The sequence below is a fragment of the Pelophylax lessonae genome, assembly GCF_965119305.1.
Source record: "Pelophylax lessonae genome assembly, chromosome: 2".
NCBI classification, from domain to species: Eukaryota; Metazoa; Chordata; class Amphibia; order Anura; family Ranidae; genus Pelophylax; species Pelophylax lessonae.
The window spans coordinates 413,504,859-413,576,947 of record NC_138769.1 but is presented as its reverse complement, the minus strand read 5'-3'; the positions used below and the strand labels follow the sequence as shown (position 1 = coordinate 413,576,947).

Sequence of the window (72,089 nt, the reverse complement as noted above, 5' to 3'; positions counted from 1 at the left end):
TGGGTACTGTGTTACAGTAGTAGTTGTCAAAGTATGACAGTGCTGAAAATTTTAAAATGGCCTGGACAGGAAGGGGTTTTAACAGGGCAGTCTTCAAGTGGGTAAAGTAAAATAGTCAGGGACTGCTTAGCGACCAGTAACTATTGAGACAATGAACATGAATGGTAATGTACAATATAATGTATATAGTGCTGGAGTCTGTAAGGCAGATTGCAGAGGTGTGTAATGCACAGAGTTCAGCAGTCAGGAGTATGTCATGCACAAAGTGCTGCAGTCAGTCTTAGGAATATATTACACACAGAGAGCAGGGGTCAGGAGTATGTAATGCATAGTGGGGGAGGAGTACAAAATGAAGAGTGCAGCACCCCCCCCCCCCCCAACAAATCCTCTCTTCCCCCAATTCTCCTGTCCAAAGCAAATCCTCTTCCACTCCCCTCCTGGTACACATCTTTTCTCCCTTCTATCACAAATATTCTCCATCCCAATCCCTCCTCCAAGCATAAATCCTCCCCTTTCTATTACAAATTTCCCACCCAGAATAAATACTTCTCACTCCTAGTACCAAACCTCTCTCCTCCAGCACACATCCCTCCTACCCAATTCCTCCTCTCCCAGCACAAATCCTTTCTTCCCCCCTAATTCTCCTTCTAGTACAAGTCCTCTTCTCCTCCCAACTTCCTCCTCAGCCCAAATCCTCTCCCATTCCAATCCCTCCTTCTAGAACAAATCCTATTATTCACCCTACCCAGCACCCCAACTCCTTTCAGTACAAATCCTAATATTGTCCCATCCCAAGATGATTTGGGGATTTTAGGGAAAATACACAAATATTCCTTGCCTAAAGGTTAATCCCAGTTTGGGTAGGGCTCGGATTTTCATATATATTACATGATGCTATATGCACAATAACTTCCTAAATTCTCATCATGTTGTCTTAACATAAAAATCCCCCGCATTACATTGTGGTTTCATCATTGTTCTACACATACGAAATGTCAAAAATGTTTTTATACGCAAAACAATACATTCGCTTTTAGCAGAGCAGCATATATCAATGTTTCCCCAAGCTTTGGTCAGTCAGGTACTACAAAACTTTTGCAGGGAGTTCTTTTAATGTAATGCTAGCCTTACACATAATCATGAGATTGTTTTAATGAAATAATCATATCTTTCTTTTCTTATTGTGTAAAATAAATAAATGTTAATCATAATTTTTATGAGGAGCATAATAATGTTCTACTACAAATCAACCGTCTAAAGTGTCAGTATGTGGTCACCAGTATGTTTCTTCTTCTCTGTATAGGTTAAAGCCCATAATCTCCAGGCAAACATTAGTTACAGGGACACTGGATTTTTGGTGAGATAAACAGGTACCGTATTTTATGTACTTGCAGAAAATGTTATTGGCCTAAAAAAACAGAATTTTTGTAAAATCTTACCTGTAAAATTCCTTTCTCTGAGTCCTCCGACAGTCGCCGCCTCTTCATATTCGTCACTATGGGGTTATTGACCTTTGCTCCGTAGGAGTAGGCAACAGAATATGTTAATATCAAAGCTTTTAGCATACCCCACCCCTAGGGGGTGGTCCCCTCAGTCAATACCCTCCTGCTTCCTGCATTCCTACCTCAGTTTCAGTAGCATAGCAGTAGAGTACATAAACAAACCCCAAAAAGAGGGGCGGGGGCCGCGACTGTCGGAGGACTCAGAGAAAGGAATTTTACAGGTAAGATTTTACAAAAATTCCGTTTTCTCTTACGTCCTCCGACAGTCGCCGCCTCTTCATATTTGTCACTATGGGGACGTCCCAAAGCAGTGTAGACATGAGGGGTGGGAGAAAAAACACAGCCGCGCCCAAGGCAACGCAGTACCCAGAGCAGAAAAAAGGAACCTTACCAAAGGAAGGAACCAACTGGGCAACAAGAAAAAACTTGCTCAACAGGAGCAACAACCCAGGAAAACAAATTAACCTAAGGATAAAAACATCCCAACAGCCAAGGGTCCAAAAAACAAGGAACCCTAAGGCACTGCCGCACTAAGAACCTTGCGGCCAAAGGAAGCATCTGCCGATGCCTGAACATCCACTTTTTAGAATCTTGAGAAGGTGTGAACAGACGACCAAGTCGCCGCCTTACACACCTGGGCCACAGAAGCCCGATGATGACAGGCCCAAGACGTACTCAGAGATCTGGTAGAGTGCGCCTTCACAGGCATGGGGGGAACTTTTCCCCTCAAAGCATAGGCCTGTTCAATGGTCTGTCTGATCCATTTGGCGATGGTAGAAGCCGACGCCGCCATGCCCTTCCGAGGCCCCTCTGGAAGGACAAATAGAGAATCCGTCTTGCAAAAGGATTCAGTCGATGACAGGTAAACCTTGATCGCCTGAACAACATCCAAGGAATGCAAAGCCACCTCCTTTGGATGTTTAGGCTTCGCGCAAAGCGAAGGCAAGACAATGTCCTCATTGAGGTGAAATTCCGAAATCCTTTTCGGAAGGAAAGACGGGTTAGGTCGCAAGACCACCTTATCCAAGTGAACCACCAAATACGGAGATCTGCAGGACAAAGCTGCCAGCTCCGACACTCTGCGAGCCAAAGTGATTGCCACCAAAAAGACGACCTTCTTGGACAACAGACAACAAGATCTCCCTGATCTTTTCAAAGTGAGCATGTTGCAACACGGACAGAACAAGGTTCAAGTCCCATGGAGGTAAAGGCTCCCTCCTAGGAGGGACCAGATGCCGCACCCCTTGAACAAAGGTGCTAACCAAAGAATTAGACGCCACAGGGCGTTGAAAGAGAACGGCCAGTGCAGAAATCTGACCTTTAATCGTGGCCAACACCAAACGCTGGTCCACGCCCGGTTGAAGGAAAGCCAACACTCTTGATACCGAGTATGAGCGAGGGGAGTACCCCCTGGACTCACACCAGGCAAAATAGGCCTTCCAAGTACGGTAGTAAACTTTCCCTGAAGAGGTCTTTCTAGCCTTGATCAAAGTGTGAATGACCTCAGGGGAGAGACCCCTATCCTTCAGGACCTCGGTTTCAACAGCCAGGCCGTCAAAGCCAGCGACTGTAAAGCAGGATGGAATATCGGCCCTTGAGACAGGACAGACGCCACGGAGCGTCGACCGCCAGATTCACGAGATCTGCGTACCAAGACCGGCGAGGCCAGTCTGGCGCCACCAGAATCACCGTGTGCGGTTCCGAGGCCAACCTGTGAAGGAACCTGGATAGTAGCTGAATCGGTGGAAAGGCATACATCAGACGATACTGATGCCAGGGAGCCACTAACGCGTCTGACGCGGCTGCCCGAGGATCGCGCGACCTTGCCACGAACCTTACCATCTTGTTGTTTAGACGAGACGCGAACAGGTCCACATCTGGTGAACCCCACTTCGCGCACAACATCTGGAAGACATCCGGGTGAAGGGACCATTCCCCCTGGTCCAGGGCCTGGCGACTCAGATAATCCGCCTGCCAGTTCTCCACCCCCGGAATGTGAACCGCCGTTATCGCCGGGACGTGCGTCTCGGCCCAAGACAGAATGTCGGCCACTTCCCGAGCCGCTCGGGCACTCCTGGGGCCCCCTTGGTGGTTGATGTAGGCCACCGCTGTGGCATTGTCCGTCTGCACCTGAACCGGACGGCCCTGCAGCCTGTCCGTCCAACGCCGAAGGCAGAGATTTATCGCTCGCAATTCCAGAATGTTGATCGGAAGGGAGGATTCCTCCTCCGACCAAGTACCCTGGGCGGACAGAACGCCCAGAACACCACCCCAGCCCGACAGGCTGGCATCCGTGGTGATCACCGTCCACGAGAAAGGGCGAAAGGACCTGCCCCCCGACACCGCCGAGGACTGGAGCCACCACAGAAGGTCCCTTCTGGTGCGATGGCTCAATGAAATCTGGAGATCCAGAGATTGCAGTCGCCCATCCCACCTGGTCAGAATCTCCCTTTGGAGACCCCGCGTGTGAAACTGGGCGAAGGGAATCACCTCGAAAGCCGAGACCATCAATCCCAGACACCTCATGCACGTCCGGAGGGACGAGCACTGAACGTCCCTGAGGGACCTGACTTCTTCCTGAAGCGTCCTGAGCTGGTCTTCCGGCAGGAAGACCTTCGCCTGAACAGAGTCCAGGATCATTCCCAGGTAGGGAAGACGAACCGACAGACACAGCGTCGATTTCGGAAAATTTATCATCCAACCAAACTCCTGTAGAGTCTGCATCGTGACGGACAGGTCGTTCACCAGGCCCTGACTGGTCGCAGACCGAATCAGGATATCGTCCAGATACCCCAAGTTAGAAACGCCCTGGGCTCTCAATAAAGCCAGGACTGGCGCAAGCACCTTGGTGAAAACCCGCGGAGCCGAAGCGAGACCAAAGGGTAACGCCACGAATTAGTAATGATACTCCGCAATGGCGAATCGAAGGTACCTCTGGTGACCCTCGAAAATGGGGATGTGAAGATACGCATCCTTCAGATCGATGGACGCCATGAATTCCCCCGGAACCAGGGCAGCCACCACTGATCGCAGGGATTCCATGCGGAACTTGCGAACCCGCACAAAGCGGTTCAGAGCTTTCAAGTCCAGAATTGGACGTACCTTGCCCTCCTTTCTGGGCACAGTGAACAGATTGGAATAGAACCCCCGAAATCTGTCCCGATGAGGCACCGGAACCACCACTCCCTGAGCCCGCAGGTCCCACACCGCCAGGTGCAGATCCCGCAAGCGCTCCGGAGACAGCTGAAGATTTGAGGGAAAAAATCTGCTCGCCGGCCGAGAGAGAAACTCGATCTTGTATCTAGATCGAACGATTTCCTGAACCCACCTGTCCCGAATGCGGTCCAGCCAGGGTTGAAGAAAACCAAGCAAACGTCCCCCCACCCCAGAACTGGGTGAGGGCGCCCCTTTAGGCCGCATTGTTATGGGCAGCGGACCCGGACTGGCCAGACTTCTGCTTACCTGTCCACGGCTTCTTCTGGGAGCCTTGGCCTTTGAAGGGCTTGCCCTTATAGTGCGACCGAAAGGCACGAAAGGACCCCTGAGAGGGTCTAAATGAGGCAGTCTTCTTACCACGAACAACTTTAGACTTGTGAGTCTGGGGCAAGAGCGTGCTCTTACCCCCGGAAATACCCTTTATCAGAGTATCCAAAGAGTCGCCAAAAAGGCGAGATCCCGCATAGGGTAAATTAGCTAAAGTCTTGCGAGAAGCTTGGTCAACAGACCAACATTTCAGCCATATCAGACGGCGTGTCAACACCGCCACACTTTGGACGCGTGCAGTCAAAGGGACTAAATCCAAGTCCGCATCACACAAATACATGACACCCTGATGAATTTGATCCACCATAGCCAATGTTGTCGGCGGGGCAGAGTCAGCCACCAGGATGCGCCTGAGCACCTGCGTCCAATCCGCGACAGCCTGGGCTGCCATAAGGGACGCAAAAATAGGTTTCAGCATTGAACCAGTAATCGTATAAGTATGGCGGGCAAGAGACTCTAACCTCCTGTCTGTGGGGTCCCGGAACACCGGGGTATCCTCCGCCGGAATCGCAGTAGACTTATTCAAAACAGCCACCGCGTGATCCACCGGAGGCGGCACACACCAACGCTCATCAGTAGCGGGCGTAAAGGGATAACGGAGCTTGAACCTACTCGGCACAGCAAAAGGTTTCTTTAAATTGCGCCATTGTTCATCAACAGCGCGCTGAAACTCCGCAGAGCAAGGAAAAACCTGCGATGTTTTGCATTTCCTCTGCGTCCCATAAGAGGACAGTAAAGCAGGAGGACATGGTTCTTCCTGCAAATGCAGTGTTTGCTTGATAGCAGCAACCAACTCATCCATGAGTGCAAGCTCTTCAGACGAGCCAGGGGGGGAATTATCAACCCCTTCTACCTCAGCCTCCCCCTCAGACCCCACAAGGCCTAGAGACGAACGGGACCCTGAGAAGGGCACCCCAGCCATAGCAGCCCCATCGCCCTCTGAATCAGAGGAAATTGACACTCTGGGCCGTTTTGTGGATCGGTCAGCCACTAGCATCTGCACCTGAGCAGCTAGATTTGCCACAATAGCAGCCAAATCAGTCCCCTCGGGGGAAGCAGCAGCCCCTTGGCCCCCCACCAAGGTGAGAGGAAACTTGCTTTCCTGAGAATCCATGCCCCAGAAGTTGTAGGAAAAAAAGGAGTACTGCCCCTTTAAGATCGCGGCGAGCGTAGCCCACCGCACCCACTGAATACACTGACCCCCACAGGGATAAGAATACTAGGCAAGGAATACAGGAATATGGAAAGGTAAAACCTGGAGAGATCACACAGGCCGCTGCACCGATCGCTGTCCTCAGAGCAAAAGGAAGTGATGCAAGACTGACCGCCCCTATGAAGCCTATGTAAGGCTACACAAACATGGCTGCTGGCTGAGGACTCCACAGGCAGATATAGAACAGCGCTGACATGTGGCCTGAGCGATCGCCGCCAAAATGGCAGCGTTTGGCGCCAAAACGCCGCTCTTTCCACACAGGACCGGCCACCATAAGCTTGCTGTAAAAAAATGGCGGACCGCGGCAGCGGTCGCCGCACAGTATGCCCAAACATGTCACACAAGCATGTCACACACAGCATACAGCCTGTCTCACAGAAAACACAGCCTGTCACACAGAGCAGAGTAGGAGAGCCCCCCCCTCTTGCAGCCCACAGAAAGGCAGCTATTGACAGGGAGCTCAACGTTTTTAAACAGACATGCAGGGTTCCACAGTCCCAGACTGACACCCAAAACAGACAGGTCCCCACACAGAATACACTTACCATCCGGATGGCGTGGGGAGCCCGCACAAGCGATCAAACCGCTGCACTAAGGACAGGGAGAGTCGCAGCCAGGACGCAGTGGAACTGCGGTGCGAAACCGCAAATGGCGTCCGGTGAGGTGGCCACCTCACCGTAGCATCCCTGCAGCGAACAGGGATGGGTCGTTCATACATGCCAGGGAAACCTGAGCTGAACGCTCGATGGCAGGCTGGGAAGCCACTGGCCCTGAACCCCGGATAAGCAGGGAGGCCAGCCCGAGACCCAGCTCCGCACGATCATCTTCATCCGAAGAAACTAAACTAGTGCTGAAAAATAACAGCTAAGTAAAGAAAGAGAAAACACTTGAAATAAAATCAAAGAGAGAATAGAGGCTGAGACTGAAAATCCCAGCACAGGATAAGCCTGCTAACTCCTAAGCTAGACAATAGAAACTGAGGTAGGAATGCAGGAAGCAGGAGGGTATTGACTGAGGGGACCACCCCCTAGGGGTGGGGTATGCTAAAAGCTTTGATATTAACATATTCTGTTGCCAAGCTACTCCTACGGAGCAAAGGTCAATAACCCCATAGTGACGAATATGAAGAGGCGGCGACTGTCGGAGGACGTAAGAGAAAAGGAAACCAATGCAGCCACCACATCTAAGGTCTGGCAAGTTACAATATGTAACATTTTTGTTCTTGGGTTTACATATTTGTTCACCCTTTCGGAGCGCCAGCAAGTAAACAAACATATGAACACAAATTAGTGTGTACGTGTACAAAAACTACAATTGCAACACACGTTAGGTTTCACCACGCACACTGGAGTGAGAATAGCAGACATGCTGGAGTGACCAAGGCCTTTTGGACAATTTTGGGTACTGTAGTTTTTTGCTTTTTCATCTTTTATATTTTATAAATAAAATGGGTGTTTATAATACAGTGTTTGTGAGCTCTATAATTAATATGAGAGTATTTTTTTACTGAAAATATAGATTTAAGAAACGGCAAATTTCACGATTTTATTCTAAAGGGTCTGTGCTTTCAAAAGGTATATAACATTTTTGAGTTTTAATTGCGCTTTCATGGAAAAAAAAAACTGGATTTCTGTACTTACCGTAAAATCCATTTCTCATTTTTCACAAACGTATTTTTTTTTTTTTTTTAATATTTGATTAGGTTGTCGAGAGAAAAAAATAAAAATAACCATACAGGAAACACAACAAACAAAGGTAACCTCATAACAGAATGGCTGAGGTTAAAGAATTGGAAAAAGAAATAAAACAAGAACCAGGGCATGCCACTGCATAACGAGTAAGACCACACTTTACAACCTTTGGCCACTCTCCCATCCAGAGGGGTCAAAAGAGGATGATAGGCAATAATAGGCAATAATATGACAACAAGCAAAAATGAACCAAGGTGGTAGTTGTAAGCTAAAAGGGCCTAGTGAGAAAAGGCATGATTACAACTTGTGGGCGTCCGGAGTAATTTAGCAGCCGTGTGATTCGGTTAGTCCTTAGGGAGGTCATTGAAGGGGGAAGGTCCCGGTTGGGCGTGAAAGTCTTTGCTGAGGGGGTGTAGGGGGGGGGAATCCCCCGCTTTGCACGTGCTTTGATGTAGAGGTCCCATTTAGCTTTAAAATGATGGGGGGGGGATAGTGGAAGAGAGACACATCCAGAGAGTCCCTGTTGAAGAGTGTCTCTAGTTCGGATTTTACATCTTTCATCGATGGGGGGGGGGGTAGAACGTATCCAGGATCGGAGAATGGCTCTTTTAGCGATCATCAGACAGGTTAGGATCCACGCCTTGTGTTGACGCATCAGTGGTAGATGAGGCTTGAGAGCGTGTTGAGAGGCAGTCAATGGAGAGGTGTCTATCGAACCAAAGAGGAAAGCATGGGGGTCCTTGCGGGGCAGATAGCCCACAATGTCAAAAATATAGGCCGCCACCGAGGACCAGAAGCACGAGATCGGTGGACATGACCAGAGTCTATGAAACAAAGTTGGCCGGTGTTTGTGACACCATGGGCAACAGCGAAGAGGTGCATTAGTTGTGTTGGTCGAGAAGGGAGAATAAGCTCTATGGACAATCTTTAATTGCTGCTCTCTCCAGAATTCGTTGGTAACATAAGTGCAAATTGAGGTGTATCCATGCAAAATGAGTTCTCTGGACCCCTCTAGGGAGAGGTCTTTATCCCAAGGGTATTTACTGGGTATGCCCTTAAGAGTGCCAATGCGGAGTTGGAGTGGCTTGTAGATATGAGCCAGTTTGAGATCATCTAGTTCTAACAAGCGGTCTATTATGGACGTGCGGGTTCTCTCCTGTTTAGTTTTGGCTATAGACATTGAGAAAGCAGTAGCCTGATGTACAAACAAAAAATGGGAAGCCGGCAGGTGGAACTGAGTTTGCAGAGCTGTAAAGGTTAGGGGGGAACCTGAGCCGGGGTCAAACAATTGAGAAAATAATCGCAAGCCGTGGTGTGCCCATGTGGAGAAGGCCGCGGCGCCGCCAGGGGGCGTGAAGACTGGATGTCCCGCTATGGGTAATTTAGTAGAGAAGAAAGGAGAAAGGCTCAATTTTTTATGGATTTCTCTCCATGCTATTTGAGTATCACTCAGCAGTACATTGTGCTTCAAATGGGGGGGGGGGGGGAGAGAAGCCGTTTTGCTATGTAGGAGTAAGGGGAGTCCACATGGGTCTACCATACAGGATTCAAGGGAGAAATATGAGTATTTGGAGGTACCCTTCAGCCAGTCCATGCCCACTCTGAGGAGACTGGATAAATTATAGAGCCGGGTGTCTGGAAGGTTGGCTCCGCCTTCACGTTTCGGAAGAAACAGTTTGGCCAGGAAGATTCGGGGTCTCTTTTTGATCCAGAGGAAGTGCGTGAGAGATTTATGTAAGGAGGTAATATCAGTGTGTTTCAAGAGAAGTGGGATCGTCTGAAGGGGATAGAGCAGTTTAGGAAAAGCCACCATTTTATATAGGTGGCACCTGCCCAGCAGTGAGAGGGGGAGGTTCGTCCAACTTTCAAGTTGTTTAGTTATTTTGGTCAGTACTGGAGGGAAGTTCAACCGATAAAGGGAGGAGGGGGTTTTACCGATTTTTATGCCCAGGTAGGTGATGTGGGAGGTCGCGACCGCGAAGGGGGAAGTAGAGGTCCACGGTGGGTTCCTGGTATGGAACAGAGGTAGTATTTTGCTTTTAGAATAATTTATTTGTAGGCCGGAACATTTACGCAAAGAATCAAAGATGTCCTTGATAAGTGGCATGTCTGAAGCGGGGTTAGCGGTGAAGAGTAGAATATCGTCAGCGAAGAGGGCCGAACGGACCTCTTCCCGACCTACTTGGACTCCGTGAAAAAGGGGGTTATGAAGAAGGAAACGTGACAGAGGCTCCAGGGCAAGGTTAAAGAGAAGAGGGGACAGGGAGCACCCCTGTCTGGTACCCTTTGTGAGGGGGATATTGTTTGAGATCTTCCGGGAAGTGATCACCCGAGCACTTGGGGAAGAGTACATTGCTTCGACTAGGTGGAAGAAGGGGACAGAGAAACCAAAGGTGTAAAGGACCATGCGGAGCCATTGGAAGCCAATGTTGTCGAAAGCTTTTTCCGCATCTAGGGATATAACTGCCAAATCTGCTGCGGGGTTGGCCTTCGCGTGTTCGAGTACCGTGAGGACTTTACGTATGTTGGAGGTGGCTGAGCGGCCCTGGGTAAACCCTGCCTGAGATGGGTGAAGAAGGGAGGGCATTAACATGGCCAGTCTGTTGGCAATAATTTTCGACAGGATTTTCGAATCTAAATTCAGGAGTGATAGGGGGCGGTAGGAGTCCGGGTCAGTGGTATCTTTGTTGGGTTTCGGGATAAGTTTGATATGTGCCTGGAGGCCAGACGGCATATAGTTGCCACCCGACAATATTGCATGGTATGTAGCAGTCAGGGTGGGGGAGAGCAAGGAGGACATCAGCTTGTAAAGGTCAGCCGTATATCCGTCGGGGCCAGGGGCCTTGCCCGTAGGAAGGGATTTGATCACGGACTCTACTTCTTCCAGTGACACCGGGGCATTCAGAGTGGAGAGTTGGGTGTGGTCCAACTTGGGGAGCTGGAGTTTAGCTAGGAAGGATTGCGCTTCGTTAGGATCAATAGGGTCAGGACCATAAAGTTTGGTGTAGAATTGTTCCATTATGTAGTTAATTATCTGGGGATCAGTGGATACCTGTCCAGGGGAATCTTTCAGGGCTTAGATGTGCGACGGGGTGTAGGGGCCTTTGCACATGCGAGCAAGAACTTTGCCCGCTTTATTGCCAAATTTAAAATATTGGAGATCGGTTATAGATGAGCGGATATTCTCCTGTGTTTTGGCCCATAAGTCGAAGGCAGTTTTTGCCTCCTTCCAGGCAGTTCTATGGTCGGGCGTGTTCTGCCGGGAGAGTTGGGCTTGGGCAGACCTCAGGGAAGCGCTAGCTGCCAGGAAGTGGCGGTTTGCATTTCGCTTATAGGCTGCTTAGAAGGCAATAATTTTACCCCTGAGTACTGCTTTGCCCGTCTCCCACAGCAGATTAGGGTCGTCAGTGTGTGCGGAGTTGTCCTCCAGGAAATTTGACCAGGCCTCTGCCAGGGCCTGTTTAAGTTCATAGTTATTAGCCAGATATGCTTGGAAGCGCCACGGGGCTGTGGGGGTTCCGCTGGGTAGATACATCAGGTAAGTGGATATGGGGGAATGGTCTGAGAGAACCATGTCCTCTATGACAGGGTCACGGGTGTAGGGAAGCACCAAAGAGTTGGCCAAAAAGTAGTCGATGCGCGAAAGGGAATCATGAGGCGGGGAATAGAATGTGAAATCTCTGGCAATGGGGTGGGCAGTCCGCCAGACATCCGTTAGGTGTAAAGAATCAGCAAATTGGGCTAGCAGGGTAGACGATGGACGTGTGGGCAAGACGTGGTGGGGGTGGGCCGGCGATTTATCCTCTAGTGGGCTGATGACCGCATCAAAATCTCCACCCACTAAAAGTGGGAGGTGCATGTAAGGGGCCAATTTCGAAGTGATGTAATTAAAAAAGGTTTTAGTAGGTGGTGTGGGGGCATAGACAACCGCTAGAGCCAGTTCTTTCGTGTGTATTCGCAGTTTGGCAATGAGCAGTCGGCCGTCGTTGTCAGTATCAATGGAGATTACGTCGCAAGGAAGGTTTTTGTGTATGAGAAGGAGCACACCTGCCTTCCCCTTAGGAGCGGCTGAGCCATAAACTTGGCCCACCCACAATTTACGAATGCGGGGAAAGTCACAGGAAGGGAGGTGTGTCTCTTGAAGTATAGCGACATCTGTTTTAAGGCGTTTCAAGTGGCGTAGAATGGCCATTCGTTTGTTCGGGGACCCAAGACCCTTGACATTCCATGAAGTTATTTTCAAATCAAGAGGGTGGAGGGGGCGGAGGCTTCATAGATGGCATTATAACGTCAGGTAGTGATGTAATCAGGGACGCCAAAGTATCACACCTACAGATGGGAATGTAGGTGGGACTGGGGGTGTAGCCTATCAGGGTGGGCAAGCAGTGGACAGTTTCCCTGCAACCTAAACAGTGTAACAACAAGAGAAACAATAGGGAACATACCGAAGTAGAGGTGGACTTCACTTTTTTCCCCATAAGTAACTCCACTACCGACAGCGTTACCGGAGAGTTGCCTGATCCGCTCACGGGGTAGATCAATGACTATCGTCCCAGGAGGAAGGAGTCATTAGTGAGTAGCGACTTGAGGACTAGGGAGCGAGGTATTACCAGGCGTGGAATGTGTCGTGCAGTCTCCGGTAAAGCTGTGGGCGAAACAGAATAAACAATAGTACTATGAAGACACACAACGTAGTACAGAAACAATATACAACCCAGACATCATATTCAGAGGCCAAGTAGAAGCGGGGCACGGGCCCGGCATTTAGCCAAATTTAGGCGGGGGGTGAGTGAATACCCGTACATAGGCATCACCTTCAACGTGAATATAGCATGATAAGGAAAGTACACCTCCGAGAGAGATGGCCCAGGTCATGTATTGTATACAACAGAACTGGCGGGTCCTGATGAGAAACCAGAAAAGGTTGAATTTTGAGGGGCCTGGCTCATCTGGATTTGCCAGACAAACGGGCTCTTTTCGGGGAATCCTTCCTGGGGCTGCGGAGGTCCCTAGATCCAGGGGAGAGGGAGGGTGCAGCAGGAGGGTTAGTGCCCATGGACAGGTGTAGATGCGTTTGAACATAGTCAGCGGCTTCCTCTGGATGAGAAAAGGATTTGGATTCACCAGACGGGTCCGTGAAGCGGAGTACAGCAGGATACGCTAAGGTGAATTTAATTCCTTTCTGGAATAGAGCATTGCAGGAGGGTTGAAACGCTTTGCGCCTGCGGGCGACTTCCTGCGAGTAATCAGAGAATAGAAGCAGGCGGTGGCCATCAAGATGAAGGGACTTTGCGTTACGGAAAGATTTTAAAATTGCAGTTCTGTCAGTATAATTCATGTAACGCACAATCACAGGGCGAGGAGTGCGTCGGTCATTTGAAGGAGATCCAAGGCGGTGCGCCCTTTCTATAATGCATGGCATGGTGATACCCAAAGCCTGTGGAATGCGAGCAGTGCAGATATCAGTGAGAGTGCCTGTGCCAAATGATTCCGGGAGCCCGATGATCCTCAAGTTGTTTCTACGGGACCGATTTTCTAGGTCATCAAGTTTCTCAAGGATAGTTTGCTGTCAGTGGAAAAAGAACACTGTAACTCATCCTCCACTTCAGAAATCCTGTGCTCTACATCATTCAGGCGTTTTGCATGTTCTCCCAACTCCTTGCGGAGCTGGGATATCCCCGCTGTCACAGCCCTCTCCACTGTGGCTGATATGGTGGGGGACAGAAGCGCAGCTACTGCCTGTGCCAGGCGCTGGCATTGTTCATCAGGAGGCTCTACGGATGTATCAGCGGGAGGCGCGGGGTTAATAGGTTCCCCCTCGTGTATGGCAGGGGCCATGTTACCTGCCTGGGGCACAGGGAACGGTCCGTCCTGGTGGGTTGCGGAGTGGACTCCCGCGGCAGCGTGAACCACGAATCGGTCCATAGAGGGGAGGTCAGCAAGGGTGAGTGCTGCGGGAGACAGCGAGGTGTCCGTGAGCGGGAGTGAGCCGGTCTTATGTGCCGATGTGTCCGGAGCCGCTGCGCTGCACTACCTCCTCATAGGGCGCCGGAACCAGAAGTCCTCACAAACTTATTAAAATGTTTATTCCTAAGGCATGGGTGAAAGCGCACCTTCATGCTGAAGGAGCCTTGTCTGCGGGTCTAGAGAATACCACACTGGGCTTGCCAGACCAGGGCCGCGTGAAACCTCCCAAGGAGGATTTGAAAGGTTTTGAACCCTTGTTAGTGGACCCTAAGGGAAGAAAAAATGTTTTGTGAGCCAAGAAAAATGCGACAAGGTTCTTTTCCCTTCCCAGACTGTGGCAGAAAGGTACTCCTCCCCCCTATGAGACTCCTAATGATGTCGTCCAGGGTAGCCCCAAACAGGCGATCGCCTTAAAAGGGTAAATCAATCAGAGCTTTTTTAGAAGTCTGATCAGCAGACCAACACTTAAGCCACAATACATGCCTAAGCACCACTGCCGAAACAGATAGCTTAGAAATCAGGGGAGCCGCATCCAAAGAGGCATCACAGACAAACTCAGCAAAAGCAGGGGGAATGTGCTCACCCTTTAGGTCACGGCGCAGGACTGACCTCAGCGCAGAACCAGCAATAGTGAACATATTGCAGGCCACAGACTTCACCGTCCTGTCAGCCGGATCTTTAAAAGCGGGAGATTCCCCTACTGGAATCATGTTTGCCTGTTTGTAGACGGGTAGGGCCACCACTGGTGGGACAGTCTACTTCTTGATAAGAGATTCTTCAAAGAGGTACCTCACAGCAAAGCATTTATGAAACACAAAGGGGCGTTTTGGATGCTCCCAATCTTTATAGACAAACTTGTCAAAATAGGAGGGACAAGGAAACCCTTTTGCCGTGCAAGATGGCTTATGGGTGCCAAAAGGAGGAGCTCCCACAGCCAAAATCGAGGGGGTGGGGGGTTACTAAGATGGCCCACAGGGACCACCAAACAAACGGGTGTCCTGGGGGGAAGCTGTAGGTCTAACCGTCCCAGGAAGGGGCCCGTTTCCACCACAAATCCATCTAGAGGAAGAGGGGGGACAGCTCCTCACCATACCAGCAACCAGACGGGCACCACTCCAGACAGAACCTCCTTACCATCGAAATGGGGGGGGGCTGTTGGCCAGGAAGGACGATGTGGCTCGGGCAGAGATCCAGTTGTATGCGACCTTGTGAGGCATTTAACTCGCAGGCGAGCCCCCATCCAGTAGGGCTAGGTTGTGGCCGACCCAGCGTGGAGCTCTGGTCGGCGCGCACTCACTGGCCAGACTGGGGGGACCACTGAATCTAGAAATCCAGCCCGTCGCCCAGTCCGGCAGATGATTGTAGATCTCACAGTAAAAAAAAAACAGGAGAGAAAATGCCATGTAAAAAGGAGAAAAATGCCAGGACCAGAGATCCCAGCAGGGAACTAGGTCCTTACTCCTGACTAGGCAGAAAAAAACTGAAGGCCTAAAGCATAAAGGGGGATGTATACCACCCAGAACTGCCAATAGTGATAGCCAAGTCTCTTTTCTGCCTAGTGTCGTATTCCTGTAGGGAGCAACATAACTCTGTGGTCCTGAATAATGGAGAGCTGTGTCCGTCAATGAACGAAAGAGAACTATGCATTTTAGTAAGTTTGTGAAAAATGAATAAAGAAACAAAAAAAGGCTCTGACAGTAATATCTGTGGAAAGAATGGCAATATAGTTACCTTTTCAGAGGCCCATGTCTTAAACCGCCACCACAAGTATTCAGCATTTTAGGTTATGGGAATTCCTGCTACCCTCACTAAATGCTGCTTGTACGTCATTACAGGATGTATGAGCCAATGGAAAGAACCACTGCATGCAAAGAGGGAAACGGGTATTTAACTGTTCCTGCCCGCACTATAGCCAAAAGATGGCTACAATGATGCTCTTCAGTTCTGGGAGGAGATCCATCAGTGCAGCCGCATCAGTGAAGAAGAAAAATTACGTATTTTATTACAGAAACTACATTACATTTTTTTAAATGTATATCTTTATATATGTATTATCTATGTATGCCACTATTATCGATGTTGTTATGTATGAATTGTTTTTCATGTATTGTTGTACTGTTATCCTGAAAAATTATAATAAAGAAATATTGAACCAAATGTATATTTTTTTCATTTGTTTAGCAAAAAATAAAAAGCCCAGTGGTGAATAAATACCACCAAAAGAAAGCTCTGTCTAAAAAAAATATATAAAAATTTAATTTAGGTACACTGTTGCATGACTCATGACTGCACAATTGTCAAAGTGCGACAGCGCTGAAAGCTGAAAATTGGCCTGGGCAGGAATGGGGTAAAAGTGCCTGGTATTGACGTGGTTACCTCGTCTGGTTGGTCAAATACCTGCTGCAGCTGGGGAGCAGCAACACAATGGCATTTCTAAGCACGCGCTACTGAAAAGGTAAGGTTTCTTCTTTCTTCAGATATTGAAAAGACAGATTTACTTTAAAGTAAAATTAATGGACACCTAATTTAAGTATAGTAGTGATGCACCCTGGACAGAATTATCAGTAAGTATTTTGGTTATGCCTTTTACTTTGCTTAACCCAACTGCAACTCAAGGCAACAGATAAAACCAGAGAAAAACTTTATTTTTTTCACATAATACATTATTACTATAAAAAAAAAAAAAAAACTAACAAATCATGTTCTGAAAAAAAAAAACACATTTAAACTGACCATCGAAGTACAAATTTTTATGAAAAATGTATCACTCTACTGTCTTGTAAAATAAACATTCAAACTACTGTACATTGATCAGTGAGCGACTTCCAGACTTCCAAAAAAAAAAATAGATGAACATCAAAGGTGATGCACAGTATCCAATCAATCTGATCATTTGTGGTACTTTTCCCTCATGTAACTGTTCTAAAGGGATTTAACACATGGGTGCTACCACTGTCAGATATTTTAAGACACAAGCACTAAGACTATCAACCTCAAAACTGATTCACAAATTAGTAAGCCACAAACTGAAACCATCAGGCAGCTTGAGATTCCGACTTAACTTGTAGCATATTGGTTACTGCTAAGTGACTCACAAAGCAGCAAACAAAGAATAAAAATGACGACCATGGAGCTTGCACCTTTTAAACATACTGGCAATGAAAGCTCCAATATTTTTATCTTTGAAGGTTAAATGTCCCCACTGTGTTCCTGAAGACATTGAAAACCAACAGATGTTCATTGTCTTATCATCTCTACATGTCTAGGTCAGTAATAAAAATAATCCTTCATTTAGGGAATAAAACATTCAGTCAGTAAAAACACAATATCCTATATCCTTATATAAACCACTCGTAGCATTTCTACTGCAACCAGCATCAACATTATGTGTGCACCCACACAGTTTGTTGAGACCGGCCAGTGTCCACGCAAAGCTAAAAAAACACTGGTTTATGGCAGATTAAATTGGAACATCAGGCATTTATTTTAAAAATCTGTATTACACTTTCATTGAGGCCTGCTCTGGCTCTCAGACTCTGAAGCCGCAGTGTTGTTTGTCTGCCTCTCTCTCCTTGCCCATTCACAGAATGCTTTGGGGAGAAGGGGTGGACACATGACAGTGTATCTTTTGTGTATGAGAGCCACAGCTGTCCTAGTTGCTGCGCCACAAGGATAGCAATAGCTATAATTTCCTGCTTCAATGAAAGTGTAAATTTCAAGTAAAACAAAAGTTCCATACTTAAAAGTGACATACACCCCATGAGACTTAAAGTTGTAAAGGCTCTTTATAAAAAAATAACAAACATGTAATAACTACCTGTTCTGTGCAATGGATTTGCACAGAGCAGCCCAGATCCTCCTCTTTTAGGGTCCCCTTGCCAGCGTTCCGGGCTCCTTTCCTCTGCATAACTCATGCAGGCACTTATGCAGGCTCGATCTCAAGCTGCACTATTGACACTCTCAGTGTTGCTCAGCCCCCCACAGTAAAAAGCTTTTAGCCTTTACAACCACTTTAATTCTTATTTACACTGCAGATTTAAAAAACAATGCCTGGAGTTCTGCTTTAACCTGTATGCTAATTTAGACTTTTGTATCTACACATTAATGTCTGCATAACACTGGTCAACATATGAAAAAGGATCAGAAAGGAAGTGTGCTTTCTCTTGTCGCAATAATTTAAAACACTAACAATCTTTACATATGCACAGCATACATATATGGCAGGGTTGGACACACTCATGTTATTTTTACAAGGCAGCCCATACAGTTTAGCAGTGAAGAGGAACCGAATTCCACTAACTTCAGTAAGGCCTGGTTCACACCAGTGCGATTTCAGATGTGACTTGAGTCGCACAGAATCGCATGACAATGGAAATCACATTGTTTTCATCGGTGTCTATTCACATCAATGCAACTCAGCATTAAACAATTTTGGAAAAAGTTCCTGTACTACATTGGCGCAATCTTGACTAGAATATACAAACCTTATCAAAGCTGCATCCAAGTAGCACTACATAATCGCACTGAAAGTCGAAACAAAATCATATGCAGCAGTGTGAACCTAGCCTAGAAAAAATACAAAAAATAGTAAGGAGCTGTCATTTTCTTCTCAGTCATATTAGCTACCTGGTTCCAGGGATTTTCCAAACGCTATTATACTGTAAACACAAACACATTTTACAGTTTCTAAATACTCTTATAATACTGCCTACAAGACTCCAAGAACATAATTATTTGGTTCTTTAAATTCTAAATTAACCAACAATTTTAGGTAAGACAGAGTGCTAATACCAATATTTGCCTTTAATTGGGGCAAACAAATGATAAAAACTCATCTATTTGATTTTTGATAATGATTCTTCCTGGGTGTAATGCATGTGGTAGATAATGGGCAAGCGACATTTCCCAAGCATCCACAATATGCACCTTAATATCTGCAAACATGGCTCTCATAACAATGTCCAACTGTAACGAGAACCAGTCGCTATTGAACAAGCTCACTTCAGGCCCAAGCTCCTGGACATTGGCAGAACGAATTATTATGGCAGTGTTAGGACTACGTTCAAGCAAACGGAGGACAGCTGCTCGTATGCTCCTGAGACGTCTTATATATACTTCTACTGGAAAGGTGCTGAAGTGAGACCATATGGTCATGGCTACCACAGTGTTCTGTCCTCCAACCATACCATCCAATTCATTTGCAATGTAGCGTAGCTCATTACTTGAAACAGTTGAAAAACGGATAGGTGGCCCATGGCAGCGGAATTTTACCATTATATTATTGTCAATATCAATGGATAAGAAGGGTCCAACATTTTTAGGACTGCCCAGATCAAATGGCTTAAGCTCTGCAATACAAAAAGAAATATATAATTAAGTTAAAGAAATGTAAAGGAGCATTCTCTCACTTTATTTAGGTGAAGCCCAATTAAACTTTTAGTTTAAATCAGCTAAATATATTTTAGGTGCACCAAAACAAAAGGTGTGAAAAGGGTGGTCTCTCTGCAGAGGTCTGACACGGCCCCTGCCAAGTCACACCTAAGGCTCCATGTACACGGACGCTGGAAATGGCCGTTTAGGAGAAGTTGGGCGTTTTTTTTAGAAGCCCCTGAACCCATCTACATTTTATCTTATCTGTCCATGTACACAGGGTGGTTTATAGTCATTTGCAGGCAGTTGAGTTCAGGGACATTTTTTGGAACGCAATTATTTGCGTTCGAACATGTGTTTCCCGGCGTTTCAAACGCAGAAACGCGTCCGAACGTGACCAAACGTGATGAACTTACGTTCAGCCACGTTATACGTTTTTTTTCTTCCATTCAAAATCAATGGTTCCCTATGGGAGCCTATTGATTTGAATGGAAGTCGCACCGCAAGTCGGATCAGGATGATCCGACTTGCGCTGTGAGAATCTTGAGGGGGAACTCCACGCCAAAAATGGGAAAGAAACTGCGTGGGGGTCCCGTCCCGGTTCCAAACCAGGCCCTTCGGGTCTGGTATGGAATTCTGAGGGTAGCCCCGCGCCGAAAAAATGGCGTGGGGTCCCCCCCAAAATCCATACCAGACCCTTATCCGAGCATGCATCCCGGTAGGGCAGGAAGGGGAAGGGGGCGAGCGAGCGGCCCCACCCCCCCTGGACCATACCAGGCCACATGCCCCCAACATGGGGGGGTGTTGGTGCTTTGGGGCAGGGGGAGCTCTGCACCCCCCACCCCAAAGCACCTTGCCCCCATGTTGATGAGGACAAGGGTCTCATCCCCACAACCCTGGCCGGTGGATGTGGGGGTCTGCGGGCAGGGGGCTCATCGGAATCTGGAAGCCCCCTTTAACAAGGGGGCCCCCCAGATCCCGGACCCCCTCCCTATGTGAATGGGTATGGGGTACACTTTACCCCTACCCATTCACCCCATAAAAGGCAGTGTATGTAAATAACAACAGGAGACGTTTTGGAAAGTTTATTAAAAATCTTCATCCGGTCTTCTCTGCTCTGGTCTTCTGCTCTTTTGCCCTTGGCTCTTCTCTTCTTCCTCCGGTCCTCCTCCGACGATGTCTCCGGTGATTATGCCGGTCTCCAGTCTCTGCAGCTTGTTATATAGCCATTGTGGGCGTGGCCCCAGATGACGTCATCGGGAGGCCCCGTCCCCTCATGTCACATATGACGTCATCTGTGACATGAGGGGGTGGGGCATCCCGATGACATCATCGGGGGCCACGCCCACAATGGCTATATAACAAGCTGCAGAGACCGGCATAATCACCGGAGACATCGTCGGAAGAGGACCGGAGGAAGAAGAAGAGAAGAGCCGAGGGCAAAAGAGCAGAACAGCGGACAGCAAAAGAGCAGAAGATCAGGAGAGTTAGAAGACCAGAGCAGAGAAGACCGGATGAAGATTTTTAATAAACTTTCCAAAACATCTCCTGTCGTTATTTACATACACTGCCTTTTATGGGGTGAATGGGTAGGGGTACAGTGTACCCCATACCCATTCACATAGGGAGGGGGTCCGGGATCTGGGGGGCCACCTTGTTAAAGGGGGCTTCCAGATTCCATTGAGCCCCCTGCCCACAGACCCCCACAACCACCGGCCAGGGTTGTGGGGATGAGGCCCTTGTCCTCATCAACATGGGGGCAAGGTGCTTTGGGGTGGGGGATGCAGAGCTTCCCCTGCCCCAAAGCACCAACACCCCCCCCCCATGTTGAGGGCATGTGGCCTGGTATGGTCCAGGGGGGGTGGGGCCGCTCGCTCGTCCCCTCCCCCTTCCTGCCCTACCAGGATGCATGCTCGGAAAAGGGTCTGGTATGGATTTTGGGGGGGACCCCACGCCGTTTTTTCGGCATGGGGCTACCCTCAAACTCCATACCAGACCCGAAGGGCCTGGTTTGGAACCTGGGGGGGACCCCCACGCAGTTTTTTTCCATTTTTGGCGTGGAGTTCCCCCTCAAGATTCTCACAGCGCAAGTCGCGCCGCAAGTCGGGAATAGGGTACCATTGATTTTGAATGGAGGCAGAAAAAACGCTGCTGAAAGCAACGTGGCCAAACGTGCAATAACGCAAATGGAAAAAGCTACTGAAAGCACGTTTAACAGCTGCTTTTTCCCGGCGTCAGAACAAGCTTTGCAACACGTTTTTTTTGAACGTCCTGTGTACATGGAGCCTAATCCGCAAAGTACAGACTCCGTGCAATTTGTTTTAAAACGTATTGACACACACAATATGCAGTAGCTAAAAAGAAAATGTGAACCCTTTGGAATTAACTTGTTTTCTAGATTAATTTGCCAGAAAATGTGATCTGATCCTCGTCTAAGTAAAAAAATTGACCATACAATGTGCTTAAGCTGATAACACACAAACAATTCTAATTTCTCATGTCTTTATTGAACACACCCATTAAACACTCACAGTGATGGAGGAAAGGGTAAGTGAACTCATGGCCTAATTTCTTTAACAAAAGCTAATTACAGTCAGTAGTTTGCACACCTGGAGTCCAATTAATGAAATGAGTTTTGAGATGTGGTTTAGAGCTACTTTGATTGATAAAAGACACTCAGACATTTTAAGATTGCTGTTCATAAGAAGCATCAGCTGATGTGAACCAAGCCAAAAAGGAGCTCTCTAAATACATACAATCAAAAGGTAGTTGATCTGTATAAGGCATCCATTAGTGGAAGTGTTTAGGCATCCATCAGTCGACAGTTAAAGAAACAGTCTATAAAGGAAAAACAGTTTAGTACTGTTGTTACTCTTCCTAGAAGTGGGTGCCCAGCCAAGATGACTCCCAAGGCACAGCGCAGAATGCTCAATGAGGTAAAGAACTCCTCACGAGTAACAGCTAAAGGCTTGAAGACATCCCTGGAACTGGCAAACATACAAGTTTATGCAGGTCTTTATATTTAGCAGGTCTTTAAAAAGGCAGGGTGTCCATGGCAGAACATCACGAAGGAAGCTGCTGCTCTCCAGAAAATACATCGCGGAGTACAAGAAATTTGACAAATAGCACCGCAACATTACTGAGAAATTGTTCTGTGGAGTGATGAAACAAAAGTTGAATTGTTCCGTTAGAATACTGAGCACTATGTGCTCAGCTCCAACATCAAAACCTCATCCTAACATCATGCTAACATCATTTCAACAGTGAAGTATGGACGGTGAAGGGAACATCATGATTGGGACTTGCTTCACTGCCTCAAGGCCTGGACCACTTGGCATCATCGAGGAGATGATAAATTCCGAGGTTTACTAAAGTAATACCAGGTCTCCAGAAAGTACCTTAACAAAAACAGGCCCTGACAAAAAAAGACCAGTCAGAAAATTAAAAAGGCCTTAGACCTCAACACTCAATAAACCCATAGCGATGAAAACTCCATGTCAATTACAGTGCCTGCACAGATAAGTGATCTCCATTGGCAAGGTTGATCCAAGAGAATCTTTAATTAGCTAGAAATAAACAGCCTTCAAACACAACCCAGCGACTCTTTTTTCCAGAAAACTCCAGAATTTTATCCAATGGAGTCAAATGAAAGCACTTCCGCAACGGTAAGCAAGAGAAGGGATATGTACCAGTTTGGTGAGTTGAGTATGGCCAGACAGGATGAGGATAGCTGAAAATATCCTCCTTGTAATGTGAGAAATAACTCTGGAGCAACCCCTAAGGAAGCCCACTGAAGAGCAATTCTGCCTATCCCTGGAAAATAGCCATAGGTCTAGGGATGCTTCTAAACTTGCAGATTCATGAAAGTGTCAGCATCCATGGAGCAAGGAACAGCAGACTTATTTATATAACCAAGTGTATATGCTTAGCTGGAAGCTGAAACAGGGAAGAAAACCTGGGGTCCTTCCTCAAATTGCTCCAAATCCACCAAGGAATGAGGAGCTAACCCTAGTTGACCTGAAGTCAGTAAGGGGGTTCCCGAAGCCTGTTTGGTATTAGCAGGCTCAGGAAACTATTTTGCTCTACCTGCCAACCATCCAGGAAGACACAATGTCCTCTGGCGAACTTGGCCTCCTGAGCAGGGTCTGAACAAACAGGTATTGGCGCAAGCTAGATAAACAGTAAATCTCCAGCAGTCATTTGTAATAGTAGATGGAGGGAGAAGGGGGGGAAGGGAGTTCCAATGGGGTATCTGTACACTGTGAAGGCTGCTGATGGTGAAGAGAGAAGCAGCTCTGTCATCAAAACAAAGGGGAGAAAACCACAAGCGCCATTCTAAGTGTAGCAGTAAACCATTTTAATGCAGTATAAAAAAGTTCTTACTCACAAGAGTAGTATAAAAGTAAGCATTTGTTTATAAATGATGGTTCTGGGCATCAGCATCATAGGGGTCCCTCTCGGTGTGGTCACCGCTGTTCCTAGGAGTGAGGGTCGCCTGAGTGCTGACTGAAGGCTTCCCTGATCCGTGGTTCGCCGAGGCTCGTCTCTTCGAGGGCTGTGACGTCACTTCCTAGACGCTTAGCTACAGATATACGGCGACGCTTTGCGGAGCATGTGCTCCTTCTTCAGGCCGTGCAGGGGCCATATTGGAAGAGGACTTTTACGTCAATAGTCCCTAATGAGAACTAACAGGGCTGGCAAGGATCAAAAAGGTGGCTATTGTATTTAAAACCAAATATGGGTTTGAAGATGGAAATGGAGCTTAGAATGATAAAAAATAAAAATAAATGTAAAAGTGAAAAATAAAAGTAAGAAAAAAAAAATGGAGTAAAAAATATAAAATATAGAAATAAATAAAAATTAAAATGGAAGTGAGATTATTAAATTAGAAATAAAAATAAAAATGAAATGAAAATTAATAAAAATGAAGATGAAAATAAAAAATAAAATAAGGATGGGCATGAAATGTGAAAAGATAAAAAATTAAAAATATGTTGATGGGGATAAAAAATTTAATGAAAAATTGAAATTGAGAATAAGAAAATTATATTTGAGAATGGGTTGGATGAAGATAAATTGCAAGGAGAAAAGGAAAGGTGCCTTCTAGGAAGGGTTCCTAGCTAGGTCCCTATCTAGGGAGGGACCTAGATAATGTTCCTAAATGCATATATGTACACGCTAGGGCTGAACGATAGTCGATGTGATATCGACTATCGTGCTGCGGGCATGGGCGATAGTCACATCGCCAAACATACGATAGTAGGCATAGGCAGGGAGAAGTCGGGAGGAGTCACAGTGGTTGTAGAAGGTAGCAGAACACAGCCCGACATCCGTCCCACACGTTCAGTCTGCCTGCCTGCAGCTAGTTCTCCTGACTGAGCGGTGAGCAGCGTGCCGTGAGCAGCTGCACAGCTAACCAATCACGCGTGCCTGCACACCTGATTGGTTCGCTGTGCCGCTACTCACGACGTGATTGATTCGCTGTGCCACACTCACCGCCCGGTCAAGAGAACTAGCTGCAGGGCGGCAGACTGAACGTGTGGGACGGATGTCATGTCAGGCTGTGTTCTTCTACCTTCTACCACCACTGTGAGTCCCGACTCTGCCTTCCACACTGTCAGTGTCTTCTGCATTCCACCCAGTTCAATCCATACAATAACATTAACCCTGGCCTGCCCTGGCTGTCCCAGTGTAATATACAATCAGAAGAAGGCTGCTGCAATACTCATCCCATCCCTACAGTAACATTAACCATGGCTGTCCCAGGTGTCCCTGTATAGTACAATCAGAAGAAGGCTGCTGCACTACTTCCCTACAGTAACATTAACCCTGGCCTGTATTATACAATCAGAAGAAGGCTGCACCACTTCCCTACAGTAACATTAACCCTGTAATATCGCAATATATATATCGTTAAAGAAAAAATATCGCAATGTACTTTTTTTCCAATATCGTGCAGCCCTAGTACATGCCTCTAAATGTATGTGCGTGCACCCATACTTACATCAACGCACTCACACACCCTCGCAAATCTGCGGATGTTGGTGTGGGTGAGTAAGAACTTTTTTATACTGCGTTAAAATGGTTTACTGCTACACTAAGAATGGCGTTTGTGTTTTTCTCCCCTTTGTTTTGATGACTCTTGTGAGTAAGAACTTTTTTCTCCCCTTTGAGCAGGGTCTGAGGATCTCTTCAGTGATCATAGGGTACTATGAGAGGAAATGCCCCAAAGAGGATCAAATTGAGTAAGGTTGACACTCACAGAATTCTCCAGGGCAGTGACAAGACTACTTTTTCTGACATAAGAAGGACAAGGATGGAAAACCCCGCCTATGAAAAAGAAAGAACTTGAAATGGAATAAGGGAGTGGTATCAAAATCCACTTTACTGAATCAAATTCTGCAATAAATGTTTACCCCCAGCCTAAAAATATCCCACAATATAATTGAAATGTTGTGATAACATTTTCACCCTCCAAACTGCCCTACACCACAGCCGCATACATTAAAGAGTTAAAGTAGCACTAAAGTCTGATTAAAAAAAAAAAATCTCTTTCTAGTATGTATTTTTACCTCAAAAAATACCTCTTATTGCTCTAAACCTCCTCCAAATCTCCAATTTACTTTTCTTTTTTCCTGTTATCTGACCCCGTTAGACACTGGCTACATTTGTTCTCCATGGTCCCACTGTGGGGACCATGGCCACCCTCTCATGCTTGCTCCCAAGATGAACTAGGGCTTATGGACTGGGATTTCTAGTGTACACAACGCAGTGCACATGACTGCAACTAACGTGCACTGCTTGTTCAAAATAAAAGAACGTAAGGGAGAAAAAGAGTTTGGGAGCTTACAGGGGATTTTACAACGAGCCAGAACACAGTAAGAAATGTATTTTTCTGAAAAATAGAATTTAGATCTATTCAGCAGTGGACGTGTATGAATTATTTTTTAAGAATAGGGATATTGTTTAATGTCACTTTTAGGCAATGACAAAGGCAAGATACTGGCAAAATAGCAAAGCCCAAAGCATGCCAGCATGAATGTTATTACTATGCAATGTGAAAATACTCAGCATGCAACATGGATAAGCATAACACCACACAAAATACTTCACAGGCAGATGAAAATAATTCATATGGAGACTGGGTATGATATGAGCAGTAAATGCATAGTATGTGTACTTTACAGGCATGGCAAGGGCCTTAAAAGATCACTTAAATGTGGACATTAGTAGCGTGGGCCAAGGGTGGAACCCTCATCTACAGGTGACGGGCAGATCCAGGAGATGAAACCTGACAAGACATGATCTGACCAGATTTTACAATCCTTCAGGAAGGTGCTGTCCACTAGGATCCTTAAAGCTTTTCCTCTTCACAAGACGTGGAAATATCCCACAGGGGGATGCTAGAAAAGGGCACTAGGTCTAATACAAGTCCAGGTGCTATGGAGTATAAGGTTCACCCGTACAACATTGAGGATTTAGATCCCTGACGAGTTAAAGGTAGAGTCAAGGCTGCTTCCAGACAACCTAGTGAAACAGAAGGTCCATCAATGGAGGGGAGAAACTAAGGGGTACCAGGTACAACTGAGGAACTAGTATGTTCCAGGGAATACAACATTCTCTGAAGCAGAGAGATGTGGCCCAGATGGGGCCCCTACTACCTGACAGAGTCTGAAAAATGGGGTCGAGAGCATAGGGAATTCAAGGTAACTGGAGGAGGTGAAGCAATAAGTGTGGTAGCATGAGGGTAGACAAGAGGCACAACCGGAGAGCGTGCCAAGGTCAAAGAATTAGCCTGAGTACCTAAAGGGGTGCTCTCTCTGTACCTAAATGTGCAACCTTCGCATTAATTCAGAAGGATTTCGACCATGGCAATGGAGAGGTCCTTTTTGAAGGATCCATCCTATTTTGCCACAGTTTAGTAGATTAGGGTCATAGACAACACAGGACAGAAGTCAGAGCCAGTCAGAGTAAAACTGAGACCTAAGGAGCATAGGGAATGCAACTACTCATTAGTAGGATCCTCAGGTGTAAGCACAACCTCTACCTGCCAATTGCTTTTCCTGTCAGTCACTGGCAGATCCTGTAGAAACAACAAACAGTTAAATATAGATAACTATTTATCAAATTACCTCTCACAGGGGAATAGATTTGACTCCCTCTCAGGTGGGGCCCAGGACCCTTCCCGGTGCTTCCTGTCAATATAGAGGAATACCTCAACAAGTGTTTGTAACAAAAAATGTCTGTACAGCTGTAGGAGCTCTGAAAGACCCCAGGCTGGAGAAAGACTCCAAGCTGGAGCCTCCAAAAGGAGGATAGCACACACTGGACCAATAAGGGCCCAAAATCACCCCTTATAATTCTGAGATGATTGCAGGAGACTATGGCATCTCAAAAAAACTCTTCAGAGAAACCAAAATGGAGCTGGAGGAAACTCTGAAGATAGACAATAGAATTAAAGAGATGCTGGAATCCAGATTGGAGGCTTTAGTTCCCTCAAAGTATACCAATAAGACTCCTCAGAACCATAGGGGAGTATAGACTGAGGCCTAACAAGGCCCAAAGTTTGAGGCAAGGCCTCAGGTACTCGCAAACCCAAGCAGCTCGTGCTGATGAGGGTCCCAAGGCTCACAGATCATAGTAGGCCAGCAGCAAGAACGGCTCAGAGGTCAGAGTTCCAGTAGCAGTAGCAAAAGCAGTAAGAAAAGCAGTAGCAGTAGCAAAAGCAGTAAGAAAAGCAGTAGCAGTAGCAAAAGCAGTAGCAGCATGATGAATGGTAGAAGACAGTTTAGTGCGTTTGACACTCCGCCTAGTGGAAGTAGCCAGTTGTTTCAGCATTACCCCTTTCTGTGTGGAGAACCAGCTGTGTCGAGAAAAGTAAAAGATGTAAAGCGCTGCGTAAATTGACAGCGCTATATAAGTACCTGAAATAAAAATGCCCAGCAGTGCTATAGTGAGCTAGCTACTTGTGCTTTAGCATGACCATCCTTAATCACAAAGTGAGTCTTCTGAGGTAGCGTTACACCTAGGGTTGTGCTATGGTTGTGGACATGGCAGCCTACAATGTCCAGAGGTCTACTCGCACAGTGAGATCCAGAGACAGGGTCATAACTGAGGTTATACTATGACTCTGGACCGAGGAAAGCTCTCTAGCTAACTAAACAGTACCATAAAAGTCTGGAAAGCACCAAAAGGCACCTTCCAGACAAGCCCCACAATTGACCAGTCCAGCTGGGTCTGGGTATAGATTCCAAAGTTTTTGCTGAGGATACACCGATCCTGCTATGTAGAGATGAGATCAAACGGCATACTGAGGAATTGATTGAAGACACAGAACGAGAAATTCCAGAAAGAGAAAAAGCTTGCCAAAGAGAGAATAGGAAAAATCATCCAACCTTCTAGGACACTAGCCAAAAAACTGAGGCATGCTGGCCTGGCCCACAGTTTTATTGTTTGCCAGTATCTATTCTTCCTGTAGATGAGAGGAAGAATAACTCAATAGTATTTGAATTCCTGTTTCTCTCAATGAATGAGAAATAAAAATACATTTGTAGTCCTGAATATAGAAAAATATATACAAAACACTATACAAGAATATACCAAAACATTCACAAATGGAAGAAGAAAAAAAGCATCTTTCTTTAAGGCCTCATGGATACTGGACGTTTTTACAGCTGCTGTTTTTGGCGTCAGATGTTTTTTTTCTACTGCCAGTAAACTCCCCAGCATGTTATTCTATGTGCCCATGCACACATAGGCTGTTATCAGCAGTTTTTGGCAGGGGCGTTTTCTGGTTGGAAAAACCCCCCCAGAAGTAGTGGGTTTTAAGAGGCGTTTTTCAGTTGGAAAAACGCTCTAACTGATAAATGCTTAAAAGCACAAAAAAACGCTGAAAAACGCGTCTATTCAACATTTTATCAAAGTTTTCTAGCCATAAGCTTGTGTGGGAATATCGTTTTTCTAAAAAAAAAAGCCAAAAATGCTATAGCTGAAAAAAAGCTAAAAACCGCTGAAAAACGCTAGTGCAAAAAAGCTGAAAAACGCCTTCTGCATCTTTCTACTGACGTTTTGATTATGCCCAGTGTGCATGAAGCCTAGGTTTCTGCTTCATAGCTACAGTAACAGTTGTAAAATGCAGTAAAACAATGACCCACTGTTTCTAGTGGTGTTATGCTTTACTGCCATGTGGGATGCAGGTGGCATGCTACTGGTTTGTATGTGCCTAGGATCAGGGGCTCCCACATGGTGTTGAGTCCATTAATACAGAAGGTATGTATACCATAGGCTACCCGCTAACTTATCAGCTTCATAAATTATTTTGTAACGACAAGTTCTCTTAAATAAAAATTCACACAATCCAGGTTTGTCTGGATAGAGTGAAAAAAATATTCACACCACCCAGACAAACCTTTTAAACATAAAAAGCTATGTCATGGTAGCTTAGCTAAAAACAACCAGTACTCTTTGAAACTTTATAACAATGGAAAGAAAAAGAGATGAATGGAGCAGGAAATTACCTGGAACAAAATCTGTCAGGTATTCAAACCACTGCCTTATTGTAGAATCACCAAACAAATGTACCACTTTCCCTTGCAGGCATTCAGTAAAATCAGAAGGCTTTTCAAATTGCCATACAATAGATCTTCCAGACACCCACTGATCTCGATAATAATACCCCGATGGAGTAAACTTGGAGTCATGAAGGAAATTTATATCTGAAAATCAGGAAAGACTATGAAAGTTAATACTGTTGCTCTTTTTACTTTATGATGATATTGTTAGATACGCAATGTAAAACTGACCTGTCCAACCTTAGCTGACCATCATAACATCTCCTCCATTTAAAAAATTTAATATTCTAAATTGCCCATAAAAATAATACTGTAAGAATTAACTAGATAGATTTACAGTTAAAAAGTTGCCCAGAAGTGGAATTCCATCCTATTTTTTTTTTTCAGGTTTTTTTTCTTTTTTAATAGTAAACTCTCATTTGTGATTTTAGCCTACAGGTAAGCTTACAATAAAGCTTACCTGTAGGTAAAATGAATATATCCTAAACGGACACCGGCACACCCATGTGTGCCATTACTGGGTCTCCCTCGCACATGCGCGGGAGTGACGTCAAGCCGCGGTAGCTTGCGGACCCTAAAGAAAGACCGAGTGAAGATGGAAGAGCCTGCAGCTGTGACAGCACGCGGAGGGCTTTGTTTCAAGGTAAGTTTCTCATAATGTGCTAGTATGCAGTGCATACTAGCACAATAGGATATTGCCTTGCAATAGAAAACTTTATTCTTTTTTTTTTTTTTCTCACAAGACTTTACTACCGCTTTAAAGCGGAGTTCCACCCGAAATTTATACTTACCTCCATCTTCTCGCTCCCGGTCACCTGAAAAACAAATGGATAATCGCAATTTTTTTTTTTTTTTCACTTACCTTTTAGAGAAAATATACTCACCTTACTTCCTTCTTCCTCCCCTCGGCGGCCACGGCGATTCGTCACTTCCTGGCTTTTGCAATGATTCCTGGGAGCTGAACGTCATCGCTCCCAGGAATCATTGCGCCTGCACCGGCCCCGACGTCAGTTCCGGGGCGCGCGCGTCATTCCCTTCTAAACAGCTTCTGGGCATGCCCAGAAGCTGTGGAGGGATGACGCGCGCGACCCGGAAGTGACGTCGGGGCCGGTGCAGTGCATCGTGGGACCGAAGAAGGAGGAAGAGGACCGAAGAGGACGCGGAAGAGGATCGTGCTGGCTTCAAGCTGCCCACACCTGAGATGGCAGCGCTAGAGAAGACAATTTCAAGGTAAGTATTTCTCCTGAAAGGTAAGTGCAACCCGGGACAGATCAGAGGCTAGCCATTGTGGAATGTGCTAGCCCTGACTGTCCCGGGGGTATTTTTGTAAAAAAATGTATAACCAGGGTGGAACTCCGCTTTAAGGGAAAGGGTTACAACCTGAATTATCAGCAATACTGACATTGAAGTGTTACTAAACCCAGTAAAATCAGTCTCTGTAAGTTGGAACAGGTACATTTTTTACCCACTTAAGCCCCGGAAGATTTTACCCCCCTTCCTGACCAGGGGGTATTTTGCGATTCGGCACTGCGTGACTTTAACGGACAATTGCGCGGTCATGTGACGCTGTACCTAAACTAATTTGACGTCCTTTTTTTCCCCACAAACAGAGCTTTCTTTTGGTGGTATTTAATCACCTGTGCGATTTTTTGATCACGCGCTATAATCAAAAAAAGAGCGACAATTTTGCAAAAATAACAATATTTTTCACATTTTTTTATATGAAATTCCCAAAAAAAATGTAAAAAAATCAAAATTTTTAAAAATTTTTGGCCAATTTGTTTTCTGCTACCTATGTTTGGTAAAAATTATTGCGTTTACTAACTAAGGGAAAGATTTTTGTAATTTTTGTTGGTTTTTTTTAACGAGTAATGGCGGCGAGCTGCGATTTTTTTTGCGGGACTGCGACATTGCGGCGGACAGTTTGGACCCTTGACTGACATTTTTTACACTTTTGGGGGTACCAGTGACATTACTACAGTGATCAGTGCTATACATATGCACTGTTACTGTAATAATGGCACTGGCAGGGAAGGGGTTAACTTTATTAGAGCTGCAGTGACTGTGTGTGTCCCTAGGGGCGTGCTTCTTACTGTGCAGGGATGTGGCTGTGTGTGTAAAAGCACAGATCAACGGTCCTACATAGCAGGACCGTTAGATCAGTGCTTTTACACAGGGGAGAATGACAGGCGGGTTTGTTTACACTAGCCGCCTGCCTTTCTCCCTTCACAGCGGACGATCGAGAGTGACCGGCGGACATCGGGTCTGCCGGTCACACGCACGGAGGTGTCCGTGAACGAGCCGAGGCGGGCGCCTCTGGCGGCACGCGCCCGCCAGTTATTGGCTCCAAGACTAGTGACATACCGGTACGTCACTTTGCCTGGCCGGGGCTGACCGCCGCAGTATATGTACTTGCGGCGGTCGGCAACCGGTTAAGTGTAGCTCCAGCCAAAATACGTTTTTGGGATAGCATAGGGAAAGGTTAACACCCCTGTACCATTTGTTTTGCTGCTTGTGCCCCTGTTCAGAAGATTTTACCCCACTTTCTATCCCTGTGACAATTGGATTTTAAAAATTTTGGGTTGTTGTGGAAACAAGGATTGGTGATAAAGCTTCAGTGGAGACACCTTTTTCCCATAAGAACTCTTACAGGAGTGAATTTCCCTTCCTAGAGGTAGATTTCTCCTCACTTCCTGTTGTCTCCCTCCATTTGTAAGTCAGATGTTTGTAACCTGGCACTGCCTGTATAGAGACTGATTTTAGTGTATATATACTAAAATAATTGCATTTCCATGTTCTGTGTACCTTGGGAGACCAAATATAGTAAATGCTAGTAAAGGGTCCTTGGTTTAGTAACACTTTAAAGTCAAACTTTACCCATAACAACTTGCTGAAAATAATGCTGTAATAGCAAGAAACACACATTCCACAATAATAAATTAACTACCAAAATCAGTGTGTGCTGTAAATTGCCTCTAGCATTATTCCTGTTTCTTCTTGCCATAAGCTGCCATTTTGCTTAAGTCCAGAGTTCCTTAACAGCAGTTAATTTTTAGGCTGTTAGCAGCTTTGCCTCTACAAATGCAGCACAGTGCCTAAAAATAGAGAACAACTGAGCATGTGCAGAGCAGGTTGTGACAGCGGGTTGATTTACTAAAACTGAAGAGTGCAGAATCTGGTGCAGCTGTGAATGGTAGCCAATCAGCTTCTAACCTCACCTTGCTCAATTAAGATTTGACAAAATAAAAAAAAACCTGGAAGCGGATTGGTTTCTATGGAGAGTTGCACCAGATTTTGTACTCTCAAGTTCTAGTAAATCAACCTCAGTGTGTTACTGGATTTTAAACAGTATAGGCACTTATTTTTAATGTTATATATAGCTATATTTGCAAAAGGTAACAGCCTGAAGTGATTTAACAAGACTTCATTTTCTGACTAAGTTCCACTTATACAGTATATCTTTCTAATAGGGATACAAATGCAATAAAAGCACAGGGACATTTACCAAGACTGGAGCTGGAACAGCCACAATCAGGAGCAGCTATGCATGGCAACCAATCAGCTTCTAGCTTTCATTTTCAAAGCTTTAAGCCCCTTTTATATGGGCTTTCTGATCATGACCGCCTGTTTAGTTTTTCAGGCAGACCCGATCAGAAGCTCTGTACGTCCTTTATCTGCCTACCTCTCAGTCTGTCCAGGTCCAAAAAATAAAAAGGAAAAGGACTGCATTCTTTTTCATTTTTCCAGACCTAAACATGAAGGATCGGAAGTAGCCTGATTTCAACAGAAGCAAGTCTGTTTCAGTCTGGCTATTCATAGAACCCTTCACAGTTCTGCCAACATCTGATGTCAAAAGGTGGACAAAAAAATGAATGGGCACAGATGTCATAAAAGATGTGCTTTATAACAGAGGTATTGATAAATCGAAAATCATTCTTATACAGTGGATATAAAAACTCTACACACCCATGTTAAAATGCCAGGTTTCTCTCATGTAAAAAAAAAAAAAGGTTAGACAAAGATAATTTCAGAACTCTTTCCACCTTTAACCACTTGCCGACCGCCGCAAGTACATATACTGCGGCGGTCAGCCCCTCACAGGCAAAGTGACGTATGGGTACGTCACTAGCCTGTGAGGCTCTGGGGAGCGAGCACGCGCCACCGCTCGGTCACGGACCCAAGCACCCCCCCGCGTGTGTACCCGGCGGACCCGATGTCCCCCGGTCACTCGCCGATCGTCTGTTACACCAGGAGAAAGGCAGGCGGCTAATGTAAACAAGCCGCCTGTCATTCTCCCCTGTGTAAGAACAGTGATCATATGGTTCTACTATGTATGATCACTGTTCCTACACCTCAAGCCACAGCCAATCACAGTTAGAAGCATGCCCCTAGGGACACACACAGCCCCTCCCTCTCAAATAAAGTTAACCCCTTCACTGCCAGTGTCATTTTGCAGTAACAGTGCATATGTATAGCACTGATTACTGTCGTAATGTCACTTGTAACCCCAAAAGTGTCAAAAATGTGAGTCAAGGGTGCGATCTGTCCGCCGCAATGTCGCAGTCCCGCAAAAAAAAAAAAAAATCGCAGATCGCCGCCATTACGCGTTAAAAAAAAACAACAAAAATGACAAAAATCTTTCCCATAGTTAGTAAACGCAATAACTTTTGCGCAAACCAATCAAAATACGCTTTTTGCGATTTTTTTTTTACCAAAAATATGTAGCATAAAACAAATTGGCCTAATATGTTAAAACATTTTGATTTTTACATTTGGGGAATTTCATATAAAAAAATGTGAAAAATATTGTTATTTTTGCAAAATTGACGCTCTGTTTTTGTTTATAGCGCATGATCAAAAAATCGCACAGGTGATCAAATACCACCAAAAGAAAGCTCTGTTTGTGGGAAAAAAAAGGACGTCAAATTTGTTTAGGTACAGCGTCGCACGACCTCAGTTGAACAAAAAACTGAAATCTTTTAGGTGGAGGGAAGTAAAAATAAAAAACTAAAATAATATGGACAACATCTTGGCAATATTTGCCAACTCTTCTTTGCAAAAACACTCTAAATCTGTCAGATTGCAAGGGCATCTCCAGTGCACAGCACTCCTCAGACCAACCCACAGATTTTCAATGGGATTCAGGTCTGGGTTCTGGCTTGGGTCATTCCAAAACTTTCTTCTTCTGGTGAAACCATTCCTTTTTCTGGGTCGTCGTCATGCTGAAAGATTAAGTTCCTCTTCATGTTCAGCTTTCTAGCAGAAGCTTGAATGTTTTGTGCCAATACTGACTGGTATTTGGAACTGTTCATAATGCCCTCTACATTGACTAAGGCCCCTGTTCCAGCTGAAGAAAAACAGCCCCACAGCATAATGCTGCCACCACCATGCTTCACTGTGGGTATGGTGTTCTTTTGGTGATGTGCAGTGTTGTTTTTGTCTCAAACATATCTTTTGGAATAATGGCCAAAAAGTTCAACCTTGGTTTCATCAGACCATAACACATTTTCCCATATGTTTTTGGGAGACTTTAGATGTGTTTTTGCAAAGTTAAGCCAGGCTTGGATGTTTTTCTTTGTAAGAAAAGGCTTCCGTCTTGCCACTCTACCCCATAGCCCAGACATATGAAGTATACAGGAGATTATTGTCACATGTACCACACAGCCAGTACTTGCCAGATAATCCTGCAGCTCCTTTAATGTTGCTGTAGGCTTCTTGGCAGCCTCCCTGACTACTTTTCTTCTTGTGTTATCATCAATTTTGGAGGGACGTCCAGTTCTTGGTAATGTCACTGTTGTGCCAAATTTTCTCCACTTGATGAAGATCTTTACAGTGTTCCAAGGTATAATTAATGCCTTGGAAATTATTTTGTACCCTTCTGCTGACTGATAAAGAGATCCCTCTGATGCTTTGGAAGCCCCCTTGCGAACCATGGCTTTTGCTGTAGGATGCGACTAAGAAAATGTCAGGAAAGTCCTACTAGAACAGCTGAACTTTTTTGGGGGTTAATCAGAGGCGCTTTAAATGATGGCAGGTGTGTACTTGACTCCTATTTAACATGAGTTTGAATTTGATTGTCTAATTCAGAACACAGCTACATCCCCGGTTATAACAGGGTGTGCACACTTATGCAACCACAATATTTTAGTTTTTTATTTTTATTTCCCCCCTAAAAGATTTTAGCTTGGTTTTCAACTGAATTGTACAGTTTATAGGTCGCATTAAAGGTGGAAAAAGTTCTGAAATTATTTATCTTGGTCTCATTTTTGTACATCACAGAAACCTGACATTTTAACCACTTCTGGACCACCCACCGTGTATTTACGTCGCTATTTTGACGTTAAATAAAGAAAGCTGCCATAAACCCCAGTATTTATTTACACAGCAGGCAGTCCGCTTTATCATAAAAGTGGTTCTAGCGGTGGATTCGCCACGGGATCACCTTTATGGACAGCAAAAGAGGTGCCCACCCCCCTCTCGCCGCTTCCCGGACGTTTTCCCTGGTTACAGAAGAAGTCAGTAGCGGGGAAAAGGATCCAATCCCCTGTGCTGATGAGTAGGAAGTCGAGTGAGGGAAAGGTGGCCCCCAATTGACTCTATGCCCTTGGAGGACCAGAGCGACGTCAAACATCACTTCTGCCCAACAGCCTTAACGGGCCAATTATTTTTTTTTTTTTATAAAATAAGGCACTCTCACATTAAAGAAGACCTGTCCTGGCTATTTCTATTACAAGGGATGTTTACATTCCTTGTAATAGGAATAAAAGTAATTTTAAAAGGGACAGTGTAAAAAAATAAATAAATAAATAAAATAAAGAAATAATAAAAAGCGCCCCGTCACTCCGAGCTCACACGCAGAAGCAAAAGCATACGCAAGTCACGCCCACATTTGTAAACGGTGTTCAAACCACTGATGTGTGGTATCGCCGCAATCTTTAGAGTGAGAGCAATATTTCTAGCACTAGACCTCCTCTACAACTCCAAACTGGTAACCTGCAGAAATTCTAAAGCGTCACCTATGGAGATTTTTAAGTACCAAAGTTTGTCCCCATTCCATGAGCATGTGCAATTTTTAAGCATGATATGTTAGCGTAGTGTACTTTCTTTTTTTTTTAAATAGCGTAAGACGGTGTGACATAAAGTAATGCAACAATCTCCATTTTATTCTCTTTTATTCTCTAGGGTCTCTGCTAAAAAAAAAAAAAAAAAGATATAATGTTGGGGGTTCTAAGTATTTTTCTAGCGAAAAACACTGATTTTAACTTATAAACAACGTGTCAGAAATAGGCCTGGTCCTTAAGTGGTTAACAGGGGTGTGTAGACTTTTTATATCCACTATGTGCCAGTTCACACTATAGCAATGTCAGACATTGCATGTGATTCGCACCGCACTGCTATGCAAATCACATGCGAGGTCTGTGCAATGCGAATTCAGCCATACAGATTGTACGGCTGAGTTCGCATCCCATTCGGACCAAAGTCGTGCAGGACCCTTTTTTTGGTCCACACCAGAATGGGATCGCATGAGTGTTCACACCTATGAGATCCGAATCCTGTCCAAATTGACAGTTCGCACTGCAATATGCGAACTAATCTGGGGGTTTCGTTACCTTTGTATTGACAGTGTGAACTGCCTGCGAGTCGGGTGCGGGAACCCGCAGTAGAGTCGCAGGGTTCCCGCATCGCACCAGTGTGAATTGGCACTGTAGGTCTGACTTTGGTAGCCCCCTTTTTGGTGTTTTTGGTGGCTGCACTTTGCATGGCCTCATTATATTTTTATACCACTCTACTGTGTAAGCCTGACAGTGCCTAGAAGAGGCCTTCTGTCGACATTTCTTGTGGACCTTAGAGATACACATTCTTCACTGACATCTTTGGTCATTTTATATATCTCTAAACGGAAATTTCCTAATTCTATTCTTACAAACAAAATTGCAGAATATGAGCTTTTGTTTTTACTATGAAGTATTCTTCTGATCCAGAAATTAGGAGATACATGTTCTAAAAACTGACCCTGCAAAGAGCAGAAGACATACCTTTAATTTTCCAAGGATGAACTGTCACAGTATCAGGGCCACTTGCCAGGACTGGTACTTTGATATTTATGGCACTTTGGGAAACAAAAGTAAATGAGCAGATTTTAGCTAATCAGATTTTCCTAAAGAACTTGTACATATAAACACCAAGACCTGGCACCTAGCAAGTATCACAGCAACAGATTGGATTGTCAGCTCTCGCAAGCAACGCTCTCCCTAACTGAATTATATTATAACTATACTGTCTCACCTTATAATGTAAAGCACTGTGCAAACTGTAGGCGCTATATAAATCCAGTATCACAGGAATATAACGCTTTTGTTACTCATTAGCCCTGAAAGTAGTGACCAGGCCTACATGTATGTGGTGGGGGAAATTAGATAATGAGATGTCAGCCAAATTTTTAAATAAGTGCAGTGGAGCAACATGGACGTGCTGGTACAACGTGATTCTTCATTCATGTATCCATGTTGTCAGACAGGAACATTAAAGCGGCAATAAACCCAAAAAAAAAAGGAATATATTGCACCTTCAAGTAGAACTGAAGTCTTTTATATAACATAGTGCAAACAGGTAAGCTATTATGGCAGGAGAGACATGCAATGCACCTAATAATAATATACACCTACCTGCCTGCTCTCAGTCATCTCTGGCATGTAAACTGATCTGTACTTGTGCAGTTCAACTTACAGCGTCTTCCGGGAAAACTGTCTCCTGTGAATGCGCGTGGTCATCACACTCCAGCCAATGAAGATGGCCGAAGACTAAAATACACAAGAAGATACCGGCAAGGGATGGAAACCTTTGGAGGAAAGGTTTGTAAGGCTTCCTTTAGCACCCATTCACACCAGTGTGACTTGTCATGCGATTTGACAGTTCAAAATCACAAAGTCGCACCCTATTTTTGCCTATGGAACTGTTTAAATCGGTACGACTCCAACTTGCACTAATTTGAAAAAGGTTCTTGTACTACTTGTGGTGATTTCATGTGCGATGTGAATGGACATCTGTGCATAAAATCACACAGATGTCGGCAAACCGCACATGAAATTGTACTGACCCGCCACGTTTAGTGTGAATGGGGGCTTAATTCTGCTTTACTTCCTAGATGAGCTGATTCCATTCATTTTCTTTTTTAGGCTTTTTTGCTTCATTTTCACCTGTTGATCTGGCCAGTAAGTTTGTTACTTTTCAAATCCTTTAACAGACAATTAGAGAGTTGAGACAGAGTGGTAGGTATAGGCCCCTTTCACACCGGCGATCCGATCTGCCTGTCAGGCAGACCTGATTGGATGCTCCATGCATCCCTATGGGGCAGCGGGTGTCAGCGGAGACATCTCCGCTGACACCCGCTGCTATCCGATCTGATCCTGTCCATCAAATCCAGACAGATGGAAACCCTATTTTCCATCCGTCTGGAGGATCAGATGAGAGCGGACAGGCGGTCCGTTCTCATCCGATCTCCCCATAGAGGAGAGTGGGGATCTGACAGCTCTGTCTCTGCACACAGAGTGGAGATGGAGCTGTCATCCGCCTGCTAAAGCGGGGATAGGCGGATCGATCCCCCGCTGAGCAGAACAGCACCGCCCGTGTGAAAGGCGCCATAGTGTTGAGACAAACCATTTAACACTGACAGGGATGCTAAAAAGGTCAGCTTTTATGTAAAATCTTTATTCCAAACAGAAAAAAAAACTGCTGCTGCTTAAAAAGCATTAGCTGCAGTTCTGTTTAAATTTTTTAGTCAAGTCCATCAAAATCTGCTAGTGCATCTAACACTACCCTCTTCCCATTTCGACAATGCTGCTGTCCAGAGATGTCTCCATTGTTCCTCCATTCAAAGACAGGAAGTATGTTACTGGCTAGAGCACTATGTAAAAATAAAAGGAATAAAAGCTTAAAAAGAAAACTAATGCAGCCATCACAATTATGGATTGGTAAGCTGCAATATATTACAAATTTGTTTTTGGGTTTAATACCGCTTTATGATCTGGACCACGGTAATTTTATATATGGCAGCCACTATGCAATAGGTTCAAATTATATGCATGTATGGTGAATGGCAAGATTTATTCAGTGTACCTTTGAAAGAACATGCTTTCTTCAGAAGTCAACAGATTTTTTAGATAGCCACCTTTAGCATGATTGATTCGACTTGAACAAGACAGCTTCTCAGGCTTGTAACAAAACCATGGTTCTCCAGTCTTGAGGTCTGTGTAGTTGCACACAGGCATTGTCCTAGGCAGACAAACATTGCAAATTTTGGTTTCTGTGGTACCACCAGATCGAAACAAACTCTTAAAGTAAACTCTGTCCGGTTTTTCCTTGCGTAAGCGCTGAAGAATTTGGATTGCTTCACTTGAGTGAACCAGAGTTACTGATACAGTCACCCTTCCTGGCCAAAGTAAAGTAAAATAGACACTATAAAACCCGTTCTGATGATCAATCACCTTCCCTACTGCCCCAGCTTTCAAAAGAGGGGAATGAATTCTGGCTTGCAAGTAATCTCCTCCATATTGCTTGGGATTGCCTTCAAAATCATGCATCCTAACCAGCACTTCCACGATATCCCCCAACTTAAACTGTGACTGAGATTGTAAGATCACAAAATGGCTGTGTGCTGCATCAGTGCTCTTTAGGAAAAGGACTTTGTCATGTGGTGGTCCAGGCCATTCCAGTGCTTTAAGCAAGCGTTTCTGTTCCTCGTATTCAGGTTTGGACAGAGTTTGATGTTGATAGTCACAATGTGATTTTCTGCTTACGGGCGAACGATGATGAGTTGCATCTCTGCTCAACTCTGTCCATCCTGGGTCCAGACTTGTTCTGTGATGTAGATGCTATAAAAAATATGGTGAAATTTAGTATTCTCTCTGGTTATGCATACATGAATGGTATAATACTAGTTTTTTTTTTTGACCGTCTAAAAAATCTACCTAAAAGTGGTATTCTAATCAATGGCTAACTCCACCTTTCTTACCGTTACACCCATATTAACCACTTGCCGACCAGCCGCTGTACTTAAAGACTGCGGCAGGTCGGCTCTGTACTGTAAAACGATGTACCTGTACGTCTTTTTGCGGGACACCTAGTGGGGGTGCATGCGCCGATTGGCCACAGGGGGAATCAATCAGCGGGCCCCCGCCGGGCAGCCGCGATCGCTCCCCATGGAGACAGAATGGAGGTCTGCCGATATAAACACGGCAGACCGCTGTTCTGTCAGTGATGAACACAGGGATCCTGTGTTCCCCCTATTTAGGAACACAGGTCTCTGTGTTCATCCAGCAAGTCCACCCCCCCACACAATTAGAAAACCCCCCCTAAGGACACACTTAACCCTTTGATCGCCCCTGGTGTTAACCCCTTCCCTGCCAGTGTCATTATTACAGCAGCAATGCATATTTTTAGCACTGGATTACTGTAGTAATGTCACTGCCCCCCCCCCCCCCCCAAAGTGTTAAAAATGTCAGTTAGGTGCCGCAATGTCGCAGTCCTGCTAATAAAGTAAATAAATAAAAGTTACATAAATCTTTCCCCTGGTTTGTAAACGCGATAAGCTTTGCGCAAACCAATCAATATACACTTATTGAGATTTTTTTTTACCAAAAATATGTAGCAGAATACATATTGGCCTAAAATGATGAAAAAATTAGATTTTTAATTTTTTTTATTGGGAATGTTTTATAACAGAAAGTAATAAAATATTGTTTGTTTGTTTTTTAGAATTGTTGCTGTTTTTTTGGTTAGAGCGCCAAAAAAAAAAAAATCACTGAGGTGATCAAATACCACCAAAAGAAAGCTCTATTTGTGGGGGAAAAAAAGACATCAATTTTATTTGGGTACAGCGTTGCATGATCGCGCAGTTGTCACTTAAAATAATGCAATGCTGTATCGCAAGAAATGGCCTGGTCATTAAGGGGGTAAAACTTTCCGGTCCAGAAGTGGTTAAAGATATTTAAACATATAGATTGCTCGCTTCTAGAACAAGTGAGAAACTGAAAGTATGCTTCATTGCGCCCTATCAAAGCCTCTGGTTTGTAATCTCTAAGTGGTATCTGGTAGCGAAGATCTCCTTCACTTTATAGAATGTATTCATGTAAAAAATCCTCTGCCTTCAGAATCACTTTAAATCAATTCCTTCTCTTTCCCAGGACTACAGGTCCCATGAGGCATTGCTCCTCACCCATTCACAAGTTCTCAGGCACTTTCTAACATGTATAGATGGTGTGCTAAGCTGTAAGTGTGCTGCAATGTGTATACTGACATGCATGAACAGTGTACTGAGCTGTATGTGTGCTGCACTGTGTATCCTTATACAGTGGGTAAAATAAGTATTGAACACGTCACCATTTTTCTAGGTACTATTGACATGAAGTTTTCACCACGTCAGTAATAACCCATGCAATCCATGCATACAAAGAAACCAAAACAAATAAATTCAGAAATGCAGTTATGTGTACTAAAATGGAATGACACAGGGAAAAAGTATTGAACACATGAAGAAAGGGAGGTGCAAAAGAGCATGGAAAGCCAAGCCACCAGCTGAAATATAGTAATTAGTAAGAAATCCTGCCCCTTGTCAGTGCAAATTAAAAATCAGCTTGTTCTGTCTCAACTGATGTGTCTCATTACCAAGGTGCCACATAAGAAAAATCTCATGATGGGTAAAAGCAAAGAGCTCTCTCAAGACCTTTGCAACCTTATTGTTGCAAAAAATACTGAAGGCATTGGTTACGGAAGGATTTCTAAACTTCTGAATGTTCCAGTGAGCACTTTTGGGGCCATAATCCGGAAGTGGAAAGAACATCATTTCACCATGAACAGGCCATGACCAGGTGCTCCTTGCAAAATTTCTGACAGAGGAGTGAAAATAATTATCAGAAGAGTTGTCCAGAGCCAAGGACCTCTTGTGGAGTGCTTCAGAAAGACCTGGAATTAGCAGGTATGATTGTTTAAGTAATGCGCTTAACCGCCATGGCCTGTATGTACCCTCACTACGCAAGACTCCATTGTTAAAGAAAAAGCATGTTGCTGCACAACATTTAGACAAGCCTGTGAAATACTGGGAGAATATGGTCTTCTCAGAGGAGACCAAAACTGAACTCTTTGGATGCCATAATACACACCATGTTTGGAGGTCAAATGGCACTGCATATCACCCCAAAAACACCATACAGTGAGGTTTGGAGGTGGGAACATCATGGTGTGGGGCTGTTTTTCACCATACAGTACTGGCAAACTTCATGTCATTGGAGGAAGGATGAATGAAAAAATGTACCAAGACATTCTTTAAAAAAAAAGATCTGCTGCCATCTACCAGGATGATAAAAATGAAACAAGGGAGGACATTTCAGCAAGACAACGATCCCAAACTCTAAGCCAAGGAAACTCCCAATTGGTTTCAAAGAAAGAAAATAAATCTTCTAGAATGGCCCAGCCAATCACCTGACTTGAATTCCATAGAAAATCTTTGGAAAGAACCAAAGATCAGAGTTCATAGAAAAGGCCCACGGAACCTTCAAGATTTGAAGACTGTTTGTGTGGAAGAATGAGCTAAAAATCACACCTGACCAATGGATGCGACTAGTTTCTCCATACAGGAAGCAACTTGAAGCTGTCATTACCAACAAAGTGTTCAATGCTTTTCCCGTGTTAGTCCATTTTATTACACATAACTTCATTTCTAAATGTATTAGTACTGGTTTCTTTGTATGTATGGATTGCATAGGTCGTTACTGACGTGGTGAAAATGTCATGTCAATAGCATAGTTAAACACTTATTTTACCCGCTGTATGCAAACAAATATTGCATTCTGTATGCAGGCCAACTAATTTATGATGAAAACAGTAGACAACTATTCTGATTATCCATTATAATATATGTCGATTTGTTGTTTGAGCCCTAGAGTTCTTGCACTTTACTCTCTATTTGTAGATGCAATCAGGGCTTTTTTTCAGCGGGAACGCGGGGGAACGCAGGTCCGGCACCTCCTGCACTGACTGTATGTAATGGCAAGGGGTTCAAGGTCTATTAATGCTAGCTGCTGGGGGATCTATTGTTGCTAGAGGAGATCTACTTTTGCAGGGTGGGGAGGGGCGTCTACTGTTGCTCAGGAGGTCTATTGTTGTTGGTGGGGGGAGGGTCTACTGTTGCTGGGGGTCAGTTGTTGCTAGGAGGGATCTAGTGATGCTGGCTGCAGGGAAATCTGTTGTTGCTGCTAGGGGTCTATTGTTGCTAGGGGAGGGGGTATTTTGTTGTGAGTGATACATTGTTGCTGGCTGCTGAGGAGTCTATTGGTGCTGGCTGCAGGGAGAGCTGTTATTGCTGCTAGAGATCTTTTGTTGCTGGGGGAGGGGGTATTTCCTTCCGGGTGGTTCATTGTTGCTGAGGGGATCTATTGTTGCTGGCGCATGTGATCTAGTTTACTGTTATTCTTGTTATTATTAACTATTCCATACAAATTACTTAGTACCACAATTGTTTCATGGTTCTGTATTCTCTAAAAGGAGCAGTACTTGGGAGGTGGGTAGGGGGCGGAACCAAGGAATTATGCAGGAGGTGGGTAGGGGGTGTAGACTAGGGGTGACTCGGAAAGGGGATTTCCTGCACCTATTGACTGAGAAAAAAAGCCCTGGATGCAATAACCCATAGCAACCACACAGAGTTCATCTTCCTAACTGGTATGACTTTAGGAGAGTGATTTCTGATAGAACATTTCAGAATAAGAACTCTATATTGTACAAGTCTTATGGCCACTTACCTCTACCAAATGAATGTTACTAACCAGCACAAGGACAGCTACCAGGAACAGCAGGGCAAAGCATAGCTTGAACCTATAGAAGGTACACCACATCTTCTAACAATCGTTTTCATATCCATATTATTCTTCCATGTGGTCATGGCCACAGCCAGTCAAGGCAGCTCAGATCATTCATAGTTGTGTCTGTTATGCTGTTTATTCTGGGAATCTGAAGCAACAAAATACATTCATATTGGTATGTTATTTTTCTCTTTATTGATAAAGAGTAATCTTGGTCTACCCCATAGAATAATGAGTGAATGTTTCTGACATTTCTCTCTGGCAGTATAAGAGAACTGCCAGTAACAAATAAGACAGCTTTACAGTATTTTGTCAAGCATAGCATTAAGCATTGAATAGAGAATAAAGTCTATTAAAAGCATTTTTCTTTTTTTTTTTTTGCGTGGGAATCTGTCAACCATGTCAGGCTTCGTATTGCAGTTTGCTTGTGATGAAAGCTTCACTCCTTTTTGTCCAGGACTGAAAATAAGGAAAATCCTAAAACCTTAGTGGTCACTGAAACAGGAATAAAGGGAAAATCCTCCAAATGAAACACATTCTATAAAGACTTTAAACAATTCCTGCAGCGTTCACACACAAATCTTTGTGCAAAAAATGAACATAAAATAAATAAATGAAATTCTTGCTCTCCTATTTGCGCCTGTCATTCAATGTCACATTCTGTACAGACAACTGTCTAAGAAAGGATTTCCTTCACTTTAGAGATTTATAATAATTTCCCGATTTGTATACAGGACAGAAAGTGATGGAAAAAACTGATAGGGGTTCTTCTAACCATTTCCTACTATATCCAACACTAAAAAAAAAAAAAAAAATATTTTGGAGTTTGGAAATACTTAAAACGGAACTCCACCCAAAAGGGGACTTTCTGCTTTAGGCCCTCCTTTAAGTCCTCCCCCCTGCCGTATTTGGAGGGGGCGGAGCAGAGCAGGTACCTGGTTTTGACAGGTACCCGCTCCCATTTCTGCTCAGGTCACCTAGGCCACAGGTGTCAAACACAAGGCCTGCAAGCTGAATGCGGCCCCCCAGGCAATTTCATGTGGCCCTTGCACCTCTCCTGCAGCTGCAGCCACCCCCCACGTCCTAGTAGTCATCAGCAGAGAGGAAAGAACTCCTTTGCCAGATCCTATGCTTCTCTGTGCTGCTGGCAGTAGCACAAGGTAAGGGGGTGCATTGTGATGTAAGGAAGGGTGGATGACTCTTGACTTATGATGGTGGGGGGCTCTTGACTTCTCATGTAAGGGTTTAAGGAGGCATGGGGTGCTCTGGACATCTAATCTTAAAGATATAACTGGCCCTTTAGGGGGCAACCATAATGCTGATGCGAACCACAATGAAATTGGACACCCCTGACCTAAGCGATTCAAATGTGAATTCTCCCCTTCCCCACAGTCTTTTGGGATACTTCACAGGTCCCAGAAGACTGCGGAACAGGTCACAAAGTGCAGTGCAGCTCACTAATGCACAGCCAGTTGTAAAAAGGAAAGCAGCATAGCTGGCTGCCCACAGACAGCATGCCAGGAACCTGAAGGCTAATGAAGAACTAATCCAGGTGAGGACAGCACTGGACCCCTGGACAGGTAAATGTACTTTTATTAAAAGTTAGCTGCCACAGAATTTGTAGCTCCTGAACTTTTATTTATTTTTTTCCGCAGTGAACAACTGCTTTAAAGTAGTACTAAAAACAAAACTTTATTTATTTATTTTTTTAATTTTGGTGGGTTATAGCCCAAGTTAGTTTTTGTTTGCCAACTGTGTCCCATTGTGGAGATTTCCCTTCACTTCCTGTCCCATAGTGAAAATGGGAAGTCAAAGGAAATCCCACCCAAATTGAGGGAATCGCTGGTAGTTACCAGAACTGGTATGCCCGTTAAAAAATTTCCCCTCTATTCTTGTTCTGGTGACAACCCAGAATTTGGGATTTCCTTTTTTTTTATTTTTAGGTAATAACGTTAAACAGGACAAATAGAAAGAGTGAATCTCCAGCAATAAAAACCTAATAGGTGTTCTTATCCCTCTGCACTCTATCCAAAACTGAAAAATGTTGCCTTTAGTTATACTTGAATACCTGACAGCTTTAGATGTGGTTATCAGTGCATAATGAATATACTGTATATTTCCAATAAATAATCTGATATAGGAGATAAGTAACTGATGTTTTTGTATGAGAATCAGAAATTTCAAACCACTGTAAATGACTTGTTTGCAAAAGGAAAAAAATAGAGAGGAACTTTGTAGAGTGACCACAAATCTTTGCAATAAATAAAAGTGTAACTAACCCCCAAAAAATATAACACATTGCAGCTTACCAGTGCTTAGATGATGTTGCTGTATTTTCTTTTTTCAAGCTTGTCTCCCTTTATTTTCATCTGGTGATCCTGTGAATAGCACACTGCCTGTCTTTGTAGGTCCACTCATTTCTCCAATGTATCTATGGGGGCTGCCACTGCTGTTACACATGCTGAGATTTTACCATAAACAATCTATCCTGCGCCATACCTTTAACGCCTTACAGCACATGTGTCAAACACAAGGCCCGCGGGCCGAATCCGGCTCTCCGGGCCATTTTATGTGGCCCGTGCACCTCTCCTGCAGCTGCGGGAGAGATCCAGCCTTCTTCCAAACCCTGTGCTTTTTGCTTTTCAGCACTGCCTCTAGCTTCTTCCTAGCAGGAGCACAAGGTAAAGGAGGGTGAGGAACTCAACTTCTGATGGTGGGGAGGCTACTGACGTCTTATGTAAGGGTAGGGGATGCTCTGGACATCTACTGTAGTCTTACATATACAACCGGCCCTTTTGAGGGCAATCATATTGCTGGTGCGGCCCTCGATTAAATTGAGTTTGACACCCCTGCCTTACAGGAAGGTTTCCAGACAATGGTGATCCTGTGAAATATGCACAGAGAAATAGCCAGCACACCAGTGCTAAAGTTTCAAATCTTTTACTGAGATCAAAAATGCAAATAACCAAGTACAAAAACAGCAATATTCATCCTATTCCATGGGTGGAATCCTGCTTGGACTTTAGACTTTTGCGTTTATGACCTCAGTAAAAGATTGGCTATTTCTCTGCATGGACTTGAAATGTGTGCCTTTGTATCTTGGTTCTTTATTGGATTGATAGGATTACTAGTTTACACAAGACAGATAAGGATGTTTGTTAGGAAATGAGAAGAACTGCATTTCTGGCAAGGCCAGCAGATATTGCCTGTACTTGCTCAAAAGTTTCTAAGCAAAGAGAAAATCTCACGCAAAATACCGCTTTCTAAGCGATCGTAGTATAATCTGATAGTACACAGCTTTTTGAGAACCAATCACAACAAAAAATTATCTAAAGGAGCAAACACGAACATTTTTCTCCTACGTTACCAGAACAAAACATTTTTTGTTTAATCAGCACAGTATTCATCTGAAAAAAAAATTGGAAGACCACGCATGCTCAGAAATGACAGAATACATTAAAATACAATAAAACATATTACATCACTTCCGAAGTTGTATTCTGTCCTACGAGGATTTTCAAAAATTCTTCATTTTTTATGAGACTAGCATGCAAAAAAAACGGATGGTTATTCGTCTGTATAAGGCTTTAGGAAAAAAAAAACTGTTCACAGCCGGGTAGCTTTTTTTTTTTGTTATTCAGCCAATAGGCTGAATTAAAAAAAAAAGACTAACAGTTTTTCATCCAGAGTGGATGGAGGAATCCCCTCTCCCTGCAAGGACACTGTAGTCTGACAGCAGGACCCCCCTGCTTTCAAAGTACACCGATTAGCAGCCGCAGCTTAGGCTACGTTCACATGTGGGCATAGCAGATCGCGGGCAGAATCACCGCGATTCTGCCCACGATCCGGAAATCATTGCAAATCGTGGGACGCCTGTGCGATGCCTGTGATTTGCAATGGCACCCCAAACGCTGTGCGATGTTGCCGCGATTTCCGCCTGCCGAATCATGGTAACATCGCGCAAACAGAATCGCGGGTCGCATGACGCACAAAAGAAGCTCTTGTACCTTTTTCGGGCATCATGCGTCCCGCGATTCTGTTTGCGCGATGTTACTGCGATTCGGCAGGCGGAAATCGCAGCAACATCGCACAGCATTTGGGGTGCAATTGCAAATCACGGGCATCGCACAGGCGTCCCCCGATTTGCAATGATTTCCGGATCGCATGCAGAATCGCGGTGGTTCTGCCCGTGATCTGCTGCGCCCACATGTGAACGTAGCCTTAAAGCTAGTCATACACATGAGGGTTTTTCTTGTTCATCCTCATGGGCAGAAGGAATGAAATCACTTGATTTCCAAGCCAAACATGGATGGACGAATCTGCAGCGCCGACTATTGTATTCTGACAATCGGCACCTGTAGCCATCAGAATACCTGACCAGTGACTGCAGCAGGCACTGTTCAGCTAACAATTATCTGATGTGCTCCTTTGACAAAAATCAAATAAAAAGTCAACTTTTTTTGTGCAGGGTGGAGCCAGCAGGGCCACACACTGATCAAATTTTGTCAGTTTCAAGAGGAATTGCCAGAAACTCGATCCATATATGGCCAGTTTTGGGCCACCCAGGGCAGTACATAGCCCAGAACAGCTTTTTTCTGCAGTGGGTACAGGCAGATGTTTGCGATCAGCTGTGGCTACGTATGCCTAGTACATTCGATAAGAAAATCGGATGAAAAATACCGCTTTCTAAGCGATCATACGATAATCTGATCGTTAGTACACAGCTTTGGAGAGTGTATCACGACTGTTCATGAAAAATTATCCGAATGGACAAAAACAAAAAATTTCTCGTAGGAAACCAGAACATACGTATTTGGTTTAATCAATACAGTATTCATCTAGGAAAAATCAGAAGACAATGGGCCATACACACTATAAGATTTTCTGAAGACTTTTTCCTTTAGATTTACCAAAACCAGATAATACGAGGTCAAACCTAAACACTTTCAATTTGTCTGCAATCTGGCAGGCCCTTGCACTACATAGAAAAGGTAAATCTGAAGGAAATCTAACCACAAAAGTTGGATAGTGTGTATCCATCTTAAGACTACACATGCTCAGAAACAAAAGAACACATTAAAATACAATACAACACATCATTTCCGAAGTTGTTCTCTTTTTTAGTAACTCTAGGAACCTATTGATTTTCGATAGGAGACTAGCATGCAAAAAAAAAAAAAAAAAAAACACAAGACAATCATTCGTCTGATAATCTCATTGTGTGAACGAGGCTAGCCTGAAAAAAATCAATGACAGGCTTCTCAGTTGTTTTCTCATGTAATTACACAAGAAACTATTACCTGTGGTTAGGCATAGATGACGCCTGTTTACATACAGCACCGCTCATCTGTCCCTAACTGCTCCTTATAAGCTCACTTAGACGGGCGCTGAGTTCTATCCTGTGTGCTGAGCCACTGTTTTCCACATCCGCATCCGCCTTGGAGTTGTGCGCAGGCAGCCTATAGAAGTGGATACAGACGCAGTGGCTGCATGGACACCGCGTGACAGAGCAGTTGCACGGATCCGCAAGCAGACAGTGTGTGTTCAGATTCATACACCTGCTCCCGAACGTGTCAGATTTTGACATGAGGCTGTGTCCGTGCAGCCGTTGCGTCTGAATCCACTTCTACAGGCTGCCGTGCGCAGATGTAAAGGTGGCCATAGATGGATTGAAAATGTGGCCAGTTAAGCAGGGACCTGATGAATTTTAATTTTACGTGTGGCTAAATCCACTGCTCGTCTTCTGTTCAACCGCACTGTCAAATAAAAGCTGCTTGATCAGTGGCTGCAGCACTGATCAGTGTATTCTGACAACGAAGGAGTCCAAGTTGTCAGAATACAATAGAGCAGCAATGGAGGATTCCTTCATCCACCTTAAATGTGTGGATGGGGAAATCAGTAATTTTTCTCTTAGTTCAGCCTGCAGGCTGAATGAAAAAAATGAACCTTGTATGGGCAGCTTAAAGCTGAATCCGGGAATTTTTTTTTTCCTGCACTGCACGGGTTAACTGCTTGTTTTATTCTAGTGGAGAGAGCAGCAGAGATATACTTACCTGATCTGCCAATCATCCCTGCACAAAACCAATCCGGAACCCCCATTTTCCAGCAGTCCTGAAAATGGACTGTTACTGACATAAGTCGCACTCGGATATGTAAACGGTGTTCAAATCCCACATGTGAGGTATCACCGCGATCGTTAGAGCGAGGGCAATAGTTCTCGTGCAAGATCTCCTCTGTCACTCTTAAAGAGGAAGTAAACTTCCATCTTTAATTTTACCTATAGGTAGTGTAAATATCTCCTAAACATACACCGTTTAGGAGATATTTACTGAGCTAGCAGCCAGTTACGTCACTGGCGCATGCGCTCTGAAGGAACGGCCACCCATGCCATTTCTTCAGAGCAGTGTGCTGTGACTGGCGGCTCCCGCGCGCATGCGAAGGAGTGACATCATTGCAGCTTTGGCTAGTCACAGAGCCGGAGCTGCAAACTCAGAAGGAAGACCGGGTAGAGATGGACACTGCCTTCACCGATGGCATTGCATCTCTGACACACTTCGTTTTCAGGTAGGTTTAACATAATGGGCTTGTATGCAATGCATACTAGCACATTATGCCTTGGTTATAAAAAAAAAAGTGCAGCAGTTTACAACCGCTTTAACAGGTAACCTGTAAAAAATTTTAAAGAGTCGCCTATAGAGAGTTTTAAAGCGGTAGTATACTCCGCTTCTTGATTACTATTTCAATTACTATCTCCTAAACCTGCACAGTTTAGGAGATATTCACCCTGCATGCAGCCGCTGACACCAGCGGCGCATGCGATTTGAAGGTCCAGCGTATCTTGCCAGACCTTCAGAGCTCCTTGCAGGAAAGTGAACCCCTGCATGTCATCACGGCTCAGGCCACTCACAGCGCCGGAGCCACCGAACCCGGAAAAGACGCAGAGGGAACATGTCAGCTCCCTCAGCGGTGTCCGGGCGACCGTGTGGGGCTTCATTCTAAAGTATTTCATAATGTGCTAGTATGCGATGCATACTAGCACATTATGCCATTGTCCTGCAGGTTTTTCTTTTTTTTTTTACACAGGGGTTACAACCGCTTTAAATACTGTTGTTTGTCGCCATTCCATGAGCGTACGCAGTTTTAAAGCGTGACACGTTAGGTATCTATCTACTCGGCATAACATCATCTTTCACATTATAAACAAAAATTGAGCTAACTTTATTGGTTTGTTTATTTTTCATTCATTAAAATATATTTTTTCCAAAAACAATTGCGTTTGAAGGACCGCTGTGCAAATAGCCTGTGACTTAAAATATTGCAACAACCGCCATTTTATTCTCTAGGGTTTCTGCTACAAAAAAAAAAAAAAAGATATAATGTTTGGGGGTTTAAGTAACTTTCTTGCAAAAAAAATACAGATTTTTAATTAAACAAGAAATGTCAGGAAAAAGCCAAGGTCAGCAGTGTCAGCCTGTCATTGATTACAGAAATGTACGCATCTGGGCGGCGTATGGCTCTGTGAATGAGGCCTAAAAAAAGAAAACAAATGCAGCCAGCATATCTTCGCACTGGTAGGCTGCAATAAAGGAAATGCTTGCTCTTAGGTTTAGTAAGGAGTGTAGTACATGGCCTATTTCTATTCCCATGGCCATTGATGGGGAAGAGGACCGTTTCTGCACAGATGCTATTAAAAACTTTGATATTCCCCAGTTCTGAGGCTAAAACAGACAGTGCTGTATTATTATAGTCACATTGTGGGAACAGTACATGAAAACATTGCACATTAGGCCATTATTACTACAGAAAACTGTGCAGACAGCATTACCACCTCCACTAACGTCTACAAAGCCGTGCTCACCTCTCCTCCGCTCGGTGCCATGTCTTGAAGCTTGCATGGAGCTCCCTTCCCTCCTCTCTAAGCCCCTCCTACGATCGGGCGGCAGTACCACCTCCGGCTGAGTGCAGTGCCCACACTTCCGCCAGGAGTTGTATAGAAAGCCAATGTGTTCTTCCTGTGTGATGTACGCAGACTCCTCCTCTGTGTGAACAAAGAGGAAGTGCACGGGGGAATTCCCTCTGCATGTATGAAGGCTGCTATAGATGGGAGCAGAAGTCACCGTACAATCTCATTCATAAATGGAATTGAAAACAGGAAATTTGTAGTTATGTGAGCTGGAGAGAGCAGTGTCAGGAGTTTAATCCTCAAAGCGTCAGTTTTTACTGGTGTGTCCTTGTTTAGAGGATTCCTCTTGCTCAGTGTAATCACTGGAGTGGAGCTAAAAGCAAACCTTTTATTTTCAGTTTGGATGGAGTAAGGGAGGTTTAGAACTACTGACAAGTTGTTTACCATCTGTGTCCCCTTGGGGAGGTTTCTCTTCACTTCCTTTCTCATAGTAAAAACAGGAAGTTGGGTAATTACCGCACCAGAATTAGTGTGCCTATTGCAAGATTTCCTATTCTGGAGACAACACAATATTTGGGATTTTCTTTCACTTTTGGTGAGAACGGTACGCAGGATGAATAGGGTGAAACCTAATGGAGACATAGAAAGCATAAAAAACTGACATGTTCTAATCCCTCTGCACTAGGGTTGCCACCTGTCCGGGATTCACCCTGACAGTTTGGTTTTGAATCATGCGTTCAGGTTTTAGACTGCCTGAAACCCGGACACATTTTTCAGACTAGACTATGGCTTCCCAGTAGGGTTGTCTGTTATACTCTGTTTCACAATGCCCAAAGCCAGCACCTACTGTCCCCCTACACACACACAAATGGGAGAGGAGAGAGGGCTCAATCTTCTCCTCTTCCTTCTGCCCCTACCCCTCTGTCTGCCCACAGTGCTGTGCCTCAGAAAAGAAAAGTAGGGGCGGAAAAATTTGAAGCCCAGCAGCAGCAGATACATCTATATGAGAGGTGCTGACTGCCAAGGGGTGAGTGAGCTCACCATCCATCCTGTGACTGAAGTCTCCCCCTCTCCCCTTCTCTCTCCTGCTTCTGAGTGAGCACAATAAGGTAAATCAGGGTTCTCAGAGCACCCCTTACATCAGAGGCCACAGTGTTCCCCCCTACAACAGAGTCTTCTCCATACATCAGAGTTCTCAGTGTTTAATCCCCCTTAAATCAGGGATCCCAGAGCATCCCTTATGTCAGTCTCCCCTCTAGTGTAAGGGAACTCTGCGGATTCAGGTGTAAAAGGGGAACTCTGCGGATTCAGGTGTAAAAGGGGAACTCTGCGGATTCAGGTGTAAAAGGGGAACTCTGCAGATTCAGGTGTAAAAGGGGAACTGTATGGATTCAGATGTAAAAGGGGAACTCTGTGGACTCACTTGCTGTGCGCTGCTAAAGTGTTCGGGTTTGAAGAAATGGTGGCAACCCTACTCTGCACTCTACCCAAAAATAAAAACGGGAAATTGAAACATACTTACCATAATTTTCTTTTCCTGGTGCCTATCCACGGTAGCATACAGGTGATAGAGCTCCACCTCGACCCCTTCCTCAGGACTAGTGAATAGCATAAAAGAAAAGCCAGCCCCCTATCACATTCTCAGTAATATAGAATACCAAGGGAGGGAGCATATGCTGCCATGGATAGGCACTAGGAAAGGAAAATTATGGTAAGTATGATAACATTTTCTTGGTGCCTCCATGGCAGCATACAGGTGATAAATAACTAGGTCAGACGGATGGGTTAATGCTGAAAATAAGTAATTTAATTGGGTAAAGACATAGCCGATTGGATCGTCCTTCTTCTGAATTCCATAGTCGTGAGAGCACCTGGATCAATATGGTAGTGTCTAAGGAACGTATGGCGAGAAGACCAGGTGGCGGCTCTGCATACTGTCTCCAAGTAAACATTACCCCTTGCTGCCCAAGAAGTTGAGACTGCCCATGTCGAATAAGCGTTCACTCGTGAAAGAGGAATCAGGTTCTTGTAGGCCTTCTGAATCAGCTTCACGACCCAAGAGGCCAAAGTCCTACTAATGGCCTCCTTAACCCTGTTTCTGCCAAAAGGGGACCACGAAAAGCTTTTTAGAGCTTCTGAATGGTTTAGTAGACTCTAAGTACCCTAGAGATGTCCAAGTCGTGACAGGAGCCAGAGTCTGAATCCAAGAATACCGGCAACAGTAAAACCTCGAAGAGGACAAAGTTCCACTCTGTCTTGGAAAAAGGCAATGTGGTCATCGCCTATCCCTAAGGCATGAAGTTCTAAGATCCTTCTTCCAGAAGTGATGGCTAAAAGAAATGCAGTTTTAGGGTTAGATTCCAGACTGATGCTTCCTCTATAGGGGAAAATGGCTGACTAGATAGAGCTGGGAGTAGCAAGGACGAGTCCCACTGAGGAAAGGGGCGTCTGACAGGCGGTCTGATCTTCAAAACTCCTTTGAAAAAGGTGATCACTAAAGGGTCCTCAACCTATCTTTTATTAGTTGCAGCGGAAATGGCTGCCACTTGCACCTTGAGAGAGCTTAGACCAAGTCCCAGAACAAGGCCCATCTGAAGAAAGCTAAGTACATCAGATGTGGAAGGAGAGCCTGGGTCCACACCGCGACCTGCCGCAAATAATAAGAACTTGTTCCGAATCTTCGAATATACTGCATTCATAGTAGGCTTTCTAGCCTTCAATAAAGTGGATATAACCTCAGAGGAACAGTCTAGGACCTGAAACCTTTGCCTCTCAACCTCCAGATTCGAAGGTCCAATTTCTGGGGATTCGGGTGGGTCAGCTACCCTTGGGACAGGAGATAAGGAAAGAGGGGGATTCTGGTAATTACCCAATTGAATCGTTGACAGGACCCAAGGGTATTGGTAATGAGTAATCCAGATGGGAAGAAAGTGTCTCAGCCTGGCTCCTACCAGAAAGGACTGAGCCCCCCTGGTGTCAAAAGGGTTTTGTGGTTTCCTGAGGAGTGGTTATGACCTTGTTCTTACGAGTACTAAGGGTCTTCTGCTATCTCTCTGCTGTCTCGATTGTCTGAAGTCCCTTGAGGTGGATGGGCGAAATCTAGATATGTAGATTCTAGATTTCCGAACTTCCGGCAAAAGGCCAGACTTTTCTCCTGTTACTCGTGAAATAGCTTGGTCTAAGTTACATATGAATAGTGCTTTGCCGTCAAAGGGAATCTTGCACCAATTCTGCTTAGATGTTAGGTTGGCCGCCCAAGGCTTCAGCCAAAGGGCTCTCTTAGCCATAACTGAATGCAGCATGGCTCTGGCTGAACAGCGAATCGTGTTGATAGCCGCCTCTCCAACCAAATCTGCTGACAACCTAAGCTCCTCCAGAGCTTTGATTATGTCCTCTTTGGGAATCTCCTGCTGTAAGGCCATTTTAATGTCATCCGTCCAAGATCAAATGGCGTTGGAGATGGAAGTAAGGGCAATAGCTGACTTACATGCCACGCCTGCTGCGAGATAACCCCTCTTGAGATCTTCATCCTCACCTCTGTGAAGGACTTGCGTTTCTTCTGCAGGTCCGCAGAGAAGTCAGCATATAGGTGCACAGACGTATTCTCGTAGCGCAGCTCAGGGTGTTTACGGGCCTCACTTAGGATCCTGTCCCGATCCCGATAGTTGAGGAAGCGGACAAGGAAGGGTCTTGAGGGGGGCGCCCGAAATTCTCCTGCCGGTGGGTACCCTGTGGGCCCATTCCACCACATAGGTGGGGGACACCTCCATCAGGCCCAAGAGCTCCTTAAAAAAACCCTCAGCAAAGTCAGCCGGAGAGTCACCCTCCGCTCCCTCGGGAAGGCCCAGGACCTGTACGTTGTTGCGCCGTATGTGACAGTATTCACCGTCACTGGAAGTTAAAGACAGATAAGTAATGGTTTGAATTGCTTCAGATGGGACGGTCATATTTGCCAGCAATATCTCCATATAGGAATATAAAGATTTATTCCCATTTGCCATGAAATCTGTTCTTCCTAAATGCTGTGTATATTACATATCTTTCAATGTCAGACAGGTTTTCCTTTTGTTGTGTATTGGGAGGGAATGTGGATTGCCCTGTCTCATTGTTAAGTGTTAATGACCTCACATTGTTCTGTCTGTCTGCCTTAAGAGAAACTTATTATGGGATGTATATAGGTATGTGAATTGGATGCTAAGGGGGAGGGGGGATTGCCCCACATTGTATATTTTTGTGTACACTGTGTGAGAGTGTAAAACTCTGTTCCTATTGGATGGTGAGTGTTACGTCCAGTCTTCAACAAGGTCCACCTGGGTGGTAACCTTGTGGGTGAAAACTGTATATAAGTCTGTTTTCTTGTTTAATAAAGCTGTTCTAGAGTTACTCCACCCTCAATCTAGAGTCCTGTCTCTTATTGGGGGAATATGCAGCAAGGGATTGCTATGGTCTTCCATACTCCCTTAGATAATCACTTAGCTCTTGTAAAAGCTTGTGTAAGAGCTTGTTCTGCTGCACTCTCTGGGAAAGAGAGGTTCACCCACGGGAACCTGGAGCCTTGTCGTAGGTTCAGGGTGGGTAGGAGACGACGAGACCCTAACCAAGCTTCGTGGGGTCTGAAGTGGTTACGGTGTCTGGTGGAGTGCTTGGAGCCCTCGGGAAGCACTAGGAGCATTTGTCAACGGAGGTGCCTGGTCGGGGTGCTGGTTGATCCGTTACACGCCGCATCTGAAGAAAATGGTAGCAGCAGGATGGTGAAAAGGGCTCAGGATGTGAGGAGCTCCCAGGGAAGACGTCCACACCGCTCTACATCCAAGCCACACACCTCAAAAAGCGTTTTAAAGTGCTATACCTTACATCTAATTTCTAAATTGCTGCATTTATAAATTTTGAAAGCCAATATAAAGGAATAGTAATGGTAAAAAACATTTGTGGGCTTAACCAATCTTTTTTTTTGGTACAATTCTTCAACCAGTTATGGACCAGAAGGATTTGCCCCTTAATGACCAGGCCATTTTTTGCGATTTGGCACTGCATTACTTTAACGGAAAAAATGCTTGGTCGTGCGACGCTGTACTGAAATAAAATTGATGTCTTTTCTTTTTCCCACAAATAGAGATTTTTTTTGGAGATATTTGATCACCTGTGCGATTTTCATTTTTTATGCTATAAACAAAAAAAGAGCGACAAATCTGAAAAAAAAAATATATATTTTTCACATTCTTCTATTTTTGGGTGGAAGACACACGTTTTTGTAGGTCTGCCACGTTTGTTTCTTGTATAGATATAAATACAGATTCTCTTCATGCAATATTTATTATACAAGCAAATTTCATTTTTTTTTTTTTTTACATTTTTATCAACATTATTTACCTTTTGTTAATACATTATTTCCTTCTTTTGTTCTGTGTATCTAATACATTTTGGACAATCAGCCCCCTTCCGATATTCAAATCTAATATCTATATCTAATATATACTTTATTTGAGCCATTTAATATCCAGTCTCTATGTGATGGATCCGAGCTGTTTCGGGCTTCCTGTCCGGGGCTGCGATGGGCGGCCAGCCGCCTCCCCTGTACCCGTCTCTGCTTTGGCATCCGAGCCGGGGGGGGCGGGTTGTCACGCCCCCCATCGGCGCCATGTTCGAGTTGCATGATGCGTGACGCTTCAAGGCGTCGCGTTACCATGACAACTTCTTTACATCTCGTGTGACGTCAGTGGGCGGCTTGCTCCTACCAGTGTCCGGCTGATTGACCGGATATGGGAGGTGCAATAACCGCCTACATATACTGACACCCAGCATGGCGCTGGCGTGGTATTACTCCTACTACCTCGGACACATGGTGTGGTCAGACCTGTTCATAACTACTGGCTTTTTTATTCTCTGGTATCTCGGACAATTTCTATATGATTTCACCTTATCACTGATCACTCACTATATTGTATATATTTATTGCTCGTTTGAACCTCTGTCACACGGTGTATGCACTGCTCTGTGCTACGCTCATGGCACTTTCCCTTTGGCACTTCCCCCTTTTTTTGGGGGGAGTTGTGTCTCTTCATTCTCACTTTCGTTGGTTTCCAATTACTTGTTGAGTTTGCTCCATTCCTTCTGCTTCTCAACAAGTATTGCACTCAATTACCCCCTTTTCTATGCACTTTTCACCCTGGTGTTTTACTTTTAACATACTTTCTTTGGGCTAATGGTCATAATTTTATGCACTGCTGCTAGGGTTTATGTTTGTTGGTATTTATTCCCTACCTATACCTCACCACTATCTGCACACATATGTCTTCTGACATTTTCACGTAGCCAACACCTTTCTTTTGGGTCATTGCTCTGACTATATGCACCATTTACATATTCTCCTCCTTGGTACGTTTTGCTCTCTGATCGGTTATTCATAGACACACCTTTTGGGCTCAACTGTTTGATCCTATATGTTTTATATATTATGGATATTTCATGAGTGTTTTTTTTCCTCAATATATTTATTCCAGATATTTATTTAACTTACATATATATTTCCAGATTGCGTTGATTCCTAATGTGTCTTTGCCATCATTCTTTGAGTGATATCTGTGAAGCCCTCTTTATTTGTTTACTTATGACCATTCCGTTTCTGGTCCTCTCCTCCCCATTGCCCTTGTGTGCTGGCGTTGTACCATGCCTCAGCTTGGGTCGTTTCACATCAGCCTGGATTGCTCTTGGATTCATGACACCGCTTAAGGTAGTGTCTATTCCATCTTATTCCTCATTATAGTTCATACTCTTACAACCATTTAACTCATACTCTCATTTTTTAGACATAAATTATAATGCTCCTGATGAGTGGACAGAGGTCCATGAAACGCGTCAAGCCAACAATTACTCAGATAACCTTACTCAAGGCCTCCTATAATGAGCCGACAATCACTCAGACAATCCGATCTGACCTTTTTACATTATAAGATTGTGTATTCTCAGCAAATATAGTCTCATATTAAATCTGTTTTTTATCAATGAATGACGTTGGTTATGCTATGTATTTATATGACCTGTGTATGTAATATTTATTATCTTTTAATTTTATCCAGATATATTGTGGTATACATCATAATGACAAATCAGATATCGATTATGTGCCAGCTCTCTATAGGTCCCCATTATCTAAGTTTTATAAAGTTTATTACAATATAAATTTGTGTACCTATAGAGAATTCGTTGTCACAATAAATCTGTCATTTATTATTAATGATTTTGAATATGTTATTTTTGTATCTCTTTTGAGTTATATGGAATATATGGATGATTTACGATTTACATTTATACATGCCATACCATTAAGTACAAACTACATATACATTGATAGCCCCTATGGGTCCCCATTCTGGGGTCCTATTAGGACACTCTTTTTTTTTTTTATATATATAGAATTCATCAAATATACATGTTTAATAGCTAAAGTCCCACATTTCTCTCCCCTTTTTGTCATTTTTCACATTCTGCTATATAACATCCCCCCCAAAAAAAATTTAGATATCGAATTTTTTCATCTTTTAGGCCAATTTGTATTCTGCTACATGTTTTTGGTTAAAAAAAAAAAAAAAAAAATCGCAATAAGAATATTTTGATTGAATTGCACAATAGTTATCGCGTCTACAAACTAGGGGAAAGATTTGTCAAAATTGTATTTATTTTTACTAGTAATGGCGGCGATCTGTGATTTTTAGCGGGACTTCGACATTGCGGTAGACAGATCAGACCCCTAACTGACCTTTTTGACACTTTTGGGGGGACCAGTGACATTACTACACTAATCAGTGCTAAAAATATGCACTGTTACTGTAATAATGACACTGGCAGGGAAGGGATTAACCTAGTGGGTGATCAAAGGGTTAAATGTGAGCCTAGGGGAGTGTTTACTAACTGTGGGGGGGAGGGGCTTGTGAAATGATCATAGAGACCCGTGATCCTATATAGAAGGATCACAGGGGCTCTGTGATCATTTCAGAGAGAAGAACGGTCAGCGTTGTTTACAACAGCAGACGGTCCTTCTCTTTCAGCAGGGAACGATCGCGCTTGCCCCTCAGCACAACGCGCGCGACTGATGTAGTACTATGTCAGTTTGCGCAGCCGAGTCAAACTGCCGCAGTGAAACTGCAGCGGGCAAGTGGTTAAAGGGGGCATGACAGGGGCCATGTCCTATGCCTACACACTTTTGCTAATAGGTTTCCCTCATTCCTATCTCAGAGAGGTGGGAGGTATGCACATGACCATCCAGAAAATAATACTGTGATTTAACAGACACCTGCAAGTAAATTGTGACTAACACCAAAAACAGCACATGCACTACTTTTTATTAACACATCACAACTTGGTGCAACCCTTCTTACTACTAGCATTCCTCAGATTTGTAGCAACAGCCTGATCAAGCAGAAGGTGACATCTGTGCCCCAAATGGATTTCAAGATAAAGGTTTTACCAGTAGATACAAAAAATTTGATTTTTTGACTTACCGTAAAATCCATTGCTGGACACAGCTCCTGATCTTCTTAACTATTGGGATATACTGCCCCCTACAGGAGTAGGACACTAGGCAGAAAAAAGTCTGGCTATGCCTATGGACAGTCCCAGGGGGTATACTCCCTCTATGGGCTATCGTTTATTTTTTTAAAAGCAGTGTCAGAAGAATTACAATTCCACATAATGATGGGTGCTGTGTCCATCAATGAACATAGAAGAAAAAGATTTTACGGTAAGTCAAAAAACTGAATTTTTGTAAAATCTTACCTGTAAAATTCCTTTCTCTAAGTCCTCCGACAGTCGCCGCCACCTCTAAGTCATCACTATTGGGTATTGACTTCCGCTCCGCAGGAGTAGCTAGGCATAAGACTTAGTCAAAAAGAACAAAGCATTTGCATAGACACACCCATGGGGGCTGTCCCACTGGTCAATACCCCCCTGCAGTGATCACTCCCAACTCAGTTTGGTAGAATAGCAGTAAGTGTACAAGAAAAAACCCCAAAAGAGGGGCGGGGTGGCGACTGTCGGAGGACTCAGAGAAAGGAATTTTACAGCTAAGATGTTACAAAAATTCCGTTTTCTCTTACGTCCTCCGACAGTCGCCGCCACCTCTAAGTCATTACTATTGGGATGTCCCAAAGCAGTGTAGACATGAGGGGTGGGAGACGCAACCGTAGAAAAGGCAACGCAGTACCCACATCAGAGAAAGGAACCTTACATGCACAGTAAGAGAACCTTCTGGGCAACAGAAAAGGCTCAACAGGAGCAACAGCCCAGGAAAGCAAATAACCCAGGGGATAAACAACCCCAACAGCCAGGGACCCACAAACAAAACAATGGTCCCTTATGGCACTGCCGCACTGAGAACTTTGCGGCCAAAGGAGGCATCAGCCGATGCCAGAACATCCACCTTATAGAATTTGGAAAAGGTGTGCACGGACGACCAAGTCGCAGCCTTGCACACCTGGGCCACCGAGGCACGATGCCAATAGGCCCAGGACGCACTCAAAGATCTGGTAGAGTGCACCTTAACAGGGAATGGTGGAACCCGTTCCTTCAAAGCATAAGCCTGTTCAATGGTCTGTCTGATCCATTTGGCAATGGTCGCTGCAGACGCAGCCATGCCCTTCCGAGGTCCCTCGGGAAGGACAAAGAGGGAATCTGTCTTCCAAAAGGACTCCGTAGACGACAGGTAAACCCTGATCGCCCTGACAACGTCAAAGGAATGCAAAGCAACCTCCTTAGGATGCTTAGGCTTCGTACAAAGCGAAGGCAGGACAATGTCCTCATTAAGGTGGAACTCAGAGACCACCTTAGGAAGAAAAGACGAATGTGGTCGCAAGACCACCTTATCCTTGTGAATTACCAAGTAAGGAGAGCGGCAAGACAACGCCGCCAGTTCCGATACTCTGCGATCACCACTAAAAAGGCAACCTTCTTAGACAGCAGAGGCAACGATATCTCCCGAATGTTTTCAAAGGGAGCACGCTGTAACACCGACAGAACCAAGTTGAAGTCCCATGGAGGTAAAGGCTCCCTCCTGGGAGGAGCCAAATGTCGCACACCTTGAATGAAGGTGCGAATTAAGGAATGAGACGCCACAGGGTGTTGAAAAAGAATAGCCAGTGCAGACACCTGGCCCTTTATCGTGGCCAGCGCCAGGCGCTGGTCCACCCCAGACTGGAGGAAAGCCAACACTCTCGACACAGTGTACGAGCGAGGAGAGAACCCCCTGGACTCACACCAGGCGAAATAAGCTTTCCAGGTGCGGTAATAGATTTTACCAGATGAGGTTTTCCTAGCCTTGATCAGAGTAGGAATGACCTCAGAGGAGAGACCCCTGCCCCTCAGTACCTGGGTCTCAACAGCCAGGCCGTTAAAGCCAGCGACTGTAAAGCAGGATGGAAGATCGGTCCCTGAGACAGTAGATCTTCCCGCATTGGCAGCCGCCAAGGAGGCGCCACTGCCAGGTGAACAACGTCGGCGTACCAGGACCGGCGTCGCCAGTCCGGCGCTACCAGAATCACCAGGTGCGGTTCCGAGGCTAACCTGCGAAGGAACCTGGACAACAACTGAATCGGAGGAAAGGCATACATCAGACAATACTGATGCCAAGGGGCCACCAACGCATCCGAGGAGTCTGCCAGAGGATCGCGCGTTCTTGCCCCGAACCTTCCCACCTTGGGGTTTAGCCGAGACGCGAACAGATCCACGTCCGGGGATCCCCACTTCGCACACAGCATTTGGAAGACCTCCGGGTGTAGGGACCTTTCCCCCTGGTCCAGGGTCTGGCGGCCCAGATAGTCGGCCTGCCAATTCTCCACACCCGGAATGTGAACTGCTGAAATCGCCGGGACATGAGTCTCGGCCCAAGACAGAATGTCGGTCACCTCCCGGGCGCTCCTGGTGCCCCCTTGGTGGTTGATGTAAGCCACCGCGGTAGCATTGTCCGTCTGTACCCGAACCAGACTGCCCCGAAGTCGATCTGACCACTGGAATAGACAGAGTTTGATCACTCTCAATTCCAATATGTTGATCGGAAGGGAGGATTCCTCCCCCGACCAAGTGCCCTGGGCAGACAGGTTGCCCAGGACTCCACCCCAGCCCGACAGGCTGGCATCCGTGGTAATCACCGTCCACAGCAACGGACGGAAGGATTTTCCTTCTGACACAGCCGGGGACTGAAGCCACCACAGAAGATCCGTTCTGGTCCGGCGATTCAATGAGACACTCGGATCCAAGGACTGAGGTAGTCTATCCCACCTGGTCAGGATTTCCGCTTGAAGAGATCATGTGTGAAACTGAGCAAAGGGTATTGCCTCGAAGGCCGATACCATCAACCCTATAGGGACCGCATGCAGGTCCTGAGTGACGAGGATGGCTTGTCCCTGAGGGACCTGATCTCGTCCTGTAAGGTCCGGAGCTTGTCCTCTGCCAAGAACACCTTTGCTTGAGCAGAGTCCAGAACCATTCCTAGATAGGGAAGACAAACTGAAGGAGACAAGGTCGACTTCTGTACGTTGATGGTCCATCCGAACTCCTGGAGCGTCTGTACCGTGGTGGACAGATCGCGCAATAGGTCCTGGCGGACACTCGATCTTAAGAGGAGATCGTCCAGATATCCCAAGACCGCATTGCCCTGAGCAGGCCTAGAACAGGCGCCAACACTTTGGTAAAGACCCTTGGAGCCGAAGCGAGACCGAAAGGTAATGCCACAAACTGATAGTGGTCCTCCGCTATTGCGAACCGAAGGTACCTCTGGTGACCCTCAAAAATGGGGATGTGTAGGTACGCATCCTTCAGGTCTATAGAGGCCAGGAATTCCCCTGGACTCAGGGAGGCCATCACCGAACGGAGAGATTCCATACGGAACTTTCGAACGCGCACAAAGCGGTTCAGTGCCTTCAGGTCCAGAATAGGACGCACCTTGCCCTCCTTTCTGGGCACAGTGAACAGATTGGAATAAAACCCCCAAAACCTGTCCCAATGAGGCACCGGGACAATCACCCCCTGGGCAAGGAGGTCCTGCACCGCTTGATGCAGGTCCTGCAGGCGCCCTGGGGTCAAATAAAGATTTGAGGGAAAAAAATCTGTCCGCCGGCCGGGAAAGGAATTCGATCTTATACCCTGATCGAATGATTTTCTGAACCCACCTGTCCGGAATGCGGAGCAGCCAAGGTTGGAGGAAACCGCCCAAAGGTCCCCCCACCCCAGAAACGGGTGAGGGCGCCCCTTCAGGCAGAGGTGGATTGACCCTCCGCACCGGCATTGCCGGACTTCTGCTTGCCCGCCCAGGGCTTCTTCTGGCTACCTTGGCCCTTGAAGGGCTTGCCCTTGGTTTGATTCCGAAAGGCACGAAAGGCCCCTTGATTGGGTCGAGGGGCGGAACCCCGCTTGCCACAAAAGGACTTGTGCTTCGGGTTCTGGGGCAGCATGGTGCTCTTGCCTCCCGTGACGCCTTTTACCAAGGTATCCAACGCCTCGCCAAAAAGGCGAGAACCAGCATAGGGAAAATCAGCAACTGTCTTCCGTGATGTCTGGTCAGCCGACCAGCTCTTCAGCCAGATCAGTCGACAGTTAAGCACCGCCACACTAGATAGGCGTGCTACCAAAGGGGCCTCATTTAAGGCCGCATCGCACAAATACATGACTCCTTGGTGAATTTGATCCACCATAGCCAGCGTGGCAGGGAGAGCAGAATCAGACGCGAGGTTGCCTCTAAGCACCTTAGTCCAATCAGCCACTGCCTGAGCCACCAGAACGGACGCGAAAACAGGTTTGAGCAAGGAACCCGCCACCGTGTAGGAATGGCGGGCTAGAGACTCCAACCTCCTGTCCGTGGGATCCCGAAAAACCGGGGTCTCCTCAGTAGGAATCAAGGTAGCCTTGTTAAACACGGCCATTGTGTGATCCACTTGTGGAGGCACACACCATCGCGAGTGCGTAGCCGGCGCAAGGGATAAAGTAGCTTAACCCGACTAGGAACCATGAATGGACGTTTTAAAGTGCGCCACAGTTCATTCACAGTGTAATGAAACTCAGCGGGGCAGGGAAAAACCTGCGCAGACTTGCGGGTCCTGTGTGTACCAAAAGAGGACACAATGCCCAGAGGACTGGGCTCATCCTCCAAGTGTAGCGTTTCTTTTACAGAAACAATCAACTCATCCATGGTCGCGCGTTCTTCAGGCGACCCCGGGGGGAGAAACATCAACCCCCTCCACCTCCGCCTCCCCCTCAGACCCCAGAGGGTCCAAGGATGAGCGAGACTCTGAAAAAGACACGCCCGCCGCAGCAGCCACATCACCATCTGAATCAGAGGAGATAATCTGGGTCTTTCCCTAGCAGCACGTTCAGCCATCAGTACCTCCATTTTGGACACTAAAGACGCCACTACGGCGGCCAAATCAGGTATAACAGGGGACCCAGCAGGACTGTGGTCCCCCACCAGAGCTGGAGGAAATTTGCTGTCCTGAGAATCCATTGCCCAAGTTAGAAAACAACAGTGCAATAAAAGGTACTGGCCCTTTAATACCGCTGCGCAGTGCGCAGCCCACCGCTATATGTACAGTGACTAAAGACCCCCAAAAAGGAGCAGAAACTGAGCCAGAAATGACAAAACAGAAGGTTATGGAAGAGACAGTCTGCAGAGCCCCACAGAGTGTTACCACATCGATCGCTGCTTCAGAGGAAAAGGAAGTGAGGTCATAAGAGGCTGAACTATAAAGCTGCAATAACCTAGGGAAAATGGCTGCCTATAGAACTGAATGGGAGGCTTCGGGAAAATGGCCGCCGAACATGTGCTTGGAACGATCGGTCTGCCACACGCCGGATGGCGCCAAAACAGCATGTAATGTAGCCCACAGTGAAGCCAGACATGCATGCCCATATAAAAAATGGCAGACCATGCGGTTTTTCCCCGCTGTGGCCGCCTCACACATTGTCTGCACCCCCAGAAAAACACCGAAGTGACACAGGGGAAGGGGCCCCCAACAATACACCGCACGTACAAAAAGACCCCCACAGGGATCGCCACAGGGAGTCCCACACAGGCACAGACATGGGGGACACACAGCAACACAGGACTGCCACCCCAGACAGAGGCCCCACACAGAAGTACTTACCTGTAACCAGATGGCGTGGGGTGCCTCTATGAACGGAAAGCCGCTGTCCTCATCTGACAGGGAATGCCGTTTGCCAAGGACATGACACTGCAGCACCACAAATGTGTCCAGTGAGGTAGCCACCTCACAGGCTGCATCCCTACTGCGAGCAGGGATGGGTCGTTCATAATGCCAGGACGAACACATGGATGAACGCTCGATGGTGGGCTGGGGGTCCCTCTGGCCCTCGTCCCTGGAGAACCAGGGCGGTCAGTCCGATTCCCAGCTCTGCAAGAATCCATCTTCATCCGAAGAGTCAACTAAAAACTAAAGCTGACAAAATAAACAGCTAGTATAGCAAGAAAGAACTGACATTTTGTAAAGAAAATCAAACAAAAGAGATTAGAAAGGCTTAGACCGTAGCCCCAGCACAGGGAAAGCCTAACTACTCCTGATGCTAGGCAGAAACAAACGGAGTTGGGAGTGATCACTGCAGGGTGGTATTGACCAGTGGGACAGCCCCCATGGGTGTGTCTATGCAAATGCTTTGTTCTTTTTGACTAAGTCTTATGCCTAGCTACTCCTGCGGAGCGGAAGTCAATACCCAATAGTGATGACTTAGAGGTGGCGGCGACTGTCGGAGGACGTGAGAGAAATCCCATTTTCTCTTTCGTTCATTGGTGAACACAGCTTCTGAGCTTCTTAGCCATTGGGACGTCCTAAAACAGTGTTAAACATGAAGGGTAAGAACAGCAAAAAAAAAAAATTACCAAGGCTAACTATAGCCAACCAGGTAAACAGGAGCTCAACCAAAACAACTGGAGCTCACCTGAAAAAAATACACCCTCAAAGAGGACCAGGTCCTCTAAACAGCAGCCTGCAAAACCTTGTGGCCAAAGGAAGCATCCGCAGATGTCAACACATCCAACTTTATTGAACTTTGTCAAAGCGTGCACCGATGACCAGGTGGCCGCCTTGCAAACCTATATAAGAAAAAGCAAAAAATAGTGTTCTATAAAGGGCTCAAGGGGGTTCACTGAACTATAGTGGACACCACATCAATAATAGATAACAGACCTCAATGGGTTACCCTGATCTGAATGGTGACCGTTGGCATATAAGCATAAGTATCAAAACAAGAAGGACAAGAGGTTGGGAGACCATGAGAATACAGATGAGAGCTGTTACTCACTATCCCAACCGCCAAACTAAGGGCACCACAGACGTGTATTATTGTTAAAAGGTATAAATTTATTAGGCACGTGTGCCTTGGAATGCAAATTCAAGACAGAAACAGACAATAAATAAGGTTGTGAACCATGGTGCTACAAAAACAACAAAAAATTAAAATCAACAATTAGGCACCCATGCATGTTATAACATACCATTCAATCATGAACACTTGGACCCTGCGAATACCAGCATACCTTGTAGGCTGGAAAATTTGCAAGGTACAGTGTGAGGATCTCAGATGTTATGGAGTACCCCTCTAACGATCATAATGAACGGACCTGGCTGGAATTCACCTAAATTGTAGACTCAATGTAATAAGATATTTCCTGAGGGGAATATTGATGGTGTAAAGGAATTCCAACCTTCCAACCTGAAATTAACTGCCGACAAGATTGTCCAAAATTAATTCGTTGACTGCGGTGGGTGACCCCACAAACATTAAAAGGTGTTGAAAGATGTAAACTTGATGGTCTGCGAAGAATTAAAAATTAAATCATCAAAGCAAGGAAAGTCCTTGATATTGGGAACAAATGGGAACCGCAGACATCACTTGATGGAATTCAAGGTGGGTCTCAAATAGCCAGTCAATATAAATGGGGTAGATAGTTAATGCAGAGCTCTGAGGAAACCAACTTGGTTGGTGAAACGCGTCAGAGTCCAGCATTGTGCATTGAGCACCCATGCACTAGCGACAATCGAGTCCCCTGTACAGGATCCAATACCCATCGCTCCCCAGGCTGTTCCCCGTGAAGGCGTCCGGCTGATCGGCTCTACAGGAAGTGACGACCGGGAGGATACCTTTGACCCGGAAGTCAATCTCCGCAGCCGCCGGTTCAGCCACATGGAGGGGTAGAACGCCGACGGGTTTGAGTGACAACCACAGGTTAACTGGACCTGGGGGACCGTGCCGCAAAATACCGCTACTCATCCTCCCTCTCTATATGATCAACACACTGGCATACAAAGAAGTTCATGTTAAGGTAACTCTATGACCCGTTGATTCCGCCTACACGAACAGTGTGTTTTCATCTGCATTAACTATCTACCCCATTTATATTGACTGGCTATTTGAGACCCACCTTGAATTCCATCAAGTGATGTCTGCGGTTCCCATTTGTTCCCAATATCAAGGACTTTCCTTGCTTTGATGATTTAATTTTTAATTCTTCGCAGACCATCAAGTTTACATCTTTCAACACCTTTTAATGTTTGTGGGGTCACCCACCGCAGTCAACGAATTAATTTTGGACAATCTTGTCGGCAGTTAATTTCAGGTTGGAAGGTTGGAATTCCTTTACACCATCAATATTCCCCTCAGGAAATATCTTATTACATTGAGTCTACAATTTTGGTGAATTCCAGCCAGGTCCGTTCATTATGATCGTTAGAGGGGTACTCCATAACATCTGAGGTCCTCACACTGTACCTTGCGAATTATCCAGCCTACAAGGTATGCTGGTATTCGCAGGGTCCAAGTGTTCATGATTGAATGGTATGTTATAACATGCATGGGTGCCTAATTGTTGATTTTAATTTTTTGTTGTTTTTGTAGCACCATGGTTCACAACCTTATTGTCTGTTTCTGTCTTGAATTTGCATTCCAAGGCACACGTGCCTAATAAATTTATACCTTTTAACAATAATACACGTCTGTGGTGCCCTTAGTTGGCGGTTGGGATAGTGAATAACAGCTCTCATCTGTATTCTCATGGTCTCCCAACCTCTTGTCCTTCTTGTTTTGATACGCCTTGCAAACCTGCCTCACTGACGACGGAAGGCCCAGGAGGCACTGAGTGCCCGAGTAGAGTGTGCCTTGACAGGGAAAGAAGGAACCAGCCCCTGATGGAATAGGCCTTGATCACCATCTGTCTAATTCATCTGGAAATGGTCACAGAGGAAGCGGACAACCCATTCCGAGGCTCATCCGTGAGCACACATAGTGAGTCTGACTTCCTAAAAGACTCCATAGCTGTCAGATACATCCTAATTGCCCGGACCACATCCAATGCATGCAAAACTTTTTCCTTCGGATGTTTTGGCCTGGGACACAGGGAAGGCAACACAATGTCTTCATTCAAATGAAATTCAGAGACAACCTTTGAAAGGAATGACGAACAGGGATGAAGAACCAGTGCCACCTTATCTCTGTGAATCCCCAAGTAAGGTGAACGACAGGATAACGCCACCAATTCTGACACTGCGCACAGAGGTGATAGCCACCAAGAAGGCCACCTTCTGGGACAGTGTAAGCAGGGGAATCTCCCAAAGATTCTCAAAAGGAGGCTTCTTGAGAGCTGAGAGCACCAAATTGAGGTCCCAAGGCGGCAATGGAGAATGCACCGGATCGGCCGAGTGCCTAACTCCGTGAAAAAAAGTATGCACCAGGGAGTATGTGGCCAAGGGGCGTTGAAAGAAGACTGCTAAGACCGACACCTGACCCTTGATAGTTCTCAAGGCCAGTCTCTGCCCAAAGGAAGGTCCCGATCTGAGCCACCTAGAAAGAGCGAGGATGAACCTCAAGAGACTCACACCACACAATGTACGACTTCCACATACAATGTTCGATCATCCTAGAAATAGATTTCCTAGCTTTTAACAGCATTGGAATCACCCACTCAGACAAACCTCTATCCAGCAGCACCTGGTGTTTGACAGCCAAGCCATCAAAGCCAGCAACTGTAAAGCAGGATAAAAGATTGGTCCTTGGATTTATAGTGGGGAGCAGTCATTCTAGAGAATGACTAGAGAACACAGAGGGGACTCATGCCATGAAGACAGAAAAGACAGTTGGTGTATACAGGAGGAGAGGATTACATTACCCACAGCTCCTGTACAGTGGAGGAGAGGAGTACATTGCACGGTTGGTATGGTCACCATAGCACTAACATACCTTGGTCTGGACCATGTTGCGTTCAGTCTCCTGATCCTCAGAGTGCACCAGAGAAGGCAGGCCACTCCCCCTTCCCAAGTCCTGCCCAATCAAACTGCTAACCTTGCAGCAGGCTCCACCTCAGGGATGTTCTCAGTAGTAGTAAGTGTCCGAGAGCGCAGCCTAATCGGATGGTGGGGGGAGGGTGGATCTGTCTCTGGCATGTGTTCTTCTGTGAGAAAGGGCACTGGGACCCCACTCCTTAATTGCTGGCATAATTTTCTTTACATTTCAGCTGTTAGTGAAGGAAATCCCGCTGACAAAACCGAGCCTGAAGGGATCGGTTTCATGTATTGGTGCATTTGCACGAGTACCAATAATCGTGTAAATGCTTAATTAGTATTGGCGCAACCCTACACTTAAGGATTTGAATCAATCAGGCAAAGTTTACCAAAGTAGTTACAGCAAATATTGCATGCAAGGCAGAACAAGCCAAATAAGAGTTGTGGAAAGGGCCTCCAGCAGCTAGTTTGTTGGAATCCTAAATAAAGTACCAGCCTAATAAGTTGTGGTAGTGACCTTAAGACAAATGTCCAGTTCCAGTGGGAATGTACTACTTTTGAACAAAATCTTCACAAAGCAGGTACAAAGGGAGCAAACAGCCCATCAAGATGTTTTCAACTTTTCTACAGCAAGTACTGGAAAGGCAGGTCCATAGGGAAGGTCTTTGAAGCCATACGAGTCCTGAAAGGCACAAGGCCAGACGCTGCACTGGTAGAAGAGACAGGCTGATCCTTTAGCTTCAAACTGGTGCTCACCATATCTATAAAAGCCCAAATGGTCATCACCTTAAGAATAATTGCAGTAGACTGCAATTCCTCAAGAAAAAAAGCTCATACTTGAGCAACTAAGTCAAAGCCTCCATAGTCAATAAAAGCCAGTAAGGCCACATTCAAACCTAATAAAGAATCTGTTGTAGAGGATTTGGTAGCAGACTTGTAGCCTCTGAAATCAGTAGACTGGGTAATCCGGATCAAAGTCCTGCAAGACCCTGGCAAAAATCGGAGATGGTAAAGGACCTCAGCTACACCCAAAGAAGCCAGAGGACTATGAGAGAAGAGACACTGCCACCATCAATTGGAGGGTTCCCACTTCCCAGCAAGTACCCACCAAACCTGACCCGCTGATAGCATGTGAATGTTTACAACTGGAGGATTAGGTGCCCAGAGAAACGACCAAATGACTGTAGGCAGACAGCAGGAATGGATCA

General features: G+C 45.3%; 1 protein-coding gene across 1 annotated transcript; it reads right to left on the bottom strand.

Annotated features, from left to right (window-relative positions):
* Positions 1 to 18,477: 18,477 nt before the first annotated feature.
* NXPE3 (neurexophilin and PC-esterase domain family member 3) lies at positions 18,478 to 52,722 on the bottom strand. The gene is made up of 6 exons (XM_082244961.1): positions 52,568 to 52,722; positions 44,650 to 44,857; positions 39,974 to 40,728; positions 37,894 to 37,967; positions 29,804 to 30,001; positions 18,478 to 19,264 (listed from the first exon to the last, which is right to left on the bottom strand). The coding sequence occupies exons 2-6, from the start codon at positions 44,740 to 44,742 to the stop codon at positions 18,720 to 18,722; spliced, it is 1,665 nt and encodes a 554-aa protein (XP_082101087.1). The 5' UTR covers positions 44,743 to 44,857; positions 52,568 to 52,722; the 3' UTR covers positions 18,478 to 18,719.
* Positions 52,723 to 72,089: the final 19,367 nt, after the last annotated feature.

Coding starts and splice junctions, on each gene's coding strand:
- NXPE3 (XM_082244961.1), bottom strand. CDS start 44,742: ATGTGGTGTACCTTCTATAGGTTCAAGCTATGCTTTGCCCTGCTGTTC. Junction 37,968..39,973: donor GAAAGCATGTTCTTTCAAAG/GTACACTGAATA, acceptor TGTTTCCCAAAG/TGCCATAAATATCAAAGTAC. Junction 30,002..37,893: donor TCATCCTTGGAAAATTAAAG/GTATGTCTTCTG, acceptor CCTGATTTTCAG/ATATAAATTTCCTTCATGAC.